Below are 70,000 nucleotides of genomic sequence, written 5' to 3' on the forward strand. Positions count from 1 at the left end.
TTTCTCATGTCTTGTTAATTTCTGTTTTTGTGCCCTATTTATTTATTTATATAGTTGATCTAACATATATAATACTTTTCTGTATAAAGAGTGTAGGATTTATTTACTTTGCATTTACATGCTTAACAAATGTTAAATTCATTCTATTAGATAGTAAAAAATTAAACCAAATCCCATGTGCTAGACTTTCATCTAGACCTTTTAATGCTGGACCTTTTGTCATCAAGCACTAACTTGACTTTTTTTGATCCATATGATGTATGAAGCCAGTTCTTCTCACAGAGGTCAAAGATTTAGTTTATTTAATGAGTTTATTTAGATCTATCTATCTATCTGTCTATCTATCTATCTATCTATCTATCTATCTATCTATCTATCTATCTATCTATCTATCTATCTATCTATCTATCTGTCTGTCTGTCTGTCTGTCTGTCCGTCCGTCCGTCCGTCCGTCCGTCCGTCCGTCCGTCCGTCCGTCCGTCCGTCCGTCCGTCCGTCCGTCCGTCCGTCTGCCTGTCTGCCTGCCTGCCTGCCTGCCTGTCTGCGCGTGTGTGTGTGTGTGTGTGTGTGTGTGTATATATACATACTACATATTTAATGTATATACAGTATATATTGCTATTCAAAGAGGCCATGTGATACTATTTTAAAAGCTAATTATTTCGTCTATTGGGTGTGGTAAAATATTTTTTTACATACCCTCCATTATACCATGCTTATCTCATCCAACTTCATATCCTGCATTTTACAATAACCTAAGTATATATTTTATACTCTGAATAATTACATTTTTATTGGTTGCTGATATACTCTTTGTTCCCTATGAAAAGGATCTGTGAAGTGAGCTGGGGAATATTCCTTTAATCATTTCTATCTTTCATGTCCATCAATTGTCATCCCTCTGTCTCCTGTTCAGGGTCGAGATCACCTCACCCATGAGAAAGAGAGGTTTGCACATGAGCATGCACAAATGAAGAAGCTTGAGGATGTTGTAAAGAAGCTGAAACCCACAGCTATAATTGGTATGTATATAGTGTAGTTAAATATGTACTGTTGTCCCAGCAATCCCAGTGAAAACAATAGTTCTCGGTCGCTTTTCATGTCCTCAGGGGTGGCAGCAATCGCCGGCGCTTTCACGGAAGAGATAATCAAGGCCATGGCATCCTTCAATAAGAATCCTATTATCTTCGCTCTCAGCAACCCCACCAGCAAAGCTGAGTGTACAGCTGAACAGTGCTACACACTCACCGAGGTGCTGTTGAAGGAGGCCCTTGTAGACATTAATGTGAAAATATGACATGTTTGAATCTACTTGTTTGTGTGTATTTTATATTGCAGGGAAGGGGGATATTTGCAAGCGGAAGTCCTTTTGATCCAGTAACTCTTCCTGATGGGAGGAAATTCTACCCTGGTCAGGGAAACAACTCGTATGTGTTCCCTGGAGTGGGGCTGGGAGTCACTGCTTGTGAAATGAGACACATCCCTGAGGATGTTTTCCTTGTTACAGCTGAGGTAAAAAAAAAATTTGCTCACTATCGAAATCTGTCTTCTGCAATTTTTCTCTCTTACATTAATTTTTAAACATTTTGTTTTCTCTCTTTTATTAGTGCTGGGTATTGATACAAATTTGCTTGTTTAAAGGTCCCCTATTTTACCCCTTTTTCAAGATTTAAGATGGGTCTTTTGTGTCTCCAGAATGTGTCTGTAAAGTTTAATCTCAAAACACACATCAGATTATTTATTTTACCTTTCAGAACATTGAAATTTTCTGCTCTGAACACTATACTGTAGCTGTTTTTGTTGCCTGTGCCTTTAATGCAAATGAGCTAGTTTTCCCCGCCCACCGTTCCCACGTACCTGTCAGAGTGTGCCTCAATCTACGGCTGCATCAGATAAACAGCACAATGACAGACATGAAGGAAGCAGATCTCACGTAATGTTTGTGACAAATACTAAAGCAAGAACTTTGTCAATGATTATTTGATGTATTTGTTGTTATGAGTTAATTTAAGCCTTTCTGCAACGATGAGTGACACACAATGTCGTTACAAAGATCACGCACACACACACACATAGCACTCACGTTTAACTTTGCACTGTTTTTGCACAGCAAATGTGACAATATACACGTCAATATCCACCGCTGTATGGATATCTGTCATGTTAATGTACAAAATTAACCTGATTTAACGTCCATGAACTGGGATTGAAGCGTCTCGTTTTATAATTGTACTGACATGCTGCTATGGTAATGAATTACATTGATTTTACCGTCTTTACTTACAACAACTTGTAAAACTCATTCTTGATCACATTTGATGACGATTGATAATCGCAGCGAGCTCCACAAATCTTTTAATCCCAGTTGACTTGTTGATATGATTATATGCGGAAATTATATTACTACGGAAACATGTTAATCCGTCGCTGTCAATCAATTCGGTGGGCGGGGAAACCTCATTCCTACGTCACGTTGCAGTGGGCCTCAAAATAGGAGGGGTTCAGATCCTACTTTAACGTCAGGAAATTGAAAAAACTTGATTGTGTTTATATTACCCCAATATGACTGTGGACTCACTATACCTTAAATCTGAATATTCAAATTTCATTTGAAAAATCTTTTGGATATATTTCAACTCTCTTGAAGCTAAATGATACAAGACACCTCCTGCTTTGTACATTGCAAAATTGATATTTCTTTTAAAATTAAAAATAAAAATTGTGTATTTAAATATTTCATACCTGACTTTAAGTAAATATACATTAAAATGCCTTAACATACACTCAGAAAATTATATCACAGTGATTTGGATAGAGTATTTTAAATTCATAGTTATTGCTCAGAAAATTTTGACACCCTAATTTAATTTACCAAATGTTTAGAAAAGTAATTTACAGTGTATGTATTGTTGAAAGAAAGAAAAGACGAGAGATAAAAACAGGTAAGTCGCATTGTTGTATTTGCATATTATTACTTTGTTCAGAAAATTAGTAAAACAGGCTAAAGACAGCCCTAAATGAAACAAAAAAAGAAAATGATAGTTTCCCCCTAATTAACAAGAAATCATTTATTTATATAAATATATCAGAACAGAAAAATAATGAAATGCGTAACCATTAAAAGCCTAAACTTATTTATTTAAAGCCAAACTAATACCACCAAAATTCATACTACAGTTATACTAGTGTCGCTCATTTGGCAGAAATATTCATACAGTAATTCATGTATGTAATTGCACATATTTTGCTTGCTTGAAGGTAATTGATTACCCAAGTCACTTTGAAATCATGATGAGTACAAAATAAGCATCCAAACTTTTGTTCCCACAAATTAGAGCTTTTTCACTGTATGGTACAAGAATGAAGCACAGTTTTCATGGTGTGTACCTTGATCTTAACACCTTTAATCTTAGTATTTGTAATTCTCAGGTTAGATTCTTTGTGTTCTTATTCAGAGGCTTAGTGCACTATAAATCAAAGCCGTCAGCTTCAGGCTACATGTCATCAGCTCTGAGACAAGTATCAAGGGTATTGATGTAACAGAATCCGAAGTCACAATCAACTCAGCCTTCTATACTGCACTAGAAACCCCAGGATTTCTTCTTTTAACTGCCACAAATCTCCCCAAAATTCTCCACAAATGTCCCCAATATTATCAGGATTTTTTCAAGGCCTATGCATTCTTTAAACTTAAATAAGCTCAGCCGAAATATAAAATCTCATTTTAAGGTTTCAATCACAGTCCTTTGTGTCACACTAAATGCACACACTTCTGTGTATTGACGGTCCAGTTTGACTCTTCCTTCTCATTGGTAGACACTTTGCTAGTATGGAGTTAGACATATTTTTGCTTTAGAACTGCTTTAATATTTGTGCCACAGATTCAACAAGATGCTGAAAACATCCCTTCGTGAATCTGTCATTCCAGCACATTCCAAACCTGCACTATTGGATTGAGATCTGGGGGTGTATTACAAAAACATCTTAACTTTAAAATCTTATCCTTTCTGTTTGGTATCCATGGTAATTTCTATTACAGAACTTTAAAAGCTGTTAGAGCACTTTTGCTCACACAAAAGGCTTATATTCAGAAGCGCGCATAAGGCTTCAAAACTCATTCTCACTAGCAGCAATCTTTTTGTAGGTCACTGATGCTTTGATAGTCAGCCTAGGTGGCTCTATAGTTTGCCTACATGCACACGTCAAATATTCCTCTGTCAGTCCACACAAAAGTTAATAATCAGTGAACTGCAATGCATGCAAATGTTTAGTTTTCATCTGGGTCACTTTATTCCAGGAACACAACCAGCTTTCTTTCTGTATTATACAGTACTTTACATTTGGTGTGGATCAAAACCTTTTGTCAAAGTTTTCCTAAACTACAACAACAAATTCTTGTCTTAGGACAATTCTGAAAAACTTTTGTAATTCACTTAATGCCACGGCCTCAAATGTTGAAGAGAGAATATGAATGAGACTGTGGTGCAGCCACCAAAAAGCTCAGTTTCCAGCCTGATCTCACGAGAAAACGTAAGTATTTTACGTTTTGACAGTTTAGTGGCTAATTCGTACGAATTCGTACGAGTTCAGTCGTACGAAATGGTACGATTTTAAAAAGGAGGCGTGGCACCTAACCCCACCCCTAAACCCAACCGTCATTGGAGAATGAGCAAATCGTACTAAATTGTACGAATTAGATCGTACGAATTCGTACGAATTAGCCACTAAAAAAAAAGTTACGAATTGCCGTGAGATTGTGTTGCAGTTTCCCATGCCTGTCATTTCATCATAGGCGAACGTTAACTTCCTACATTACGATGTCTACAAATCTACGCTGTTACTTGATTAAGAGAAACTCTTTATAATAAATGTGAGTATCCAAACTTGATCCTGGAGGGCCGGTGTCCTGCATATTTTAGTTCCAACCACAAGTTGGAGCTAAATTGTATAGGACACCGGCCCTCCAGGACTGAGTTTGGACACCCCTGGTGTTGGGGCAACATGAAGGAATTAAGTAAACTTATACATTCATTCATTCATTTTATTTTCGGCTTAGTCCCTTTATTAATTAGGGGTCGCCACAGCGGAATGAACCGCCAACTTATCCAGCATATGTTATTACCCAGAGGATGCCCTTCCAAATTTAACCCAGCACTGGGAAACATTTATACACACTTATTCACACACATACACTATGGCCAATTTAGCTTATTCAGTTCACCTATAGCACATGTCTTTGGACTGTGGGGGAAACCAGAGCACCTGGAGGGAACCCACGCAAACACATAGAGAACATGCAAACTCCACACAGAAATTTCAACAGGACGGGACTCGAACCTGCGACTTTCTTGCTGTGAGGTGACAGTGCTATCCACTGTGCCACTGTGTCGCCAAGATAACTTTTTTGTTTTTATGAATGTTAGTGGATTGAACATAAAACAATTACGTTGTCCCCTCATTTTTGAGTCTATTGCATATGGAACTGAAAAAAAGTCAGGCATAAATTAGGACCAGCTATTCCAAAGAAAAGTGGTGAATGTAAACACAGCATCATACAAGATAACATCTTATGTAAATGTCTCAGCTTAAAGCAGACGAGTAAAACTCTTTTGCTCCCAAAGCTGCCATTCACTGTTTTTTTCTTTCTTTTTTCAGATAATCCTTAATAAACCCCAGAGATTGTTGTGGGCAAAAATCCCAGTAGATCAGCGCTTTATGAAATACTCAGACCGACCCTTCTGGCACAAACAACTATGTTGCATACAAAGTTTAAAAATAGGAGTTATTTATCAATGGTAGTTTAGCAATAGTAGTGAAAATTCTGTCATCATTTGCTTATCTCCACTAGATCCAAACTTCTGAGTTTCTTAGTTCTGTTGAACACAAAAGAAGATATTTTGAAAAATGTTGGTAATTTAGCCTACCCAATTAACCTAGAGTGCATGTCTTTGGACTTGTGGGGAAACTGGAGCACCCTGAGAAAACCCACCCAAACACAGGGAGAACATGCAAACTCCACACAGAAACGCCAACTAGCCCAGCCGAGGCTCGAACCAGCAACCTTCAGTGGTACCCACTGTGCCACCGTGCCCCCCCAAAAGTTTAATTTATGCATAAAGAATTTTTCCAAAGCCCTGAATTTTGTACATTTACAAGCTCAGACTTAACAAAAACCCACATTGCAATATGCAAACCTGCCCATCTTATCAGTGTATGGAGTGTGGCCATGTATTTTGCTGATATTATTTGTCAAGTTCTCTTTTGTGCTTCATCTGTCAGTCAGAAAATAATATAGTTCAGTACTGTGAATGCTTGCTTAAGACGGCGTGAACAACAAGTTTGCTTTAAATGTCAATGAATCAGAATTGTCCTGGGGACAGACCATTTCTTTTTGAAAAAACTTGGCCAAGGCCATACCATACGTGCCTAAATGTTGTATCAGCTTGTGAGTTTTATCTCTTCAGAGCAGCTCAGAGTGGAGTGATGTACTTGGATCACTGCTGCTACAGTCTGTGGACTGATCCAGAGAAGCTGCAGGTCTGAACTTCAAACAGCATTGGACAGCGGGAGGGAATGCTTAATTTTCTAGCCCCCGACGGTCAAACGACTCTTTTGTGTATTACGATAAGTTACACTTCTGGACTACTGAGCTTTAGCGAGGTTTATAGTCACTTACTGCGGCAAGCTAATGTAACCTGAAATGGCAATGTTGTGTACTCAACAAACCAACTGAGTGAAATGTCAAATAGATGTGAATACAGCAATTAAGATAACAAGCAACTAGAATCATAAGCAACTACAGCTGATGGTGTGGTAGCACAATTTAGTTGTCTTTAAGTGTCGAAAAGTCAGAACAAAATTGGAAAATGACTAGGGCTAATTGTGATTTATTGTGGCTTATTGTTATTGGTGGTCAAGGTTGTTGTAACTCTATTGGAGCCAAAAGCCATGGGTGATTTTTATTTATTTATTTATTTATTTTTAAATATGTGCAATAAAAGAAATCATCTGTGAGAGGAGCACAACAAAGGAATGATTGTTCTTTTGTTTGGTTTAATTAAAGCTGCGAGACTTTCTGGGAGTCAATTTGACCATGGGTGTTGTTATTCCGGCACTGTAAAAAATCTGTCAATAAACAGTTTTCGTATTTTGTTTTTCTGTTTATTTATGGTTGTGAATTGCATCATGGGAGCTTAATATCTGCTTTGTCGACTTTTGATGTTGAAAATTTAACTCTGCAGTTTAACAAAGTGACTTTTATTGAGATTTTAGTAGTTTGAGACAAGATATTAAAAAATAATACACAGTTAAAATCAGAATTATTAAACCCCCTTTGATTTTTTTTTCTTTTTTAAATATTTCCCAAATTATGTTTAACAGAGAAAGGAAATGTTCACAGAATGTCTGATAGTATTTTTTCGTCTAGAGAAAGTCTTAATTGTTTTATTTTGGCTAGAATAAAAGCAGTTATTATTTATTTAAAGCCATTTTAAGGTCAGAATTATTAGCCCCTTTAAGCTATATTTTAATTAACCTAGTTAAGCCTTTAAATGCCACCTAAAGCTGTACAGAAGTGTCTTGAAAAAAATAAGTAGTCAAATATTATTTACTGTCATCATGGCAAAGATAAAATAAATTCGTTATTAGAAATGAGTTATTAAACTTTTGTGTTTAGAAATGTGTTGAAAAAATGTTAAACAGAAATTGGGGAAAAAAATAAACAGGGGGGCTAATAATTCAAGGGGGTTAATAATTCTGATTGCAACTGTATAGAGAACTAAGTTTTTAAAATAACAGAAAATGTACTGGCAGCTTATTGCCAGGTTTTTCCAGCATAATATACAACAGCAACTCAAACCAGCAGAAAGTCCAACGTCCCATAATGCAATTCAAATTCTAAATAAGTGGAAAAAACATGAATCAAAAAATATGAAAAAAACTGTCAATTTACAGATATTGTTCACAGTGTGTTTATACTATACAGTTCCGAGTCAGCATTATTTATATACTATCATACTCTATACAGTTTTCATTTTTGAAGTTGTAAAAACAGAATATAAAGTACATTTTCAAGAAAATACTATTTTATTCTTGTTGTTTTTTTTTGTCAGTGGATTAACAATCTTTCATTATTTGTGGCATTTACTCATTATTCAAGTTAAAGTTGATTTGTACCTGCATATTCAGATGGGAGCACAGTGCTATCTAATGATCAGGAGATATGAAAATAGACATTTTTACTTGTATATTGTGAATGATATGGCCAAACATTGTTATAAATAATGGACCCTTTTCACAAGCCTGTATGATGCGTTTAATGGTCATCAGCGTCTTAAATCCTTTAAAGTTTTTAATATTTTTATTTTTAAAAAACGTATGAACATTTATATGTATGTATGTATGTATGTATGTATGTATGTATGTATGTATATCATCTTTGCTTCAAATTACCGCTTGTGCAAGGGGTTTTTAATGCAGTGTCTATAGGACAGAACAGCAAATTTGACGTTATTCTCTCCTCTGGCAGCATTCATCAGTCCCACACAATTTTTTTTTTTTTTACTTTTTCTGAAAGTCTTTATAACATCATCATTGCCTCAGTATGCTGCTCTGAGTCTATAGAATTAAACCATCCCCAATTTTTATATATAATATTATATTTTTTCGAACTTATTGGCATATTGTTACAAATATGTTACAAACCTTGGAAAGTTTCTTTGCAGAATGATCTGAAGGGACTCCATCCTCTGCAATTCTGTTCTCCTCATTCTACCTCTGAAATAGTGACAGTATTGCCTTGTGTGGTTATCCATACTTGAAATTGGTCCTCTGCATTTGACACATCCAAGTGCACACACTTTAGGAGTGAGGAGTAAGACACACACACACATGGAAATAGCCACTTTCCATGTGCTTTCAGTGCTTGGGAAGAAATTAGGGTTCTGTGACTTGCTCAAGGGCACATCAGTTGTGGGTAACAAAAGGTGCACTGTTTTATTCACAGTTTTATTCAAAGGTGCACAGTTTTATTTCGATTGGCCTGTTTCTCACCTGGTTATGAATTGTTTGAGGCACATGGTATGGCCATTTCCATGTACTAGACTATTATTATTCACCCATGCCTAGGTATATATGCTTTATTAACAAGAACTAGGATGTACAGTTTAATTATACAACAAAATTACTTCACAATCCTTAATAAGAAAAACGGTTTGATCAAATGAAAAAAGAATAGTTAAACAAAAGAGAAAAAAGGAGGAAAGTGACATAATTATTGATTCACATACAAATATATTATACATGTTTTTTTTGTCTTTTTTTTTTTTTTTGTTATTAACTACAGAAAATTAAGCATAGGAAATACACTATCCTAGTTGACAATTTTAGGAAAAACAAATAATAACTTGACTTACAGTTGATCATTTGGTATCATAAGTGGCTAATATTAAAGGCAAAGGCCTCAAGATTATTCTTGTTTTATCAAAATAAAATATGATCATGCCTTGATTTTTAATTATTTAATTAGGACAGTAAGGTCTGACTTTGACAAAAGTCTTGTCTTTTAACAGAAATAATGTACAGTATAGACTATAAAGCCATGGTGCTGTGGAAAAAGAATGAATATTGTGTATGGCTCCCATGAGCTTGGAGGACTGCATCCATACATCTCTGCAATGACTCAAATAACTTATTAATAAAGTCATCTGGAATGGCAAAGAGAGCGTTCCTGCAGGACTCCCAGAGTTCATCAAGATTCTTTGAATTCATCTTCAATGCCTCCTCCTTCATCCTACCACAGACATGCTCAATAATGTTCATGTCTGGTAACTGGGCTGGCCAATCCTGCAGCACCTTGACCTTGTTTGCTTTCAGGAACTTTGATGTGGAGGCTGAAGTATGTGAAGGAGCGCTATCCTGCTGAAGAATTTGCCCTCTTCTGTGGTTTGTAATGTAATGGGCAGCAGAAATGTCTTGATACCTCAAGCTGTTGATGTTTCCACTGACTTTTTCTTCACCAATCTTGACTGATTTCTGTGAGAATCTTGGGTCCATGCTGGTTCTAATAGGTCTTTTGCAGTATCTGTGATGATTGGGATGCAGTTCAACAGATGATTCATCTGAAAAATCTACCTTCTGCCACTTTTCCAAATGATCACCTAGAAATCAAGTTATTATTTGTTGCTCTTTCAACTGGTTTCAGTGACAAGACTTTTGTCAGGTAGTATACATGTAAACAAACATTTTATGCAAAAATGTTAAAGGAAGAGCATATATTTATCCAGACTTTCATTATATGGCATCTTTAAATGCAGCTAAAATAAACAGTCATTTCTCCCTAACATATCCGTGTGTTTAAGCAAGGGAAACCCAGTATGAATAATTGATGCAGTTTTATCAGAAAATGGTGTAGACATACTATCCACATACTAAGTCCACAATAATCCTCAATTTGTCTCTGTGTGTACAGGCTATAGCAGAACTGGTGACTGACAAGGATCTCGCAGAGGGTCGTCTGTATCCTCCTCTCAGCAGCATTCGGGAAGTTTCCATCAAACTGGCTGTGAAGGTGGGCTTAATCAGCCGCTGCCATTTAACCATGTCGCTCCTTACAGATTGTTTATGTTTAACATTCATTTCATGTGTCTCATTGCAGATCGTGGAGTATGCATATAAGCACAAAATGGCTGCGCTGCACCCAGAACCGCAGGATAAAGATGCTTTCATCCGTTCACTCATCTATAGCACAGACTATGAAGAGTTTGCTGCGGACTCATACAGCTGGCCTGAGAATGCCATGACCGTCCAAACATGTAAACTATGACCACCCAAAATACACAGACCACTGTGAGATTCATAAAAAAATCATAATAAGATGAAATTTATTTTTAAAAATCTGTTTTAAGTGTGATGTTAGTAATGATTATATACAAACAGTACTGTAAACCAAATATATCCTTAATAAAATGTGAACTTTATGAAAAGAATTGCGTTATTTATTAAATTATATGAAATACTTTGTTTTCAATACATGGTTTACAGTGTGTACTGTAATGCATGTTAATATTTCTATGCATGCAGTACAGCACTTCTCTTGATAGTTATACAAGCTGTTTTGTTTGACTTTCAGGCTATATTTAGATAGCTTGTGTTAGGCTATAAAAATAACTGGCCATGTGCAAGGCCTTTAACTACATTCACATTTTTATCTTCATTAAAACTGTTATTCTGCTACCAGATATACAAAGTAGAGATATTATTATAACACCATAATCATTTACCTTAGATATGTCTATTATAAATTACTCATTATTTTGTTTAAATCATGTGGTAGTCACTGTGTAAAATGATTATGTTAAAAAAAGCATCAGCAACAAAACTTAATGAGCCATCATGGTTGCCAACTGAGTGCTTTAAAAGGCATCTATGATGTCATTTGAAGTGTTTGTTGTCTTTTTTTAATTCTCTTGATTTAATAGGAAGGTCAAATACAGTAGATCTCGCTTTCCAGAGTGCATGTTTAACATTCGTTCATTTCCTGCCAACACTGTATTTAATACAGCGCTGCCACTTTGTCCAGACAAATTTTGTTAAGCCCACGCAATATTCCATTATATATAAAGTGCAGTGCAGATCATTGAGTGTTTAATTAGAGATTCACATAGCAGAGCTCAGTGCATTTATCTGCTGGACTCTCAGTGGGACACCAGATGTCTGAATTACTGCAATTTGTTGCACATTTAACTAAACACTGCTTGGAAAAATACTGTTCTTCCGGGAATCATCTTAAAAAATGAATGCAGCATATTTCAAACAGACAAACCCTATTTTCATATTTCAAACCCTCAATCATAGTTGAAGACTACAGTCTTTTTTCTGCCCATTTGTGTCATTGGCGTAGTGGGATTTGCATCTTGATCATAATTAATGAGAAAATACCTTGTTTAGAGCATTGTTTAAGCAGATAAGTGCTTAAAGTAAGTTTGTATGTAAGTTTTTGACTCTTCTAAAGCATAATTCCATAATGTGTTTGCAGATATTTAAGAGACATGTCAAGTTAACATTCTTGTTAATCTGAAAATCAATGCTGTAGTCAGTTATTCTGCATTGAAAATGTGTTTTCCGTGCCGGAACGCTGTCTTTGTTTTGGTTCTTGTAATCCACTCAATGCCAGTGTAGCCAGTTATATTTCAGCACCCCAGGTTGCCTTGGTGGAAAACCACATATTTTATTCATTCATTCAGAATGGCTCTCAAAACATGCGTCCATGACCATTTTATTTTCAAGATCTGAGGCGAACTATCTGCTGCTGCTTTCAGTAGTATCACAATAAATGTAATGTAAAATGTCATTCAAACTGACACTGTTAGCATTTAACACTGAATAAAGTACATGAGGTGTACCTGAGGTGATCGCAGTTTATCCTGTTGTTCAGCTGTAAGAAATAGAGGCTGTTTCTAATATATCAATTCGAAGTGTTGGTTAGGACAAAAACTCCTTTTAATATGAAAATATTCCTACTGTTGTGTGCTGTTGCTTTTATTTAGAACACGATTTAATTCAGCCTTTATCGTCAGACTCGCTCTTCAATCTGGCAACCTGCGCTTGCATTTGTTTTGATCCAGGAATGTAATACCTAGTTCAACCACTTGGTGTCAAACTTAAATACTGCACCTTTAAGGCATTAGTTCACCCAAACATTTACACTGTGTTACTCACCCTCATGGCATTCCTTCCTTCATTTTGGCACACAAATTAAGATATTTTAGATGAAACCTAAAAGCTCTTTCACCCTACATAGGCAGCAAGGGTCAATTGTAAGTCCAATTTTCAAAACATTCCGTGTGACTTGAGTGGTTCAAGTGTGATTAAATGAAGCTCCAAGAACTCTTGTTTTGTCATTTGAAAGACAGAGAGCTCTCATATTTACTCTAAAATATCTTCATTTGTGTTCTGAAAAGAATTGAAGGTCTCAGAGAATTGGAACAACATGAGATTGAGTAATTCATCAAATTTAAACTTGTGGTTGAACAAACCCTTTAAAGAATCCTAAATAAAGAGTTTACACTGGCTAAAAGTTCATAGACATCCAGTGTTTCATTCTGAAAAGCAAAATTATGTAAGATGACATTTACTTACTTACTTACTTACTTACTTACTTACTTACTTACGTACTTACTTACCTACTTACCTACTTACTTACTCACTCACTCACTCACTCCCAGGGCCATTTATATTGAAGTTGATATTTAGTTGCATCATGTTGGTGTTTTGTAACATCAAATTTTTGCTAGGTGGGTCGTTAGCCCAACGCTCAATCCCCAACCTTGAGGACAACTACGGACAATTTAGCTTACCCAATTCACCTATACCGCGTGTCTTTGGACTTGTGGGGTAAACCGGAGCAGCTGGAGGAAAGCCACGGAAACATGCAAATTCCTCACAGAAATGCCAACTGACCCAGCTGGGGCTTGAACCTGCAACCGTTTTGCTATGAGGTGATAGCGCTACCCATTGCTCCACCGTATCACCAAGGGGAGGTTTACTTGTATGAAAATCAGCACATGAAAAGGAGCACTGCATAACAGCAATGTTTAATTTTTATTAGGACACTTAAGTGCATTTACACTCTTTCTGATTGACTGTAATTACAAGATTCAACTGGTAATTTTCTGAGAGCTACGGTTGTGCATCATGAATACTATACATAACTGGTGCTTGTTGCATAATTTTCCCAGGAGTAATGTTCATACGGTAGGCTTATGACGTTTTGTTGTTCTTGTTGTTTCTGTTGAGCTCAAAATAGTTTAGCGCTAGCAAGGCCAAGGTTATTAATTACATTGCCAGGAACTGCATGAATATTACATGTAGCCTATGTGCAACATATAAAAATGTCAACTGTAGATTATTTTCTAATTCATAGGGTGATATAAAACAGATCCTAATGAAGCACCAACACATGTAATAATGAGAAATGTAGCATGCAAGGCAAATCTATTATGGCTGTATAATGATTAATGAGAGTCATTATGTGGCATTATTAATCTGCTAACCTTGCATCAGTTTCTTAATGCATGTTTTAGCTGTGTTGAGCTCACTATAGTATGCTTGGAGAAAAGAAGGGCACTTTAGCATACTTTTATTGTGTACTTATTGCGCACATACTCGGAGTTCAGGTGAAAAAGCCTCTTACGGCTGTCTGAAATGTTCTTCTAAAAGGTGCATTTTTTACTATGCCTCCTATGTTTGTTTACTTATTTAACTTTAAAGACAATAACCTATAAATCAACATAAACATGATGGAACCTACACACAGGAGCTTGAACAGACACTCAAATTTCAGATGGCATTCAGAGTCTTCTTCATCTGAATATCTTTATGAGTGTGAATTCAACCATTTTTGACCATAACATGTAAAAGATTAATTATGGGTTAAATATTAAATCAAATATGTGCTTCATTAATAAACACAAGTCCAGCCAACTATCCTTGTAAAAGCTGTGGTAAAATTCAAGCAAAATAAGGTGATTATATCCAGTATATCCAATAAAGAGGACACAGTATAAATGGGTATAGGCTATTTAACAAGAGCCATTTTACCCTTTATTCACGCTTATTTGCAAATAATTAAAGTTTAAAATAAAAGAGAGACCGGATGTGTTCTAAAATCTCAAGTGCCTTGTACCTGTCATTTACATGGATCTGCTGTGCGTCACGGACTCTTCAGAAGGTGCTGCGCGCGCGCTCTGGTTAGACTGGAGACCCCAGTGCGCATTATCTAGTGTGATGAAGACGCTGAAACCCACGATATGGATATACGAGTACGCGGGCAGATACCACATTTCGGCGCATTCTCGGTGAGCAGAATGAAGCGCAAGTGATGAACGCCATGGTGGAGTTGGAACCTGTTGTTTGGAACTTTACGCTGAAATTGGAGAACGGCACGCGCGCTAATGAGACTGCAGCAGGACATCCAGCTGACGAATATTATAATATTGTTCATGTGACCGAAACTAAAATCCTTCCCGCGTTTATTGGATTTCTCTGCTCCACCGGGCTTGTTGGAAATGTGCTGGTTTTGGTGACAATTCTAAGGTGAGTTTACGTGTCCATGCGGAAATTTAAGCCTCACGTCTTTATATATTTGTTTGTATATTTAAAAATCATTGAATTTTCTTGATGACATGTCGATTAAAGCCTTTGATGATGTTTTATCTTTCCATGAATACCAGTGAAAAGGTGGTTAATAAAAATATCTGAGTGAATAAAAACAAAAATGAGATTTTGCCACTGTACATTGATGATTCACTTTTCAAGTAAAATTAATTTATTTGCAAATAATTTCATTTAGTAGCCTAATAAATTACTTTTATTCGTCACAATGTCATGATTAAATTATCTGAATGATTTAACTTGGTCTGGAAGTTGTGATCTGTACACCATGGCACTGGAAAAGAATGATTGCTTTTTTAAATGGGGCCATATATAATATTTGTATTTATACAACAGTTCTGTCTGATTGGCTGATAGCAGTGCTGTATTCTGCAATATCAGAACTCCTACAGCCTCCAGTCCTCACCCTTCTGTATCACTCCGCCCACACATTGTAGTGACAGCAGATCAATAAACTCACTACAGTTTGACATATATATATATATATATATATATATATATATATATATATATATATATATATATATATATATATATATATATATATAAAGCTGTTGGACAACATAATGTACTTTTGAGGCTTTTAGGTGAGAATGTAGTTGTTTAGATTGCAACTACGCAGTTTATTTGTATAGATAATGAATTAATAATTTTAAGTATTTATAATTTCGGAATTACAGCGCCATCCACAAGATGGCGACAGAGACCGCACAATAAGCCCTTAGAGGAGAAAAACTCAGCGTAATTTTAAACTACAGCTGATCAAATCATTATAAAACTGGTAAGTCGATCTCTCTCTTTTGTATGTTTTAGTGTTGTATTTATACCATATAATTGTAGTGTGTTGAGTGTGAGATGAGACTCGCATATTAGGAATGTATGTATTTTGTGTTGGCCACTCTTTGTATTGCCCTGAGTTTCTTTTTGGTTGGCCATCTGTTTGTTTCTAATGCAACTCCTGTTTTCCTTACTGCAGACTAGTTCCTTAAACAGACAGAAGAAATGCTTCTGTGTTTTGCGTTTTTGCTTCTTTGGCTTTTTCGGGGTTAATTATTGCGATTTCCCAATTGCAGCAGAGAAATACTTGGAAATCTCGAAGTTTGACTAATGGCATTTAATGCCGTTTAGCCTTATAATCTTAAAATGTGAGCAAACTCACCTGTTTTGTCATCACTTTAGATATTACTCTAGAGAATCATTCAAATACTTGCTTTAAAGTTGTGTTTAAAGTAGCAAGGGTTTCTGCTGTTCTGAAGTCAGCTGCAGATGTGAATGAATGGTGAAAGAAAGTAGTTCCTTGTACAAAAGGGTTTTTAGACTCTCCGTGTTTGATTTTCTTTTTTATACACACGATTATGCCACCGAACTGTTGTGTTAAACGCAATATCACACGAGTAGCAGTGCAATATGGCTGTATATTGTTCCACCAGTGCCGACATACAGCCATATTGCACTGCTATGAGTGTGATATTGCTCATTTATTTATGAATTTGCCATTGGGGTAACAGTGTTTGCACTTCATTGCTCTGCACTGACTTCCTATAGATTAAGGACTTGATAAGTTTATGTTGGGAAAACGTGACATTTATGTGACCACCCAAAAGCCTTTCCTTATTTTTATGTGACATGAATTGAATGCTGATAATGTTAAATAGAATTGACGCAGAAAGAGCTATTCTGCACTGTAAACTCAATGGACCATACTCAAACTACAGTTTGTCATAGCCAAATATACACAGAACTACACATGATGCTGGTGATTTTTAGTTTGTGCATGTATCCACATTGCTAAGATCAGATCATACGTTGTGGCAAAAAGACAGAGGAAGACATCTGGAAGTTCATAATACATATATCATTGAAAAGACATTATTTCTATTTACCTCAAAGCAGTGCTTCACATCATCTTTGTGTGTTGATAAATGACATTGGCCACTTTTCCACTATCAAGCTGAATCATTCTCTTTTCTTATAATCAGATATTTCTGCTTTTGTGTCTCGTCTTTATCTACCATTTACTTAGTTAAATAACAAGGGGGGAAAGAGGAATTGCACTTCCTCTTGTAACAGGCTATGCAGTTACGTGTATGGAGTAGTGATATAACATGCAAACGCTCTACCAATAGTGCTCTACACAGTTGTCAAACCCAGAATTCTGTGCCCAGAACAGTTTTTAATCGTGCTGCAATGTACCAGGCCCATACAATTGCAATGCTACAACTGTACCTAATAAAATTAGTCTTGTCACTCTAGAAAACACACTAGAAACAATAGAAAGGTGTTTATTAATTGGGTTAGAGTACCAAGGAAGCATTTTCACTGGCCACAATTTTGTTTTTGTTATGTTTGGAAATTTTCGTTTAGTATGATTGAGGTTTAACATTGATTTTTGCATATGTGCCATTTACAGTTTTTCTTCAGTGGCTTTGGTGCATTTCTCACAACACTATTTACATTTGCACAACAGTTAATGCATTTCTCAAAACAATTATTCATTTGTGCACATCATAGTAGCAGTTTCTCAGTCCTTCCAACAAACGGCAAATGCTTTTGGACATGCATCACTTGCTTTCATACGACTGTCTGCTGTTTTATAACATTATCATCTGCTTATGTCATGTGTCTTGTGAATGCTGAATAGTCATTCCATATAAAACCAATAGTCCTTATTTCATTTTTTTTTTGTCCTGAAAATGTCTTCTAAATTGAACAGTTATGAATGATTTACAGACCTGTGTATGTTGTAGGTTCAGTTACAATATGTACCAAATATCGTTTACAGTTGTGCACAGCTCTACCCAAAGGAAGTTTATGTTTGGTGTAAATAAGAGTGTATTTATTCTTTTGCACAATGCTGTGAATAAATTAGAGTTGCAAAGAGCATGCACAGTAAAAATGTGAAACATACATATTCAGTGTCTTGTACTCAGATAACCATCTTTCAAATGGCTGTGTAAATAGTACTGTATATAGTGCTGTCTTGAGCATTTTCAGGAAGTGTCACCAAAATCTGACTTTTTTGCATTGGAAAAAATCTACAGAGTAAACTGTCATAATGAAAACATGACAAAGCCATCTGACTATCTTGCTCATAAACAATGATGTCAGGACTTTTCATCTTGATGACACTGACACTTTCATTGACATCAATACTTGCTTTTGATGAATGAGCTCTCCATTTTGAGCAAGTGACACGCTTTTGCAGGTTATCAACTAGGTTTTGCAGTTTGTACTAATTGTTTTGAGAAATTCATTAACTGTTGTACAAATGTAAATAGTGTTGTGAAAAATGCACCAAAGCCACTGAGAAAAACTGTAACTTACATTCCACGTATTTACTGACCGCATCAGTATTTGTCCTTTTTGTCATTTCTCCTTCAGTGGCTTCATGTTTGCTTCAAGCCAAGGTGGCATCCAGTGTTTCTTACCTTTGCTGTTTTTCAGCACAGACTCACTCAATGTTCCTTGAGTCCTTGTGTGGAAAAATTGATGGTACACTGATTCAAAACAACTGATTCATTGGATTTACTACATTTTTAAGGTAACTGGTTGCAAAGGATTTATATGAGCTGAATTTAAACCAAAAATGTACATTTATTATCGTTTAACTTCATTTGTTTGCTTAAATTTAGCCCATATAAATTGTTTGCAAGCAGTTACCTTAAAAAAGTTTAGTAAATCGAATTTTTTTTCAGTGGACAGAATTTGGTTAAATTATGCTCTTATATCCATCACCACCTGTTAACTCTTTCGTGATCTACTAAAAGCCTCAAAATCATCAGTGCTAATGAGGAGAGAATCAAAATATGGATTTATTCATCGACAGGCATCTCTGATAGTTTTCGCCTCTTATCACTATAGTAAATTGAAGACTTATAACACTCATATTATAGCCCTTATAACAAAAAGCCACACAATGTGGCATTGTGTCAGCATTTTAATTTCAGACCCAAGAAGCAAAGAATTCTGGCCTAGATTTTGCAACAAGCTGGCATTCGTCCGGCACAAGCATACAGCATGTGGGCCAAACATGGCCTAGGTTTGGCAGAGGTGGCACCATCTTTAAGGTGGCACACAAGACTTGGGTCAGATATCAAATGTAGTATTTGGACCAGATGTTAATTTAAAATATGGGCCATGTAAATTTTACGTATCATGACCCACTTTTAAAATACATTTAAATTATTTTTGAGTAAAGAAAAAATTCTACCAATCAGGTCGCTTTGAGAAAAAGCACGTCCATAGCATGCCTAAAGCGAAATGCTTCATGGATTCATAAAATTGATTGCAGTCATGGCATACCAACATATCTGGCCCAGTTCTAGGTTAACTTGGCTGAGACTTGGCCCAGATATGGTCCATGTTTGGCCCTTGCATGGAAGCCAGACTTGGTCCAGTCATGTACCGTAATTCACTGCGGCATGTAGGCCATGTGTGAGCCAAATCTGGGGAGTTGTGTAAAAATAGCAACTGACAGCACCAGTAAACACCGATGCAACAAATTGATGTCAACAGAATAATAGAAGTGTTGATGTAATGTGTGCACAATTGTGAGCACAATAAGTTTTTTTCCTGCAGGTTATTCAATGGCCATTATTGTCACTAATAACAAGGATTTCTCAATCCCACAAGCCCTTTTAATTAGCGCTAGAGAGCTAATTTAATGATTTCACTGCTTCTCTGAGAAAACAGCCATGACCCGACCTCAGACTGCTGTCCTTGTTTATTGCTGCTTGCGCTTTTTTCTTCTTCACACTTTACCTTTTTTTTTTGTCTCACCAAGAGCTCAAACATCACCACAATTTCTTTCTTGCAGGTCTGCCAAAAAGACAGTGCCAGACGTGTATGTTGGGAACCTGGCTGTGGCTGATCTGGTGCATGTGATCGTCATGCCTTTCCTGATTCACCAGTGGGCGCGTGGAGGGCACTGGGTGTTCGGCAGCAGCCTCTGCACCATCATCACATCTCTGGACAACTGCAACCAGGTGGCCTGTGCTGCAGTCATGACTGCCATGAGTCTGGACAGGTGAATGCGTCAACAGTCAATTTATTTTACTGTTATTTTACTATTAACTCATTTTAATTACTGTCAAATAATGCCATAATGTAATTCAAATCTTCATTTAATGTAGATTGCCCAGATAACCTGCTTTATTAAGCATGAAATGTTTTTAGCAAATATAATGCATTAAAATTCTTTTAAATCCAATCAAAACAGATTTGTATGCTTTCACATTATTTTCCCTGTCAATATCATGATTTTATACTTCAAACAAGGGCATTTATAGGCCTTGTGCTGTTTCATGTGATCACATGAGACTCGATTGTGACTCATTTGATTCAGTGTTTAAATGTCTGACAGGAAAAATGTAAATATGCAACAGATAATACTATTGATTGATATTAATGAATTATCAGTTTCATTCACCTCATGGTTGAACATAAAACAGAATTATGGGCTAGGATATTGAGATGTTGAAGCTCATGAAAAAAAGCTTTCAACAATCTTTTCTTCAGTCAAATCTTTGTGTATGCAGTTAATCACAGTATTAATATTAAGAAAAAATTATGAATCATTGTGCTTCAGTAAAGCTGAGGAGTGTATTTTTTAAACTGAATTGTTGGCTTGTGCTATAAAGGCATAAGTTTGCTAAGGATTTTGATTAAATGTCTTCACTGGAAATGAGCTATTATTTAGTTTATTAAAAGTTTTTATTTGGAACAGGCATTCATGTTTATTTGTTGATGGTAGAGAAATTGTGTTGTTTTTGTGTAGCACAAACTTAAAACCATCAGTGCATCAGACAATGTCTCATTATTGATTGTTGCTACACTGTATTCTCATCAATAGAGGCCACCCTTTCTAAAATTATACTGTACATCACACCAGTAAAATCATTAGCGCAATTAAAAACAATATTTCGAACCAGTGTGCTGTGCAACTCAAAAAGTCAAATATCAGAATTAAGAAATAACAACAGGGATTTAAAAACGTAAACTAAAAACAGCGAATCATAATCTGAAAAAAATAATCTGCTACTTAAACATGTATACACTTTTTTCAGATTGTGATTCATTGTTTTTAGTTGACATTTTTAAATCCCTGTTGTTATTTCTTAATTTTGATACAAAACTTTAATATGGATTGTTTATAACAAATGTATATATATATATATATATATATATATATATATATATATATATATATATATATATATATATATATATATATATATATATATATATATATATATATATATATATATAACTAGAGTAAAAGAGCTATAATAGTTCATCAAAACTAAATTATATTTGTTACTTTAATAAAGCTATTGAACAAACTTAAAAAAATAAACTGTAAACATTATATTTTATCTAGTTGGCAAAAATATCTAGTTAAATGAAAACTAAAAGTACTCAGGCTAAAATAAATAAATAAACTAAAATAATAAAAACAAAATGGTTTAATATCAGTTTTGGCCAAAAATTCTCATTTATCTTAAAAAATCTTATCTTAAAGAACACTTTAAATTATTAAAACTGAATTTATAATCTATGCAAACTCTATGCAAAAATTTAAAACAACAACAACAAATAAATAAAGTTAATATTAATAATTTTTATAAATAATATAATAATAATAATAATAATAATAATAATAATAATAATAACAATAATAATAATAATAATAATAATAATAATAATAATAGTAGTAGTAGTAGTAGTAGTAGTAGTAGTAGTAGTAGTAGTAGTAATAGTAATAATAACAATAACAATAGTAATAAAACTACTATGACTACTTCTACTACTCATTCATTCATTCATTCATTTTCCTTCAGCTTAGTCCCTTTATGGCCCGTTTCCACTGACTGGTACAATATGGTGCGGGTCACCTTTACCAGGCTTGCGTTTGTGCGACAGAAAGTTTCAATCAACATCATTCTCACTCGAGGAAATGTCTACAGTAAAGCTATAGGGTCACGTATCATATGAGAAGCACTTCTTACAAAAAAGATGCTTTATGCACATAAATACTTGTGTATAAATGTTCATTACTAACCTATCTATGAACATGATTTGATTATAACTGCAGATCAATGACAGTGCGAAATAGCCTACTGTCTGTTTTACACAGACGATGTCCTTCTCGCTGCAACCCATTACTTGGAAACAACCATACACACTCATTCACACACATACACTACGGCCAATTCAGTTTATTCAATGTCTTTGGACTGTCGGGGAAACTGGAGCACCCGGAGGAAACCCAGAACATGCAAACTCCACACAGAAATGCCAACTGACCCAGCCAGGGCTCGAACTAGCAACCTTCTTGCTGTGAGACAACAGTGCTAACCACTGAGCCACCGTGTTGCCCCCGCTTCTACTACTACCAATAATAATTATAAAGCTTATTTACAAAAATATAAAACGGGAATTAAGAGGGGGTGAGGCATCATCTGCGTTATTTTGATTTCTTTCTTTTTTTTAAATGGGATGCTAAAATGTAATATTGCTGGCTTCTTTTGCAACACAAAAGCAATTTAAAGTAACAAATTGCTTTTGTACTGGCCTATTTTATGCTTTCTTAGCTAGTAAGGAGTGCTATATGTCCTGTTGTTTCACATTTGTTTCTCTCACAAACCCTCTCAGATTTATAAAGTATGATTCTGAACAAGAAAAAAAATCGGTTTCTGTTTCCTTCTGTTTTAAAGAGGGCCACTGTTACCTTAGAGAAGATAATCTCAATTCTTAAATGCCAAGCACATCTCAGCACAACAAAATTTAAAAAACTCATTCCAAGCTGTATTTTTTTTTCTTTCATCAACAACATTGTTTGAACTTTAGTAAATGTCAAAAGGTTTTGCTTTTTCAAGAAAACATATTAATGCTTTTAATGCTTAATGCTGCTGTTCGTAAGGTCTGTATTACTCATTGATTGATGTCCTGCAGATACCTGGCTCTTGTTCATCCATTTCGCTTGTTGAGTCTCAGGACCAGATCCAGGACCATCCGCATTAACCTGTTTGTGTGGGCAGCTTCTTTCATCATGGTTCTGCCAGCCTGGGTTCATGCCAAAGTCATCCGCTTCAGGGACGGCCTGGAGAGCTGCTCCCTTAACCTGGTCTCTCCCAAACAAGTGCTCTGGTAAAAGCTTCTGCTTTTCTTGTGGCAAATTCACAAATTAAAGATACAGTGCATTTTAAAAAGTTAAGAAGAAGATATTTTTTATGGTTTCTTATTAAAGAACTTACTTTATTTAAATAATTCAGCAATTGTCATACAAAATTCACTTCCTTTTTTACTTATAATATACAGTTGAAATCAAATTATTAGCCCTCCTGTGGATTTTTAACAGAGCAAGGAATTTTTCACTGTTTATGAAATTTCTGCTTCTGGAGAAACTCAAATTTATTTTATTTCGGGTATAAAAGTAGTTTACAAATTTTAAAAACCATTTTAAGGTCTGTATTATTAACCCTCTATTAGGCTTTGTTAGGTTAGGAAGAAGTGTTTTATGGTTACATGATTGAAAGATTTCTACTTTGGACCCAAAATTCCACATGCTAGAATAAACGCTGAGTACAAGACACTAATGAAATCAAGATTAAAACACTATTGGTGATCAGTGATAAATTCTGTGCTTCTTTTGTTTTGATGTTTTGTAAAATAACTTGAGAATATCTTTATATAAATTAACAATTTCTCACATTATTCAGTACTTTAAATTTCATCAGTGACACAGTTGAGGGAGATCATTCCATCAGTTTGTAAATGAAATATGGTATGGTAACAGAATTGATGGGATTTTTGTGGACACAGAATGGACAAACAATTATTTAGGGTTGTAAAATTAGGAAAATTACTACTTATGGCTTTCATTTATATACATAAACGCATCATCTATAAGACACGTTTTCATAGAAATGTTATATTGTTATGGCTTGTAACATCTTGTGATCCATGACATTGAGAGATGACTTATTAAAATAATTAAACATAAATATTTGAAAAGAACGTGAATCACTCAGTTGTCATCATAACCTTTTACTGAACATGAAAGAACAGAAATGCACAAACTGTTTACGTGAATGGCCTATTTTGTGCATTTTATTTGAGAAATGAAAGCCTACAAATTTTTATTGATTCCTTTTCCAGAACAGTACTTTTTGTTGTATTATTTTTATTTTTTTAAAGAAGTTAACTTTGTTATCTGCTTTGATAGCCATCATTTGGCATAGTGGGGCACATGTTGCAGACATTTAAAGCAACGCAATAAAACCTTTTCTGTCAGTAAAATTTCTTCTTCTCCAGAAAATTGGATTAACAGTTTGATGTCCATGCTTCTTTTGTAATTAAAGCAAGTGGAGTGAAACTTACTGTTGAGATGAATTATAAAGAGTTTAAAGGCTCATGTAACCCCCCTCTTCCAGTTCAAGTCTACTTCACAATTTTTACTTCAGAAATTCATGATGGGCATGGAGCGCTGCCACAGAAGTGGAAGGGAATAGTCGTGGCTGGCAAAGCAGGGGGGAAAGCAGCCTGATCTCACGAGGAAACCTAATTATTTTATTGGTTTAGTGTCTAATTCGTATCAGTACGAGTTCAGTCATATGAAAATGTACGACTTTAAAAAGGAGGTGTGGTACCCAACCCCACCCCTAAACTCAACCATCATTGGAGGATGAGCAAATCATACTAAATTGTATAAATCAGATCATACAAATTCATACAAGTTAGCCACTAAAACAAAAACTTATGAATTGCAAAGAGATTGTGTTGGAAAAAGGGGGCGAGCAACAGTCAATTGACTCACCTATTCAGGCTACAAATCAGACAGGATTTTAATACTTGGTTTAATGGAGTCTAGTTAAGTCCTTGTTAGAGCAACGCACTCCTGTGTACAACCTGCGAGTTACATTGACAAAGTTAAAATGCAATGAAACAAACAGTCTATCCTTTTAGAAGTAAATTAATGCCATATTACATATATTATATTATCTGTAAATAATACGTTATCCGTATTATATTATATATATATATATATATATATATATATATATATATATATATATATATATATATATATATATATATATATATATATATATATATATATATATATATATATATATATATATATATACCTTTTTTGAACTTGAAAGTTTATCCGACATTTATAACAATTGCAGAGAGCTCGAGAGATCACTGCGTCGTTCTAATCACGTGTATGAAAGAATTTTGTCTTCCCTGTAAAATATAATAATGACGGAAAAAGTTGTGGTGGGACCTAAATACTTTCTTAAGTTATTAATTAAAGGTGTTTTCTGTCACTGTTTGTTTAGCCTGCATTAATGCATTCAGTGTAAACCTGCACAATTAAACATTAAAAGATCATGATCTCAATTCAAACCCGTACAACATAAATTATTAATGATAATGATTTGCATATGTTTATTGATCCTTCGAAGCACTGCATTCAAATCTGCGTTTTGATCGAGAGAGATTCAGTTTTTACAGTTTTTCAGGTAGTTACAAACAATTAAATTACACAGAAGTACTGGGAGAACAGTTTGTAGTTCAGATATACACTGATGTTTATGGTAAAGTTTAAAATCATCATTTAAAGGAACTTGACCCATGTAGCAATTACATTGTGTCACCAATGGGTAGCGACAAACAACCATCAAAATCATGTCACTGAATAGGTTTTAAAAATGATCCACCTATAATCAAACATGAAGTTGAATGAATTGTTGAATCATTAATTGAAAAAAATATGTTGTACAAGATGTTAGATCTGTGTATGTATCATTATCAGCAACAGTAGCAAGGATCATTTATTGTATTGAATATTCTCCTTTTTTCAACTGGTTTATTCTTGATTTTTTATTTTTTTTTATTGAAATTACAGGTTCTAAGTTGCAGTAATATTTTTGTACAAATGGAAAGCAAATTACATTTCTCTCCTCCCTTTTTTGCTGATGCGAAAAATGGTCAGATCTGTGACTCAAAACACATAATGTGATCTGTTATATATATATAACCACAATTTTTAATATCACTGTAAAGATAATAATGTTTATATAAAGACTTTAAATGTGTATGCAATCTATAAATATATATAACAATAATTATGCACACACACACCCAAAAAAAAAAAAAATACATGTACGTAGCCCAGATTTACATGTCCACAGAGAGCGCTCATAATAAAGGTGGACATTGACACAGAAGCTTTTAGTGAAGGGAGTATGTTGGGGTCTGCTGAGGTGGAGGACTGCTTTCCTCTTGAATCCCTGCATAAATGCTGTGCACGATCTCCCAGATTGGCAGGTCTGTCATTGGAAAGCATCACATGCTTTTATGAATAATTCAGAAGCAGGGTCTTCTCATAGCAAAAGAAGTCTCAATCAGTGAATAATAATGAGACACCGACGCGTCATCACTTTACTAGTGGTTGAGTGCTTTATCAATGATTTTTATCCGGCTCCAATGACAATTTTAAACTCAAGAGGATGAAATTAGCAGACAAAAGCTCAAAATGATACAGTTTTCCCCACAATTCAACCTAACAGATGCTAACTTTGTCTTAATTGATGCTCAATCCACATAAATGTGTTAAAATCTAAAAAAATTAAGTAGTCAAGGGTTTCATGAACCTTTAATGCTCTTCTTGCTCATAAATGTTTAGGTACACGCTCTATCAGACTGTGACGTCCTTCTTCTTGCCATTACCTCTGATCCTGACCTGCTACATACTGATTCTCTGCTACACCTGGAGAATGTATCGCAAGAACAAAAAGGCTCACAGGTGAATTCATTGGTTTGAACTGCTCTGTTCTGTACTGTATGTGAGTGTAATTCCTCTCAGTGACTTGGGTGTTTCATCAATATTTTATTTGATGATCTTTCTGCAAAGAATCTCTTTTCTGCAATCTCTCTTTTTTTAATAGAAATGTCAAATTTAAGAATTGTCCTGCATGGAGTGTGTTAGATTGACAGCACAGGCAGATGTAGATTTTAAGGGGTAAACCCTTAATTATTGGGTAATTTTAACAAAAACAAAAGCCCACCTACAGTGATTATAGTTGTGACCAATGTGTAGAAGACTTTAAAGCAGAAATGTGACTCTTAGAATTTTACAGTATTTTATTATTTTTATTATGCATTCATTCAATGATTTTCTTTTCAGCTTAGTCCCTTGATTAATCAGGGGTCGCCACAGCAGAATGAACCACTAACTTATTCAGCATATGTTTTAAACCCTTCCAGCTGTAAGGGTTAAATATAATTTTATAAAATATTATTTTATAGAATTTTATTTTATTACAGAATTTCATTTCTGTAAAAAATTGCATGTTACTTTTTGGGCATTAAAGTTGATTTAACTTTTATAATTTTTGGGGGGTTTTATATTTTAATTAGCGGCATTATATTTTCATAAAACAAAAGGGTTAAAGGGATAGTTCACCCAAAACAGAACATTTTATCATCATTTACTCTCCTTACATCACATATACACATGTGTCACATATACTCTCCCCACATCAAGTGGTTCCAAACCTTTATGAGTTTCTTTCTTCTGTTAAACACAAAAGAAGATATTTTGAAGAAAGCTGCAAACCTTTAGAAGAAGAAAGACTCTCATTAAGCTTTGAAACCACCTGAGGAAGAGTAAAAAGCGAGTACATTTTTATTTTGGGGTGAACTATCCCTTTATAATTTCATACAGAAAAAGTTGTCAGCAATGATATTTACACATCATTCAATTCCTTTGTACATGCCACTGTAGCCCAGATTTATTTTAAGAAACGACAAATGGATTTTTTTCGCAAACTCTGTTGACTGAGCTTAATTTGCAGTGAAACACTAATTTTCATTCTTTTAAATATTGCTGTAAATATTCATTTACAACTATAGAAAATATATCTGTAAAATATCTGACAATGCAAAGCATATGCTGTCCAGGGAGTGGGCTCTGAGCTTGAGAAAGACACCCCAATTCGTGTTATTCAGGAAAGAGAGAGACATTGGGGTTCAGGTGAAGTGTCTAGCCTGGCCCCAGAATGCTCCCTTCCAGGTATAGTGTTTAAGAGATAGTGTTTAATGTGATAATGCAGGTAGGACGAGTTTGATATTTATGGGAGTTAAGTCTAATGCTGATTGGATAAAAGAATGATTGTCAATGATGTGTTAGAATTGTTGAAACATCTGCACATGCTCCTCCTCAAATTTGTTTATAAAACATCACTTGTGAGTTTGTTTTTCTGCTGCTCAACATAAAAAGAAGATATTTTGAAGAATGTTGACGACCAAACAATTTTGCAAAGCTGTTTAGTTACCAGCAAAAGTCGTGCAGATTTGGAAGAACATTTTCCTTTTTACTGTATTTATCCATACTGATCATAACAAATAACCTTAAACTAAGGTTTAACCAGTTTTGTGATCAAATCCTGCATTTATGACTTTCTCTCAGGTACAACACCAGCCTGCCTCGGGAGCGTGTGGTTCGCCTGACTAAAATGGTCCTGGTTCTAGTTGCGGTTTTTCTGGTGAGTGTTGGGCCATACCACATCCTGCAGCTGGTTAACCTGAGTGTTCCTCGGCCCTCGCTGGCGTACCACACCTGCTACTACCTGTCTGTGTGTCTGAGCTATGCTGCCAGCAGCATCAACCCCTTCATATACATCTTGCTGAGCGGACACTTCCGCCACCGGCTGGTCTGTCGAGATACACCCAGCATGCCAAGTGTGGAAAGAGAAATCCAGGCTCCTCGCTCTAGTTTTTAAACAGAATTCACACTGGAAACACAAAATAAGGCTGGAAATGGATTGATGAATCTACAAGGCTTTTTTGGTCTTATGTAAAACGCAGCTGTTTTAGGAAAGATTTGTGTTTGTTTTCTTTTTATCAGACTGTATCTCACAAAGGAGCATGGGTGTTTAATATGTGCACGAATGCATGTCTTGTCTTTTTTTTTTTTTACAGCAGATCCATTCTGTGAATGTGTTGTAAGTAATGTGATGTCTTGGCTCCCTCTGCTGTTTAATATTAGTAATTCACTCTATCTATCTATCTATCTATCTATCTATCTATCTATCTATCTATCTATCTATCTATCTATCTATCTATCTATCTATCTATCTATCTATCTATCTATCTATCTATCTATCTATCTATCTGTCTGTCTGTCTGTCTGTCTGTCTGTCTGTCTGTCTGTCTGTCTGTCTGTCTGTCTGTCTGTCTGTCTGTCTGTCTGTCTGTCTGTCTGTCTGTCTGTCTGTCTGTCTCAAAAAAATCTCCTTATATACAGTTGAAGTCTTAGCCCCCCTGAATTATTAGCCACCCTGTTTTTCCCCCAATTTCTGTTTAACAGAAGTTGATTTTATCAACATATTTCTAAACATAATAGTTTTAATAACTCATTTCTAATAACCTATTTATTTTATCTTTTCCATGATGACAGTACATAATATGTGGCTAGATATTTTTCAAGACACTTCTATACAGCTTAAAGTGACATTTAAAGGCTTAACTTAACTTAACTTAGGTTAAATTAGGCAGATTAGGGTATTTAGGCAAATTATTGTATAACGATGGTTTGTTCTTTAGACTATCAAAACAAAAAAATAAAATTAATGGGGCTAATAATTTTGACCTTAAAATTGCTTTTTAAAAAATTAAAAACTGCTTTTATTCTAGTCGAAATAAAAGAAATAAGACTTTCTCCAGAAGAAAAAATATTATACATACTGTGAACAGAACTAGCTAATAATGGCTACTAATTCTGACTTCAACTGTATATAAATACATCATCATAAATACACAAAAATGCTGGGTTTCAGTTGTTGGTTTAAACTTCTTAATGTAGGGACTGAGTTTGCCCATATTTTACACAAATTCTGATTTATTTTTATCATAATTTTAATGTCATTTTTTGCATCTTTTTATTAACATTTTAACTACTACAGTTTTTCTCAGTCGCTTTGGTACATTTCTCAGATCAGAATTCAAATTTTGCATAACAGTAAGTGCATTTCTTAAAACAATGTGTACAAATAGCAAAACAGCAAAACAGTCTCCTGCTCAAAAACCGTTCATCTCTCAAAACTAAATTTCTGTATCAATGAACAAGTCAGTGCGGTCAGAATTACAAGTCCTTGTGTCATTGTGTATGGATAAGACAGTCAAATTACCAAGTCATGTTGTCAATACTCTGGAGGGCTGTTCTGGTGTAAACGATGGCAATTTTATTATTATTATTTTTTTTGTACTGTAATTTGTTGACAGATCATGTCATTGTGATACAGAAAGGAAAAGACAGCACTGCATAAAAACTAAGAAAAAATAGCTCATTCATCAAAAGCAAGTATTGATGTCAATGAAAGTGTCAGTGTCATCAAGATGAAAAGTCCTGACACCGTTGTTTATGAGCAAGATAGTCAAATGACTTTGTCATGTTTTCATTATGACAGTTTACTCTGTAGATTTTTTCCAATGCAAAAACAGTCAGATTTTGGTGACACTCTCTAAAAATGCGTAAGACAGCACTATATACTACTTACACAGCCATTTGAAAACTATAAAATTGTTCGATTTAGAAGACAATTTGAGGGAAAAATATTTAAAAAGTTTTATAAAATTTGCTTGACAGATTTTGACAACTAGTTCAACATTTTTGTATGTAATGACTCAAGTAATGAAATGAGGACTATTAGTTTTATATGGAATGACTATTCAGCATTCACAAGTTTACTTAATTTTGACTGACATGACATACTGTAAGCAGATTATAATGTTATAAAACAGCAGAGAGTCGTATGAAAGCAAGTGATGCATGTCTAAAAGCATTTGCAGTTTGTTGGAAGGACTGAGAAACTGCTACTATGATGTGCAGAAATGAATAATTGTTTTGTGAAATGCATTAACTGTTGTGCAAATGTAAATAGTGTTGTGAGAAATGCACCAAAGCCACTGAGAACAACTGTAAATGTTGTGGGGGGTGAGACTATTCAACATTTTGATCAACATGACATAAGCAATTGATAATGTAGGAAACAGCAGACATCTGCACATAATCATTTGCATGGATGTACAAAAGCATTCGCAACTTGTTCAAAGGAATAAGACTCTGCTTCTCTAATGTGCACAAGTAACAATGATGTGAAGATTGAACAGGTAGATTTGAGAATGTCTGACTGAGAAAAACTAATCACAAAACACATTGCAACAAACCAACAGACAATGCCTATTTTAGCAATGCAATGCTAAAGAAAGGACAGAATCAATTATAGATATTCATAAATAAAATAATTACAACAGTAATTATATTAATAATAATAATAATAATAATAATAATAATAATAAGCAAACAAAATGAAAATATATAAATATAACATAATAGTCAAATGACATACATAAATTAAATTATGACACCATAACTCAAAATACAGCTTGAAGAAAAATCAATAAAATCTAAATAAGGTGTCCAGACTTGATCAAAAGCCTCAATGGACATATGAATGACACAGGTAAGACATTCTTTAATGTCATTTTAATATAATATTTTTACATTTGAATGAAAATTCTGCATTTGAAATGGCATTGTGAATTAATTTATTTATTGTTTTGAGGGTGTATTTAAGGGGCTTTCATTCATTTCTGTAATAAATAAATGATTAATATATTAACAGTTTAAGGTACACAAGTCAATGTGGCTGTGGTTTTGCACTACATATTATGGCTATGTTGTCTCATTTTGTTCTTGATATGACATTTTAAAACTGTGACATTTCTTTAATGTATTTTCAGCAGGTTTTTTATTACGAAGAATTCAGCATACCAGGAATGCGTTTAAAGATTATTTTGCAGTGTACAGAATATATTGAAGCCCACAAGCATTGTTTTTCATCCATCATGTATGAATGCATTGCATTCTCACTGTTACACACCAGACAAATCAATACTGCACGGGACAGAAAGTTGCCATTGTGCAGAAATGCTTTAAAGGCATTTTGGGATTGTCTGGTGTGCACTGGACATCAGGATAAAGTGGCTGGCAGCTCTGAAGAGTGAGGTCAATGACCAGACAGAAAGAGATGCAGAGATCTGTTCGCAGCGAGGAATCAATCTCTGACCAGACCAGAGACAGACTGAAATTCCATCTGACCTAAAGCATGCCCTGTGGCAATGGCTGGAAAGTGACTCCCTGTCTGTCTTTCAGTTATACCTCTATGGCCTAGTAAACCAGCCAGAGGCAAAATACCAACTGATGTGTTCAAATACTTGTCAATATTAGTGTCGCAGTGTCAACATAGCTTGTTGAGACCATGCATTTCAATAATACTATTCAATAGAATAGTATAAATCACAAACTGTTGTGCTGTTGGCTTTGCCAGTGATTTCAGGGTTGTAATAGAGATTTTGCCTGGGCAGCAGGGTGCTTTATTGTTTATTGTTGGTTGCCCTGTTGCAAAAAAGAGAGAGGGAAAAAAAAACATAAAGTAGATAGACGTCTTTGCCCTGATCTTTCTGTATTGTTTTCTTTTTTCTCAAACTTTGAATCATCAGTCTGGTCTCTAAATGTGGTGACTGACTACTGCTGCTGTTGTTCTGACATTGTTTGACCTTGTTTGTGACTTGCTTCATATGGCTCTGACCTTGTTACTTCCACCTCAGCAGATTGACTGTCTGTTTGTGTCATGCTTTTCACACAGGCTTTTGTTTTTATGTCTGTTTAAAAGATTGTTTATTTTACTGTGAATATGAGTTATTGAATTGAAGCGTGTTGTTATTTAAATTGAACATTCTGTGGCATATTAGTAATTGTTATGTTTTCAGTAATGAATGTGTACACGTAACAATTAATCAGTTGATCTTTTATGTCATTGTAAATAAATTGAAAATGCCATATATTTCTATCAATGCATGTACTCTCACTAATATTTTTAGGCCTACCACAAAACTGGTTTGATTTTTCACCAGAAGAGGGCATGTGCTCACAATTTTCTCAGTTTAGAGTTTGCAAATGCTTTACGAACGAGGTAAAACAATCCTTTCTACGAAATATAGGCTAGTTAGTACAATCAAAGAAGTCTGTTCAATTAGCCTAATAGGCCCAGACTTTGTAAGCTGAACGTAGTTGTTGTGATCATAATTTTCTGTGGGCTAAGAATATATTTTTATAAACATATTTAATAATATCTTTATGGTTTTTATATATTTAATTTATCACAACAGTTTCCTGAAAATACTTTATCCAACAAAAAACATAAAATTAACATATAGGTAGATTAAATAAACCTGTAAATAAAAAAGTGTGGTTACACAAATGATAATAAATCAAGAAGTATCGACACTTCAATTGGGCTAATAAAACCGGTTATTTTCCATTAGACTACTTCTAATTTTCATATTGCTTACGCATAGGCTAGCCTATTAGGGCTATATAATATGTTTGTTATTAGAAAATATATTTAAAAATTAGAAATATATTTAATAATCTAGAAAGGTTAATATTGTGTTAACCGTTCTAGATTATTAACTAGATTTCTATCCGTTTCCACCATGGACTTTGAGCAAAGCACCAGCCTTTGAACCTGTAAAGATGGTTGGCACTGACAGTTACGCACTTTGATGACCTAAATTATTTCACTACAATCGTACTTTTGTAAGACTAATATTCCCGGACGTGTCTGTACATGGCGAAACCTGTGTGAAAAGATAAGCACAGGTTTTCGCCTGTGAGGCAGTGGTGCGCGCAGGTTTCCCGACAGCCTGTTGTTTGTCGGGCGGGTACCACGCGCAGAAGCCAAGCGAGATTCAAAGGCCTGACAACTTCTTTGTTAATTGGAACAGGCTTCTCGCTATGTGTGCGGCGAGGGTGGTGAAAAGGCTGAGATACAAGCTGACAAGTGTGAGCACGAAGTAGAGTCGCGTTTAATTAATTTTTCTTTCACCCTTGGGAACCGCGCCGAGCTCGGCTGTGATACATTTCGATGTGAAATCGACGAAATACCTCGCAGTTGGAGCATTTCTTCAAGTCAGAGGTGCTTTTGTGTTTGTGGAATGAATGTGAATCTGCCTGTCTCGCAAGTGTAGAGTGAAAAACACAAATATAGTCGATTTGACCCAGAGATTGAACTCATTGTTGCATCGCTGCTGTATGTAGGCTGTAACACTTTGAAGGCCCAATCACTAGGTGAATCCACACCTGCACATGAGCTCAAGTGAAACACTGGACAGCTTTAGCGAAGGTGAGTAAACTGATTTTAAAATGTTTAACATAGTATTAACATTTCCACCAAATTCATTTTCACATTATTGTTTTACAACAACACTTGAAAATTAACCATGTTTTACTACAAGTAAGGTAATTATAGCTATAATTAATGGTAACCACAGTTTATAGCATCTGTTGTAAAATTGTGGTTACAGATACTTTTACTATATTAAACTAGAAAGGGAAAACACATTAAAAACAAATTGTAATGCACAAAATGTCTAAAGCCTGGCCATCCTTTGGGTATTTAAATATCAATCATTTAGATTTACACACTTCACATGTCTTTAAATACATTGAATATGGAAAGCTACATGTTAGTTAAAGGTCTGAGACCAGGCTGTAGGTCACTTCTTCATAAAAGATATTTTAAGTATGCACCAATAGCCTTGTGGTACTGTGTGCTGACATATAGCACAGAAGGTGACCTGAGTTCGATTCCCAGCTCTAGGTCGTTTGCCGATCCTTCTCCGCTCTCAATGCTTTCCTGTTTAAAATCTCCACTGTCCTATATCACAATAAAGGTGAAAACCCCTAAAAATAATAATCATAAGTAGGACTTTAAAGAATTTTTTTATTTTTATTTATTTTATCTTTTTTTTTTTAGCTAAATCCATCCTTGATGATTCATAAAATGTACAATGAGGTTTTATGAAGCTAAATAAAAGGTCTGTGCAAAAAATTGAACATTATTTACAACATTATTTTTTTTTATCCAGCACATTAAAGGTAGGGTGAGCTTTATAGCATAATGATAGATGTATCTATCATTGAATGAGTTTCACAGACTATCTTCATGTTCCACAGAAGAAACCAGTTTGGAATGACATGCAGCTGCTTAAGTAATGACTGAAATTTAATTTTTTGTTCATCAATGCCTTTAAGAGATACATTTTATGAGCTTGCCTATTTGTTATTTAGATAATTTAGTACAAATAATTTATAGGCCTATAAGTCTGTTTCTTCCACATCAGAACTACTCTCAGTTTGTGTGAGGTAAGCGTGATGTTTAGTGGACCAAAAATGTTGATTCGACCGAGTTGTTATTCGACTATGCAATAGCATGGTGCACATTGCACATTTCCCGCTCCCACAAACGCGGCACATGCTCATGTGGCTTGTGCTGATTATCCAGCCTCCACAACTCCAGATGGATCAACACATGCTGAAAATGCGACAAACCAAGACGCAGTTTTTCCATCTGACCTCAATCTATCACTTCTGTTTGCCTGTATAAATGTCAGCGTTCTTCCACTCACAGACTCGGGTAGAAAAATGTAATCTTGTTGTCATCTTGTAAGTCGTTTTAACAGCCTCATCAGTGTTTGTTTGCAAGTTAATTGAATCAGTGTGGGTGGGCATTGCCTTTAACCTGTTGTTATGGATCTTGTCGAAATGCTTCTGCCATGGGCATACTTTCCTGGTAGAGTTAAGTCTATTACCCTTTAATTTTATAAGACTTTTGTTTACAGGTGCTATTTATTGGATGAAGGCCTGTGCACCAAGGACAATAAAGACTAGTTTTTTTAAAAAAATTGTTTAACTTAAAGGGATAGTTCACCCAAAATGATAATGTGCTCACTATTTACTCGCTTTCAAGTGGTTTCAAACCTTTATGAGTTTCTTTATTCTGTTGAGCACAAAAGAAGATATTTTGAAGAAAGCTGGAATCCTGTAACCATTGACTTCCATAGTAGGAAAACAATGAAAGTCAATGGTAACAGGTTTGCAGCTTTCTTCAAAATATCTTCTTTTGTGCGCAACAGAAAAAAAACCTTAAATGTTTATTTTTTGGGTCAACTATACCTTTAAACCACGTTAAAATTAACATTCTTTCATCATTTAGTCATCCTCATATCATTCCAGTCCCATAAGAAATGTTTTATTCTTCTGAACAAATGAAGATATTTTTGACCAATTGTACCGAAAAGTCTCATGCAAAAAAAGTTCATAAAGTCTTAACCCTTACTGACAAGAAACAGAATTTTATCATGGCTGCTGAGAACAACAACGTAAGGAGCTTTCACACCAGAGAAAATTTTGTCATAGTTCCTATAACTTTTCTTTTTGGTGTACTTGCACTGCAGGATCTGTAAACTATTTTTGTTTAGGAAACACTATATTACGATACACTTTCCGGCCACTTTATTAGGTACACCGTACTAGTACTGAGTTGCCTCTTGCCTTCAGAACTGCCTTAATCCTTCGTGGTATAGATTCAACAAGGTACTGGAGATATTCCTCTGAGATTTCAGTCCATATTGACATTATAGCATCATGCAGTTGCTGCAGATTTGTCGGCTGCACATCTCCATGTATCTCCAATTCCACCACATCCCAAAGGTGCTCTATTGGATTGAGAGCTGGTGACTGTGGAGGCCATTTGAGTACAGTGAACTCATTGTCATGTTCAAGAAACCAGTCTGAGATGATTTGCACTTTATGACATGGCACATCATCATGTTGGAATAGCCATCAGAAGATGGATATACTGTGGTCATAAAGGGATAGACATGGTCTCCAACAATATTCAGGTCAGCTGTGGCTTGACACGATGCTCAAGTGGTACTAATGGGCCCAAAGTGTGCCAAGATAATATCCTTCACACCATTACACCACCACCAGCCTAAACCGTTGATACAAGGCAGGATGCATCCATGCTTTCATGTTGTTGGTGCCAAATTCTGACTCTACCATTCGAATGTCGCAGCAGAAATCGAGACTCATCAGACCAGGCAACGTTTTGATTAATCTTCTATCGTCCAATTTTGGTGAGCTTGTGCGAATTGTAGCCTCAGTTTCCTGTTCTTAGCTGACAGGAGTGGCACCCAGTGTGGTCTTCTGCTACTGTAGCCCATCCGCCTCAAGGTTGGATGTGTTGTGCGTTCAGACATGCTCTTTTGCATACCTCAGTTGTAGTGAGTGGTTATTTGAGTTAATGTTGCCTTTATATCAGCTAAAACCAGTCTGGCCATTCTCCTCTGACCTCTGGCATCAACAAGGCATTTGCACCCACAGAACTGCTGCTCACTGGATATTTTCTCTTTTTCTCTTTTTGCACAACCAAACCATGCCACATTCAAAGTCAGTTAAATCACCTTTCTTCCCCATTCTGATGCTCGGTTTGAACTATAGAAGACCGTCTTGACCATGTGTACATGTCTAAATGAATTGAGTTGCTGCCATGTGATTGGCTGATTGACTGGTGTACCTAATAAAATTAATGCTGCATATTGGAAAATAAATTAGTTTCTGTCTCAAAGCAGTCTTGAATACACCACAATAGGAACTAACACTCATGTTATTGTACACCGATTAAGTGAATGCATGCGGTGTTAAAAAGACATAATAAAAAAGCTAATGTTAGCAGCATTTACGTGTTGCTTTTTTTGCTCTCTTATCTTCAAAGATAAGTAGACTACAAGTTGTCAAAGTGATTTAGTTATCCTTTTTGCTGTTTTACTCTCTTATATCTATGTTACAACTTCATTATAACTAAACATAATGACAACACAGCTTCTCTCATAGCAGTTTTTTTTAATACAGCGCATGATAATACATTCTTCTGGCTTATGTCACAAGCAGGAAAAGGGTCTGGGGGGACTCTTAGTTGTTCTCTTAGTAACAAACCAAAGTCCCTATGGATGTTTGTATTTATAGGTATGGTTCTTGTGGATCAACCTTTTTTTAATGGATAATTAAGTGAGTCTGTCATACTGATCTACCTTTATCCCTCACAACTCAACATGTACATGATCTGATTAACCTTATAAGCAGGTTAGAAGACAAAGGGCACCGAAATCACCTGTATGGGACACGAGCTGGACCGCTTTAATGGCTTTTGAAATGATTACATGCATTCTAATGGAGGACATTAACATGCATGTGTTAGAAACAATAGCGCCTGTCATTGTTTCTCCATTCTTCATTAATGCCGTAATTTAGTACAAAATGACTGACTGCCAAGTTTTGTGAACATCAAAGCCTTTTTCCTAATATAATTTTCCCCTAACCAGAAACCCCATTAAATTAACATGCATTTTGAATCTTTTGCCCAATAAGTTGCTTAATGAATTGTGAGGGGCATTGACAAGGCTTCACGTTAATGTCAGAATTAGACATTTAAAATATTGTGTGTGTGTTGTCCATGCGGAATCAGGCTGAGGTATAGTGTGTGATATGAGTGAGGTCTCCAGTGCTCTTCATGCCCCGTTAATAACCTGGCCTGCTTTGATGTGGCAGTGTGGAGCGAGGTGGCTCTTTCTCTGCTTCACTTGTGGCATGTAAATCCGGCCAGCATTTTATCTCCTTACCTGCTCAAGGGTCGACTGGATTTGCTCGGGCTGCCTGCATGTGCTCTCTGTTGTAGTGTGATTCATGAGATGTCACCTACCCAACGGGCCACTCACAAACGCTTTGGGAAGAATGTGCATCTGTGTGCGTTTGCTTTTGCTTTTCTGTTCACTTGATAATGCTGCTTGTCTGTGTATGAAATTTAGTTAATTTCAGTGTAAACATATGTTTGATCATTGGCATATATATATATATATATATATATATATATATATATATATATATATATATATATATATATATATGAATGAAGTAGAAGTCACGTTATTATTTGTTGTTCCTAAAACCTGGATAGGCGACAAGACTTGTCAGATAGTGTATATTTCAATCTCAATTACACTCAAAAATATTTTTGTTGTTAGTTCAAACTACTATTAAAATTAGCTCGCTCAACACAATTCTTGAATTGTGTTTTGAAACAACTTCATTGATTTATGTTCAAGCCACTAAAATTTATTAGAAGAATTAAGTTAAATTTAATCAATTTTTGTTGAGACAACATAAAATAATTGTGTGGAACCCAGCATTTTTTTAATAATGCATACACTAAAAAGGGTTCAGGGTTCCACAAAATTCCATCATGTTGTCCCAACTAGGCATGGGACGATAATCGTTTTCAAGGTATACCGTGGTTTGGAAAAGTCAAGCTTTTAAAACCGCCAAAATTTTCTGTAATACTGTTCCTAAGGTATGTGTAAGATTTTTTTATTTGTTTTTTTTAGGACAACAGTATCTTCAGCAGAAAAAATATCCAAAGATGCCATTTTAAATTGTATAGAAATCTGTGTTTCTGAAAAATGAAGATTTGAATTATTCAGCCTGACATGTTTACTGTTCCAAAATATTATACTTCTTTCAAAAAATAAAATATATTATTTTCAAAGCGGAAAAGTTTTAGTTTTTTACCCAAACATTTAAAAAGAATGTATTTTAGAGCAGTGAGCACAATACCGTGAAACCATGATATTTTTAACCAGGGTTATCATACCATCAGAATATTATACCAGCCCATGCCTAGTCCCAACACAAATCGATTAAGTTAACTTGATTGTTTTTTACAAAAAAAGTTGATTGAACATAAAACAATTAAGTTATCAACAAAAAAACTCAAATTGTGTTGATTCAACTCATTATAAATAAGTAGTTTGAAAAAGCTGCAAAATCATTTCTGATCTTTTGTTCTAGTAATTCATTTATATCTCTAATTGCATGTTTAATAACACTTACAATGTGATTCCTCAATTTTTTCTTTTAATTTGGCTTGTAAATTTGTTTTGTAAAATGAGTTTGAGTATCAATTACTTCTATCAGTTTTATTTTTTTTGAAATTGTACATTTTCTTATAATTTTTACTTTCCTGCAATTGTCTTTTTTGTCTTCAAATGTCTTTTTTTATACAACTTTTAGAAAATATATACATATACTTTATACATTTATTTTTAATCTTATCTAAATTTAATTCATATCTCAATTAATTTCCACATTAGTGTGCCTTTTATATCTCTGTGTGAGTTTCTGGTAATGTATTTCATAATCACATATATTTATATTTCGTTCATTTTCCTCTGGCTTAGTCTCTATTTCAGAGGTTGCCACAGCGGAATGAACCACCAACTATTCCAGCATATGTTTTATGCATTGGATGCTTTTCCAGCTGCAACCCAGTAGTGGGGCAACACCCATACACTCTCATTCACACTCTCTAAGGCCAATTTTATTTTATTCAGTTTGCCTATAGTGCATGTCTTAGCCGGAGGAAACTCGCATGAACACTGGGAGAACATGCAAACTCCACAGAAATGCTAACTGACCTGGGACTCAAACCAGCGACCTTTTTGCTGTAAGGCGACAGTGCTAACCACTGAGCCACCATGCTGCCCCATTTATATTTCAGTGTGATAACTAAAATGGTACCTCTAAATCTCTACCTCTAATTTCTTTTGACTTCGCCTATATATACTTTATATACTCTATTAATTTCAGATCTGTTGACTTTTCATATCTCCATGCAACTTTAATTTATGTCAATGCATTCTAAAAATTGCAATTAGTTTTTATATTTCTATTCTAATAATATGATGCATAACTTCGGCTTTGGATGTTTAATTTAAACTGTCAAACATTTTGTTCATTGGCCAGTTCTTGCCACGGCATCTCATACGCAATCGTACAGTAGCAGAACTGCACTACATTTGGTTGGTTAAGACCACATTTGTTGTCTTGCACTAAACCACAGAGAGCACGTCTGATCGCCCTCTTGACCTTGAGATGAATGGCTGCCCAAACCAGTCCCTGCTACACATTACCATTTAAATGGCCCGAGGAGAAGGTTAGGTCAGCTCATTTGATGTTGAAATGCAAACAGAGATCAAAGGAGAGAACTCGCGCTGGCCTATATTTACAGTAGCCGGTCTTGGATCGGTGTGTTCGGTGGCAGAGGTGGAGCGTATTGTCTGTGTGTATGTGTTAGACAAGAGAGTTTTGTAGGAGGGAAGAGCACATTGTCTATTTGTTCTGCATGGTCCTCATGGGTAGATAGCTCATTAACCATTGTGGCCTGGTACAATAGCCAAGAGCGCCGGCTGCATGGGTACAACAAGTCCAGCACAATACCTGTAAACAGCCAGCGGCTTAATTGAAAACGGCCTCTAGGATCACCAGGCTGTCATAACAATAATAGAATTGTATAGCTGAATAATATCAAAATTGCAGAGGCCTATCGGTGGAGAGTACATGCTTGTCTGTTTGGTTTTTCAGCGAAATGGTGGTTTAGTGGATGCTAGTGGAGCATGTGTCCAAGCTCAGTTTTTGTTTAAATCTGATGTTCTTATCTGGTGTGTGTTAAAGTGACTCGTGTTACTCTAGCGATGCTCTTGTGCGAGTTAGAGGCACTTCTGATTACTTCAGAGTGTGTCCTTGAAATGTGAATACAATTACCTGCTTATGCTTCATAGTACATGTGTAATTGTGAATCTGTTTAACTTCTCAGATTGTATGCATTTCATTTGCGTGCCTTCTGTTATCATCTCAAGGTTTAATAAACCTGTGATTTGGCTCATCTATTTCTGAGTTTGCATGTAGCTGTTGTATAATAGTAATTAAATACAGTGCTTAGCATATATAAGTTCACCCCTCACAAATCTCTCTTTTAAATTCATATTTTTAATAGGAAGCTGTACAATGTTATATTTGTGAATATGCTTTAGATTAGTCAGTACTGAAGCCAAATCTGGAGCTTATCTAACAAAATAACTCCTATATAAAATATAAAAAATAATATTAAAAACTAATTTTAAATAGAGGAAAAATTAAGAGAAGCAAAAAAGGGAAAATTTTAGTTGAAGTTTTGTAGTTTGTATTTATTTATTTATTTTTTGCAATATTTTCCTTGAATTCAATTGTATTATCTTTCAATTTTCCAAAAATTAATATTCTGTAATCATTTTTCACTTTTTTTCCAAACTGATAAGGGTTTTTTAGTTCTGTTGGACACAAATAAAGATACAATAAAGAATGTTGGAAACTGCTAACCATTGACTTCTATTATAGATGTCTGTGGTTACGGATTTTCAACATTCATCAAAATATTTTAATTCGTGATTAACAGATTAAAAAATTTCAAACTCATTTGGAGCACGTCATGGGAGAATAAATGACAGAACTTGCCCTTTAAGTAGTGAAGATATGTTGACATGCCATGTTTTCTACAAACCAAAATATATGTTTTGTGGGAGAACATTTGTACAATATTTTGAGCTAATATAATTGAACATTAAAATTTTCCTTATTTTTTAAGTTTGTGTGCATGGAGGAAATGCACTGATTGTTTCATCAGGGTGTCCGCATGGTCTTAAAGTATTAAAAGTAGATAAATCAATGTAGAGAAATTTAAGGCCCTTAAAAAGTATTAAAAAGTCTTAAATGCAAGGTATTCAATTTTATATCATTTTTGATTATGCAATGTATGGTTGTATGCTAAAGTTTGCTTGAATTGCTGTGTAGTTTATGAAAAAACCTACTAGATTTGACATCACGCTGCTTTGTTTACTGCAGTACGCAAGGCAACACTATTATTTCTGCAGTTTTATAGGCACCAACCTGCTGATTTAACTAGATTTTAAAAGATTTTTATTTAGTATATGAATGAAGTTTTAGTTTAGGATTAGTTTCTCACATTAATATTTAGTAAATATACTGTTAATATACCCTTAAGTTGAAATCTCGCCAGGTCTTAAAACGTATGGAAAGAGTCTTAAATGGTATTGAATTTCACTCTGATTCCTGTAATAACTGTGTTGATTAGGTAATGGATAGTAAGGCCCTAATTTCTGTCACGTTTGGTTTTGTAGTAGACATCTACGTAAATGTCTCTTTAAGTGTCTTGGCATGTTTGGTTCAAATAAAACAAACACTGATGTAATGCTTGGTCAGTGTGTTTCAGTTAAATATATTTGATCACTGCCTGGAACAATAAAAACTCTTAAAGAGTTACATTACTGAGTTATACCGAGTTATTACTGAGTTATATTTACCAACACCCTGCAAAATTTTGTGGGTAAAATCCATAGACCGTAAAAGATATGAACATAGTATCCGTGACGTCACCCATAGGTTTCTGAAGAACCCAAAAGAAGCTACCAGTAGGTTGTATACTATATCAATAAAGTGTTTAAACTTTTAAAAACACTGTTGTAATACATTTAGCCACTAAACATTGTTCTTATGACATTTTTCCACAGGAGGAAAATGCTAATTAAATGCAAGGCTATTTATGAAATCCAGGCATAACACTGTATGACAAAGTTTCAGATGACTGTTCTAGAGCCTACAGATAATCAATCTGTCAGATTCTGAAGGGCATTACAGTTCTAAAGAAAAATAGAAATGATAAATGATCTTAAATAAAACAAATACATTTATAAATATGTAAATTAGTATATCATTTCACTCACCTGAGAAACGGAGGCCACGTGAATGGTTTGTGAGCACAATTAAGTGCACACAGCATGCCATATTATCTGATAATTGTAAGCAAAGGAATCAGCTGAGGTGAAGTGATGGCGACCAGCGAGACCTAGCTGTCTCTCAAGTGGCCACGCACTTAATTATGCAGACTTAATATAACCTAATATAAAGGAAACGGATGAGTTATAAAAAAAATTCATCCCCTTCACATTTTTCATGAAGGGTAGTATTAGCTATATGGGGTCAGTAGAAATCTGCTCTATTATGTAGCCAGGACTAGCGGAATTTCGATGAATTGCAGTTTCATGTATTTCCGTATTTGCTTCACGAGGAAGAGCGGGAGGTTGCCGCTTGGTAAAATCCATCCATTCCAACAGGAATTTCTTATACAAAAAAAATCAAGAAATTGATTTGTCGTGTTCAATACATGCACATTCACTATGTAAACCAACATAAAGCTGCTTGCTTTGACAGGGACTTCAGTGTGATTTGTAAAGATCTCAACGCTGTTGACCATCGACAGTTGGCATTTTTGTATGCAAAATGTCACTGAAATTGTGACTGGACCAGGTTGCTGCATGTGCTAAAACAACACTTATTCTACTTTATTTCTTGCCCCTTTAGTTTGGTGTAAGCATAAAAAACCCAATAGATTTCCGATAGATAAGCATATAAACACATTATGCAGTCTTGCCCTTTATGACTGACTGACCACTAAGATCTTGCGTTTTCTTCTGAATGGTCCCTTCTCAAATGCCCTTGCTGACACCCACCAGCTGTTCTAGAGGGGGTTGTGTGATAGAGTGGCTGTGCTGCTGGTTTCTGGGTCGTCCAGCTAAAGATGACCCGGGGCAACAGGCCCGGACAGGGAAAATCACAGGCCATGACCACAGGCGCTGGTAAACTGAGGCAGGTCTTTGGCCCAGCAGTGCCACCTCACATTTAAGTAGAGTCCGTTTGATAGACCCAACTAAAGAGACTGCAAGTTATTGGGTCTGAATGGTGCTAATACGCTGGGCTGGTTGGATGCGGGTTGGAACTCTGGTGTCCTATTAATCCTAGCCGGGAGAATCATATCAGGTTAGAAGTTCAGGCTTTCAATGTGGACTGCTCTGAGATAATAGGATTCGAAGGCCTTTGCTATAGTGACTCAACACTGCAGTGAGGATTGTTAGAATAATAGTCTGAAGAGACAAGATGATTGTCTCTATGCCGGCATCGCTTGCCTCACAGCAGGTGAAGGAGATGGTGGCACTATTTAAGTAAATGTAACTTTTCCATTTATATGCTTCATCTCATGACTGCTTTTTATGCTTTTCTGTTTCATTGAATTGACTGTATGGTGTATTGAATAAAATAATACGCAGAGTTATTAAATTCTATTCATCTTTTTTTTATATGCCATCAAAAACAAGATTTTCTGCCTTACATCCAGTCACAAGGCCAGCTTCCTCAATGTATAGACCCAAATGAAAACGGGTGTCTCATTCAGTTATGTCCCCGGGACATGTCCCCTTTAGGGCAGCCTTTTTTTTTTGAGGGATCGCCTCGCAGTGCTAATTGGGTCTCGTCTCACACCAGGTTGATTGGACGTGACACTTGGTGAAGGACGAGAGCTCTAAAATTCACTGGAGCAAAGGGAGGGGGAAAAACAATCACAATTGAATTACTGACCAGTAAATTTGCTAATTATAGTCCATTAGCCCCAGCACAGAGAGGTGTGAAGACAATCCAGAGCCACATGCCTCATTGAGAATCCTGACACTTTGACCTAAATTACCCCAGAAAACATACAAAGTATAGGTCATGTGCACTTTATGATTTTAATATATAATTACTCTCTATTAGTCATAATTCCTAAAATTACTGCAATAGATACTTGTATGATAAGAGGTGTATGTTAGGGGAGGGAACATTTGGTCTGCACAATGTTTTCAGTTAGCGCTGGGCTTTTTTAAATATATATATATATATATAACATTTGATATCATAATTCTTACATTCATTTTAGCAATATACAGTTGAAGTCAGAATTATTAGCCCCCCTTTGATTTTTTTTTCTTTTTTTTTTTTCTTTTTTAAATCTTTCCCAAATGGTGTTTAACAGAGCAGGGAAATTTTGTATGTCACAGTATGTCTGATAATATATTTTTTTTTTATTTTGGAGAAAGTATTCATTTTATTTAGGCTAGAATGAAAGCAGTTTTTAATTTTTTTAAAAACAATTTTAAGGTCAAAATTATTAGGCTCTTTAAGCTATATTTTTTTAATAGTCTACAAAACAAACCAACGTCATAAATAACTTGCCTAATTACTCTAACCTGCCTAATTAATCTAGTTAAGCCTTTAAATGTCACTTTAAGCTGAATACTGTTGTCTTAAAAATATCTAGTCAAATATTACTGTCATCATGGCAAAGATAAAATTAATCAGTTATTAGAAATTAGTTATTAAAACTATTATTTTTAGAAATGTGTTAAAATCTTCTTTCCATTAAACAGAAATTGGGAAAAAAAAATACACTTAATACACATATACACTTTAAGCATGTACACATAGAGATATATCTAGGGCCAGATTGAATCTGCGGACATTTTTTTGTTATTGCTGGGAGAATTTTGTAAAAAAAAAATCTGCAGAATTATGCTGAATGATTTTAGGAGTTTATAACTAAAAACCTAATACCGTATATAAAATAAAAAATCAAAAAATACATTTTTAACTTTAAGGTTTACAATGCAAATCCAATTAGATCCACTTATTTGGTAAACAAAGCAAGTCTATCATACTCTAAAAGACATAAAATTTTACTTTACAAACTTTATTGGTAATATTTTAAATGAACATTTTTAATATTACTATTATTATATCACAATAATATTACTAAAATTAATTTAAAAACATTTACACAAGTAAATACATAGACTCAATGATGGGCTAAAAATCTGCAGAAATCTGCGGGTTTCTGCGTGTGCAGATTTCGTGTGGGCCTACCTATCCTATATAACTGCAGGTTAACTATGTTTATATATAAAAACTTTTACTGTTAAAAGCTAATAGTTACTAGTTGATTAAAGTTAATTGTAACTAATAAAGTTATGTTAACTAATAACCTTAACTTTTTCAAATTTGATTGGAATGCAGTAACGTGCATCTTTTGTAAAGCTGCTTTAAAGCAATAATTATTGTGAAAAGCGCTATACAAATAAATTTGAATATGTAAAGTGATGACATTTGGATTTGTGTCCTAATATCCTATAGTATAGCTTTTAAAACCAAATTTGTATTCAATTGTTACACTGTAAAACCCAACAGTCAACTTTATCAAATGAAACGAGTAGTTAACTCAATTTCCTGAAAGTTAATTCTACTTGTTTGAAAAGAGTTTTGAACTCGGTGTTGAAGGTGATACTGTAAGTTAATAAAATACCTCATTACTTCAACTTAAATGGAGTAAGTTCTCAGTACTCATTAGGATTAGTTTTTTTTACTCAAATGGTTTGTAGCAATCGATTTCCTTAAACGGTTTGAGTTGCCTTAACTTATTGGGTTTCACAGTACTCAGTTGGTTTAAGTTCTCTTCATTTATAGAGTTTTATTGTGCTCAAATTGCTTCATTTACTTAAATGTATTAAGTTCACAGCACTCATTAGGATTAGTTTTTGAACCTAAATGGTTTGTTGAAATCGGTTTTCTCAAACTGTTTGAGTTACCTTAACTTATTGGGTTTTACAGTGTATAAACAGAAGTGACAGTATTGCCTTCGGAAGAGGTCTGTCTAGATGTTTTTAAGTAGTCTTTTTTCCACCCTTCCTTCAGTCATTATTTCACTGTCACTTGTTTGTTTTGCCCTGTCTGTGAGTTGAACCCTTCAGGAATGAACCAGCTTGTGTTATCTTGCGATCTAGAGGAGTAGAAAGATGGATATTCCCACGCAAGGTACATAACACCAGCACTTTAGAGGACTCTTCTGGTGTGATCTTTTGTTCACTCACCTCATCTCCTAGAAGCTGAAACCGTTTGAGTGTGCAGTATATCAATTAAAAAGCTCCTTTTCTGCCCTTTGGAGGGGGTGGGGGTACAGGTCCAAATATTTACATTAGGCCATATCAGTTTGACGACTGTGTGGCGGAGCGGAGAGAAGGGCCATTTGGTGCAGCAGAGAGGCCATTAACAGAGTTAAATAGCTAGAAAGAATCTGGACCAGACAGTTTTCCACACAGAATCGCTCGACCGCGACCATGTAGCTGGATAAATGCTTCCGTCATGCAGTAAATACAGTCAAGAACAAAGACTTGGATTGTAAATTGGTTTGTTAATGAGGAAGCGCCATTTCAACACCTTTGCAGTTTATGCAGGTAAATGGAGTTCGAAAGTGTTTTAAACAGGTCGTGGACCCCCTTATTTTGTTTATATTTCTTAACTATTTAGATGTACACTTTGGTGTTGTCTAAGAAGAAAGTCTTGCCAAAATGCAAAACCAATGCAAATTTAATTCACAAGTGGCATGATTCAATAGTAATTGTTTACGAGAAACATTAGTTTAAGCCTTGGCCCATTTTCAAGTACACTCTGCATTGTTTTTACCATCCTCCTAATCCTTTTTGGCTGACAAGATGACTGTTTATTTGTTTTTTCACATTGTGGTATAGAGTTATAACTTAGAAATCATTTATTTTTAGAATCAAACAAATAATAATATTATATACAACAATACTAAAAGTAGGGTTACAGCAGTATGGAAATGTTGTCTAATGATAGAAAACATATTCTGAGCTGATAACCGATGTATCCAAGATTTAAAGTGGATCAAATCCTTTCGTCAAAATTGTCCTCACATTCTTGACGAGACAATTTTGAAAAACGTGTTTAATTCACTTCAAATGTTGACTAATGTTGATAGATGAATACAAATTATCTTTTATGAGCCTGATTACATAAACAAAGAAAAAAAGTATAAGATTGTATACTGTAAGATTATATTGTGTTTAAAATATTCATAATCAGACAAAAATAATTATTATATGGTAACATAATTACGCTATACTACAAAACAAAGCTGTTTTGCGTATGAAACATGAACATTATTCGTAGTTTGTCATCGATTGCTATAGGCACAAGCTAACTTTATTTGAAAAACAGCGCTTTATTGGATCAATCTTACTCAACATGTAATAATTGTGTTTTGCTAAATACATTATGTAGTTTTTAACCTTAGGTGTGCCAGTAGTCATTGACTTGCCTAATATGATCTACCAAGGACAACAGTTTCAGAAAAAAAATCTTCTTTACAGTTCTATTGAAATCAAAAGTCCAATCTTGGAAACCCTTTTTACTTTTATAAAAGATAGCTTTTCATCAATATGAATACCCCACTGTTACTGTACTTTAGTTTTTATCAGTATAGTAGATGATTATCCTATTCAAATGTATGTGACAAAGGGAAAAATAGTGAGATTATATTATCTACTATCAGAAATAAAGGTACAAGAGCTGTCACTGGGGTGGTACCTTTTAAAAAGGGACACATTTGTACTTAAATAGTCAATGTTCATACCTCAAAACTATATTTTAGTACATAAAAATTTTGAAAGGTAAACATTTGTACTTTTTAGGTACAAATATGGATCCTTGATGTATCGATATGGACCCTTTAGGTACAAAAGTATACCTTTTGAAAAGGTACAACCCCAGTGACAGCTTGTGTACCTTTATTTCTGGGTGTGTAAAATGTATAATGTAATAGATTTAGTTGTAACATCAACTTTCGTTTTGTTGGACATGCAGCAATGTACTAAAGTAATCTATCCAGCAATGGTTGTTAGGTCTAACTACTGCCATGTTTGCATGTGAATTTTATTTCTTTATCAACTTGACTTATGTTGCCTATAAATCTGAACATCATATCATGTTGAGCGCTCTTTGCTTTTTCAGCATTCAGCCTAAAATATTCTCTGACTGTTAAATATTTGTGACAATTGGCTCTTTCGCTTTTAGAAATTGAACATTCTCTGTTATAATTAAATGACTATTGAGTCATTTCCTGTCAAATCTAAAAGTATGAGCTTTAATACTTCTTAACTTTAAAAATGTCGGGAGCTGTGCTTCAGAGGAACATCCTTCAACAGTGACATTCATATTAAACTGAACTGAATCACCAGCATTCAACCTGTCTGCTGAATATATCCAACAAATTGAAAAATGGCTTTTTTTCCTGTTCATTTGTGAAGCGGCTTTGACGAAATCTATATTGTACACTACAAAAATGAAGAGTTTTTGTAATTTCTAGTCCAAATATTTTGAATCAAAAAACATTTTCTAGACAAGCAAAACAAAAACAATGTTGTGTTTTCAGAAATATGTTTAAGTCAGTTTTCCCTAAAAACAAGCAAAATATTCTTCAAAGCGAAAACAAGTTTATATTGTTGATGTCATTAGCACATTATAGATGAATACATAGAATCCTTTATGAGCTTGATTACAAAACAAAAAAGAATAAGATTGTATGTTGTAAGATTATATTGTGTTTAAAATATTCATGACAATACTTGTAATTTGCCACTTATTACTAAAGGCACAAACTAACATCACTAGGAAAATTGTGTTTTGCCTGAATACAGTATGTAGTTTTTAACTTTAGGTGTGCCATTAGTTGTTAGCTGCTTCTGAAATTGCATGTCCGAATTCATAGAATTCAACAAATTGAAAATGTTTTTTTTCCTGTTCATTTGTGAAGCGGCTTTGACAAAATTTAAATTGTAGACTGCAAAAATTGCTGAGTATTTATCTTGTTTGTTGTCCAAATATCTTGAATCAATAAGCATTTTCTAGATAAGCAATAACACAACAACATTGTCTTGTTTTTAGAAATATTATGTCAAAATTAGGTCAGTTTTTCCTTAAAACAAGCAAAATATTCTTCAAAGCTTGTCTAGAAAAAGCTTCTTGATTTTAAACAGATTGTATATTTGGACTAGAATCAAGACAAAAACTCTATGTGAAAAGCATTTTTTTGCAGTGTATAAGTCGCTATTGAAATAAAAGTGATGTGCCCTGATTTGTGTCATTTCACGTTCAACCCAAATTAGGTTAAAATATCAATAAACTCAACTGTTGAGTGAAGCACGTCATGATTTTGCCAAGTATGATGCTATCCTGGATTAATATCTACAGTATATTTTGATCCTGGAACATCATTTTTGTTCGAAAATGTAATCCATACCTATTCCCTACCCCTAAACCCAACCATAACTGTAAATTATTTCCAAAATCAGAGGGGAATTGTCACAGTGTAGAACTGAGAAAAGACACTGTGACTGTGACATATATGTATTACGCTTATACATAAAATGCATACACTTCTAAACATGGTCTGATTGCCGGCAACCAAAATGTATATACAGATCTTTGTAGTGTTACCAGTGTATTGTGCATGTGTGTGTTTGTGTAATGTGAATACGTTTGTTTTATTGTCTGGTTTCACATTGTGTTTATGTAAACATCTCAGTTCAAAACCATGTCAAACAAAAATCCTATCATCTTCCCATACATGCTGAAATAACCACAGACACGTTCTTTTAAACATCATTTATTAACCAAACATAGAAAGATTACATACACTTACCGGTTTCCATTCAACAGCACCAAAGCTGTTCAGACTTCAAACAAAGACGTTTATACAGTCTTTTCCTGTCTTTACTTCAGAGCGGCCATTTTGGATGGTATCATCAGGGTCACAACCCCCTGGTCAGTGGTAAAAATCACTGCTCAGTTGTATAAGTTGTTTGTTGTGTTGTGTTTTGAGTTTTGTATGCATTTACCTGCATTAATTTATTCTTTTGTTTAATGTCTTATGTATTTTTTTGTCTACATGTTACCCAACAATTTGTAGAATGGTATAACCCATGGGCTAGGCCAAAGATATAAAATGGCCCCAAACCTTCACTCTGTGTGGGTAGTATTTGGAATAGGTTGCATTGTGTGAGAGATTGTGGTTCTAACAGAGTTTGTTTAGGTCTTTTTTTCTTTATTTATTTATGAAGCTTTCTGGACCAGTGAACCGCTCGACTCAATTGTATCTGAAGAAGGTTCATTACTCGAAGCTTTCCAAGTCAGAGCTCGATGAGGACCTCTGCTGGTTTAGGTGTGGGAAAGCACTGTGTTGCAAAAATGTCAACTGTTCACAAGTGACCAACTCATTCATGTAGTAATACAACAAAAGTAATATAAACAAATTACTCAGTCACTGTAGTTTATTACACATAAAGTTATGTTACATTACACCACCGATGATTATAGTGAAATCCAAGATATTCAAAAGTTTTTACAATTATCACATTCAAGCTGGTCCTTCATCCACCGATTCGTTCCAAGTGGAATGCTCTAAGGAGGAGGCTATGGGAGTGTGGCTCTTGGGCTGCATGCGCCAGTTGTTCTCCGTTACCCGCTACACTACAATATGCAGAGGCCTTCTTGAAAAATAGTTGTAAATAATACACTAATACACTTTAGTATGGTCAAAAACTTTTCACTATAAATTATTATTGTATTTTAGTTGAATTACCAGTGCAGTGCTTTAAAACAGTAGAAATGTACGTAATCGACGCCTAATCTCTCGCTATACACTTTACTAACCCATAAGGGTGTTTAAACCTTTGAATCAAAATTCGATGCAGTCACGTGGGTATAAGAGAAAATGAAGCTTCGGACGTCACTGATCACGTGATGATGGCAAAACTAATCAAGCTCCTGTACACTGCTTCACTGCGAGATGTATTGTTTTTTTTTTATACATGCTTCGAAGCATCGGTGCACAGCGTCACATCACTAGTGGCTTCTGTAACACTTTTTGCCTCTCATCCGCCTGGCCAATCGTAACCGGAATAATAGTTGGATAACAATCATGTAACAGTAAGCATAAACTTAACATAAACAGTAAACGTATCCGTTAATTCTGATTGACTGATTGGAATGTTGTTCCAGGATCATCATATATGTTAATCCAGGAACATGTTCTACTTGATGAAATCAGGTTGGCGGTTGAGTTAAAACCTTGTAAGTCAAAAAGTCAGCGATTTAAAATAGCTGATATTTGAGTTACATAAGTTTAGAAAGCTTTGCAATCTAATGGACAGAATTGATCAGGGTTGTAATCTCTTCTGATTGCAAATGTTAATGATACAGTATAGGATCTTTAATTTGATTATACACATTTTCTTTATAAAAACACTACAGAGGAAACCGATTTCTCTCTTTTGAAAAGCTCAAGCTGCTTGGTAATTCTATTCTTTGATGCACTGAGAGTTTAGCCCCCTCTTCTCTGTGATTTGGTCTCTTCCTGCTCCGGGTGCTGCATTGGTGATGGTTCTCCATGCGTAACAATATGTGTCCAGCTTGAGATGACTGTGCCGACAGAGCCGACGCACTGGCCTGGAGTGACTCTGAGAATAGTTAGGATCCTCTGCATTAGAGAGATTATTGTTTATCCTGTGTCCTCTCGCAGTGACATCTCCCCTCTTGTGAAATTATGAACGCTGCACGGTTCCCCTCCAGGTTGCTTCTCTGGTTTGTGAGGTGTGAACGTGAGCGTAGGTGGAGGATAAAATATGGTCTTTGAAGAACGTCATTAGATAAAGAAGGCAGATCTGACCCCTGAGGCACAAGCAAATGCAGTGACCATTATTTGCTATCTTATTATTTCCTGTAAGACCATTTTTAGCAGCATGAAACTAGTAGATAGTAGTCATTTGTTTTTTTGTAAGTCAAGCAGCATGAGTTGACAAGCACTATTTTTCTTGTCTTTGAGTTTTTTGGTTGTTATCGCTGCTGTTTCATGCAATAATTAATCAATGGACGTTTATTTTAATAGTTTTGCATGTTACATCTGTATCAGTGCCATGGCATTGCTTTTTTTGTGTGCTTTATTATTATTGGTTCATTATATTAATGCATTTAGCAACAGATTCAGGGCCTACTCACACTATGCTATCCGAAACGTGCCCAGGTCCATTTCCCGGATCGTTTGAGAAGTGTGAGTGCTCTGAATGAGGCTCAGGTGCGGTTCAGTTGGCCGGTCCTGGCCCAGTTGGAAGAGGTGTGCCTGAGCACGGTTCATTTGGGTTGTACATGGTACGTTTGTAGTGTGAGTGCAAAGCGCGCCTGAGCCCAAAACTGAAGACGAGATGTGACTTTTAAGGGACTGTTTTATATGAATTTATTAATTAAATTAAACTTACTGTTTAATATACACAAGCTGTTGTAGATGCAAAGCCCTCACTGCACCACAGCAGCAACTTTAGCAAACTTCCTGATTCCTGCAGCACGAGGACTTTATGATTGTTTATGAGCGTTAAAGGTGGCTGATCTGTTCTGCGAAATTTTTGACTGTGTGTCACTGCATCCCAAACAACTAAAACGATATAAAGAAATCTCCACTGTGACGTAAATGTGCTTAGGCCCGAATGCAATTTGAGTGCAGGCTGTCGGGGGAGACGGGAGGGGTGACAAACGTGCCTCTGCCCCAGTTCAAGGCTACTGTACATAGTATGAGCACGGCCTAAATTTTAAGAGACTAAGAAAAAGAGGAACAAAATTAAAAACATATAGAGAAAAAAACTGAACAAATGAGTGTGTAATTATTGTACAGTTGTGTAAGCTCGTTTTCACTTAACTTTTCTTAACAACTAATGTAATGCATATTTTATCTATTAATTACAATATTGTGATGTCTAAATTTACTTTTATTTTTTCCTGTCAATAATAATTGATTTTGTAGTATCCACAGATTGCATTATTTTTGCATTGGCATTTAACTGATTTTCAGATTTCAGAACATCTTCTCATTGATAATTGCCTTATCTAGCCTTTCTAAGTATTCTGTGTAGGCTTGCATTTTACAGTACTGTAAAAATACTTAAAAATGTCTCTGTCAGTGTTTTCAAGCAATTATATTTGATTTGCAAAAGTCACACAAGTGCCAATTTCAAATCCGTCACATCCATAACAAAGCTCATAAATGCAAAAATATAAAACAAAATCAAATAAATCATTTTTGTTCTATAGTGAGTCAACTCTTATCTTTTTTAATAGCATTGTTTCTTTTGGGTTGTGTAGTTTAATTCACAGAATGTCTATATTGTATACTGTAAACCCACAGACATTTTGGTCACATCCATAATGCATGTTTATTTACTCCATTTTAAATATAAAATAAGTTTACATATTGATATTTTTCTGATCCCTTAACTAAGAATATAACAATTGTTGCCTTGGATTTATAAGGTTCTATCTGCGTTCTAAATGATTTTGAGAAATTGAGCTTCAAGGTTTTGCATTCCACACAGCAAACAATATGTGTGTAACAGTTCTCTTTCATACATTAACATGCCAGAGATCTCTAAATGTATTTTAATGTAAATTATCAAAATTCTCTTACTTTTACAAGTTGGGGTAAAACAAACTGGGCAAATGCAGAAAGAAGCGTCTAATTCTAAAAAGTCATTTTCCACTTCAAGTCCTATCTGGCAGATCATTAATTGAAGCATTACTATCAAGAAATACAATCAGTCTGCTTATTATTTAAAAAATAAAAATTGGTGTTGTAACAATATGTTGATGTTTGAGAAAGTAAAATTTTAGTTTTCTATAACATTTATTTAATGTTTTAGGGTGAATATTTTTACTTGTTTTAAATTAAGCATACAAGGCTGTGCTAAATATTCTGTCCAGTGCAGATGTGAATTTTATGTAATTGATATGGTAATCTTTATTGATTTGTATTTATTAAATTATATGCCCCATGAATTAAATTAAGTATTTGCCCTTAAAGGCTTAATATCAAATTTAAAGACTTTAAAAGAAATCAGACAATGTTTCTTTTTCAACAATGTAAAATTTAACATTTCATCTTAATGTTAATAAATGCTTCTAAAGCATTACATTTACACACAACTTTTCAGTTTCAGGTTTCTTCTCAATTTTGTGTGGTGGATATTATTTAGTCAACTCTGATTTTGTGTTTCTTTTTGGTCTTTCCCACTGTTAATGGAACAATGCGGCGAAATGACGAAGAAAGCTAATTCTGATTGGTCCTCGTTTTGAAATTTGAAATGCTGATAGGCCCACAAAAAAGAACCTTATAGAGTCAAGCTAGAGTTCGTCTTTGTGCTGGAATTGCTCATATAATATTTTTAATAAAAGTGCCATATAATATTGTTTATGCTTGTGGTTTTTGAAATTACATTTCTATGATTTTAGTAAAAAAAAAAAAATGTTTGCAAAAATTGCACTCCAGATTCCGGACTCATACATCTAAATATGTAACAGATGCATTTGTTATTTTCAAATTTTGTCATTTTTTAAAAAATGATTATGATTATTTATTTATTTATTTCCCCATCTATGATATTTAAGCAATAAAACAGTTGTATACATGTGATTGTAACTATGGAGGGAAATGCGTGGATAAGTAAGCATTTGCCAAAAAAGCTTGACCTTGTTTTAAGTTCCCTAATTAAATGCCTCCTCCTGAGTCGAGCTATTGGGTAAAAAAGACTGCCATGATGAATCTTCGAGGCATCGCTGTCATCCAGTCAAATCAACTCAAAAAGCCAATTATCGTGATGAGACACAGGTTGTAATACTGGTTAAAGTTGGTTCGGTTGCACGCGCTGCCTCATATTTTACAAAGGACACTCGAGGGAAAGAACTGAATTTCCAATTATCATAACAAGAATATTCTCATATAAGGGCAGACAGCGGCAGAAAAAATGCTTTTTCATTCTGCATGATTTGGCAACTTAAGGAGGTCAAGACGTAAATTTGCGTAGCCTTGAGCAATGTTACGTCTGCACAGCAGCAGCATCAGGGACGAGGGGTTTTGTTTTAGAGTATGAGCGCTGGATGTGCTTGCATGTACTCTGGTGGGTTTGCTTTATTTCTCTATCTTCCTTAAGGTAACAGAGGCGCGTGGCCTTTTGAGTACCTGAGGGAATGTCGATTTACTGTGTTTGTTAGCGTGTTTGGTGCCAGAAGAAATTTAGTAAATAAGATGTCATTAAATCATGCATGTTTCAAAGAACACATAAGTGCTGGAAGTTTATGTTGAACGAACACTTTTTGTATTTGTGGGGAAAATGTTTTTTTTTTCTTTTTTTGCTAATCCCTTACTATTCCCCTCTACCCCCATTAATAATTTAATGCAAAAAAACTTTGTATTTCTATGGAAGTTGGTATATAAAGGTCTGTTGTCACTGTTTAATGCAGTTTTTTTTTTGTCAGCTGTAAAATTTTACAGATAAATATACAGCTAAATTTTAATATTTACATTTTACAAATGTTAAATAATACAACATGAAGAAATTATGTGGAACCCAGAATTTTTTTTACAGTGTACACTGTAATCAGTGCTGGGTTTTACACCACCGATTTGTGTTGAGACAACATGAAGAAATTAATTTAACTTTTTACAAATCTCAAGAGTTGTGTTGTTTCGGCTCATTTGAAATTAAAAATATGTTTTGTTGCTTGTTTAATTTATTTAAGTGTACATATACTTCTTCAATTTATTGATGGTTGACAAACAACATATTGGTGTTTATCAGACACCAACTGGTATGGAGTGTGGATCCATCTCCCTTACCCATCCCTTACTTTTATTAAATCCTCTCCCATAAATGAGTATTTTTAAGATAAAATAAAAAGTTATAATATTTATTTCCTGAATTATTTTGTAGAATGTCATTTAATTTAATTTGAACTTTTATCTCTTGTAAATTCTTACTAAGAATCCTCCTTTCATCTTCATACTTCATGCAGTGTAATATAACATGTTCAACTGTTCTTGTCCACAAAAATCACATTGTCCTGTTTGTCCATTTTAAAAAGTGTATTTAATTTTGTGTGCCCAAATCTCACTCTAGATACTATCTCCTCTCTCCTGTTTTTCCCTACCCTTCTTATTTCTCCTATTTCTTTTGAATTCTAGAAAACCACCGGTCCTTTTCCTCATTATCCAATTGTTTTTGCCACCTTTCTGTCATTCTTTTCTTAATAATACTCTTGATTTCACTCTTATTTATACTTGCATTAAGACTCATTACTTTTAACAGCTTGTTTTGCTTCCTTATCTGCAATTTCATTACCTTGAAGACCAATATGCGCAGGTACCCATAAAAATATTACTGTTATGCCCATCAATTCTATATAATGTTTGCATTATTTCTATTAAAATGTCTGGTCTACCTTCTGATTTACTATATTGTAAATTAGGCAGTGAAGAACTTGAGTCTGAACAGGTGACTGATTTCAAAAGTCTTATCTCCTCTACCCATTGTATTGCTAATAACAAAGCAATTTTTTCTCCTGTCCAACACGTCATCATTAATCCTTTTCCCTACAGATACTTAAAATTCAGGCCACATCTGTAAAGGCCACATCTATTCTATTTAAACTCTTTGAGGCATCTGTATATATTTTAACATACCTGTAATATTCCTTAATATATTTCTGTGTATAAAACAAATTACATTCTTCATCCTTGTCTCTTTTCTTATAGTGTAAAATCTACTGTTGCGTCTGGTAGTAACCATGGTTTAATTACTGGTAAAGGTACAGGAGGACTAATATTGATTCATTTCTGTTGCTTTTTTCAACACTGTCCTTCCAAAACTTTTATTTTCCCTCCTTTTTTTCCCAACATGGTTTTAGTGTTTCTAATCTTGGATGTTCTTGGCTATGACCTTTCAAATTTACCCAATAACTTACTGACAATTGTACTCTTCTCATACTAAAGACATTCCCCCCATTTAGTGTATACAGAATATACTTTTTAAATTGTAACGATATTTTACAATAACCAGGTTAGTATTGCATTTGATCTAATAAAATCAATTCTGGTGAAAAATAAAGATTTCGAATGTGTATGTGTGTGTTGGAGAGTAGAAAAACATTTTATAAACCGCATATAGAGGGGCAGAATTTAAGCAGCTGTCTTTGCACATGCTCAAATGAATTAATTAATGCCTGGAATACACCGTGCTGCACTAGGAAGAACAAGCCAGATTCCACGCGCCCTGTCTCCACAAATCCTGTCATTGTCAGCAGATCCCAGGCTCCTCGCCCTGAGAAACAGCCCAGCCATGCGGTGTGCAGCAGTGTGCACCAATCCGCCCACCAAACCCCAGGCTTTTCCTTTGGACCCATCCTACATCCATGAGCCATGCGATCCAGCCAGTGCATGACAGCTTCCAACATCTCCTGCCAAAGATCTTTCCTGGATGCTTCGTGATCTGTGAAGCTTTATCTCCCTGAACTTTGAGTTTTGCATCTTACACTACTTTTTTTTTTTTTTTCAATCCGGGCACATCAGTGGTTTCTTACCGGCTGCCCCCTCAGTTTGTGCCTACACAGTTTGTTTGCGTGTCTATCTGATTCCACTCCATGAGCACGTTCGTATAGATGTGCTCCATAAGATAAAGAGAAGCACAGGCTCTTGTCATTCCTTCACGTCTTAATCAGGAGCTACACAGAGGAGGAGAGCACAGCGGCACGGGCCTTCCTGATCATTCTAATGAGGACCCCTGGCAATGCAGTCAGCGAACTATAATTGACTCGCTCGTCTCTTATTTTCATAATAGACACTCCCTGACCCAGAGCACATTTGCTTTGCTATGAGAGATGTCAGAAAGCATTGGAATTTTGCTCTGTGTGGCCATTAAATCTGAAGCCATGCCACCCTGTCTCCAGCCAGCAAGCACCGTCATTGGCTGCGCAGCTCATTATGCAGATGGAAAATGTAAGTAAATGATTTCCAGATTGGTCAAAATCCCTCCGTGCTCATACACACCATGCACCCCCTCCACCCTCGAGCCCTTTCTGGGATCCGACCTGGTCCGAAAGACACTGAAAAACATGCAGTTTGTTCTGAAATGTAAAAAAACAACATGTGTATATATATATATATAAATAAATAATAGAAGCGCAGCAATGCCCCTTGACGTGAAAACCTGGTGAAGCGTGTGGATGTCATTGTTGTTGCAACAAGGCCTGCCATCTACCTTTCAGGACCAATTGAAATCAAATTATTTTGTGTGTGTGTGTGTGTGTGCGTGTGTGTGTGTGTGTGTGTGTGTGTGTTTTTTGTTAGAGGTAAGGGTTAGCCAGCAAGGGTGAGCCCTAGATCTCTGCCCCAGCTAGCTGATATGAAACAGAACAGCTGTGGATATCAATGCCCTCGCGCAATTCTCCACTGACCAAGTCTGCTGCGATTTCTGGAGCTGTCGCATTCATTGCTGTGGACAGCCATAATAGGGTACATCCTCATACATCTTGCATTGAGAACACAAAATTAGATCATTATCACTTAAATAAACCTACGACTGGCACATTTTAAAACGTCTGCAAGTAATTCACTGCTTTGCAAGGATTCACCATCCTCTATTTCCTGGCACACATTGAGTCCTGGAAAATATTACTTCTCTAATAGTTTTTTTTTTTTTTTTTTTGCATTATAGATGCGACGAAAAAGCCACCACCGCCTTTTCTTCTGTACTTTCTTTCTCTGTGTCGTTTAATGAGATGATTGTGTCTTCTGTGTGCCTTCATTGAACTTTTATTTTGTGGTCGGCCTTCTATTGCTCGTGGCACGGCGGCTGAGATGCAGAGACATCATTAAAGTAATTACTACAAGCTCTAGTAGTTGCAGGAAAATAATATGGTGGGGGTAGTCTTTTTTTTCTGCTGACAGAAAACCCTTTTTTTTGTTCACCAAACATTCAGCACTGCCGTGATTGTTAGATCAGACCGGATCCCATTGCATTTCTTGGACCTGTTAGGGAAATGGTGGAAATGGAAAAAGAGATGGAAAGCCTTGGTCGTGATGTGCTTGTCATTTGTTCATAGAAAGAATACAGTTGTCAAACCTGTCTTAGAGTTCTGTGTATGGTTACTTTCACACACAGTTGTGTTATAAACCAGAGTGACAACTGTAATTGAGTTTATAAAGTAATTGTGCTTGTTTCATGTTTTCTTGTACGTTTCAGATTTTATGGTTTCATTTGTGCTTTTATAATTGACCATGTGATCACATGGAAAGTTCTTAAGCCAGATGGAAAACCTTTAATAGCTGTAATATGTGGTTAATAGTGACAATATAGTCAGTGAAACAGACCTAAACATTTATTTAGTAGCTTTATCAAGAAGAATGTGTTAATTTAAGTGCTGTGAGGGACAGCAGGTGAGCATTGTGCTTGAGTCCATTGAAAATACTGTTATTTTTTTAAACAATTAACCCTTATACTGTTGGGGATTTTGAGCTTAATTTGGACATAACTTTTTTGTGTGTTTCAGCTAGCATAATGATTTTTGGTGACAAATCTAAAAATCTATTTTGACACATATTTATGACACACATTTATGATTTTTTTTTAAAATTAACTACCCTTTTGCTATGTTACGGATTAAATCATCCACTGAATTAAACTGCTGTAAAAATGCATCAGATAAATATTTTTTCAAATTATTTGCATAAATCTTTTAATTCCTCAGTCCCGATCAAAACTACTAAATTGCTTAGGAAATTGCAGGATTTTTACTCTTTAATTGCCAGATTCATAAATTATGTCACTGATTTATTGTGAAAAATACATACAAATTGACATATTTACAATATAATAAGTAATTGTGGACTGGATTTTTTTAAAATCTTTTTATCAAAGTCTTGGTCATGTAAAACAACACTGCCTTTAATGTATTATTTTTGATATTGATTTTATTTTATTATAACCACATTTTTATTACAAAACCATGACACCATATAATCATGCATTTTTGATTGTTGGTGGTTTTCCCTTTTGGGAAGAGGTCAAATTTGTTTTTTTATTACTGTTGATCATTGGTTGGCACCATTAACCCTTTAGATAGGCGTGTGCAAAAAAAGCTTAGTTTCTGGATTTTATATGGAGTATAACAGCTAATTAAAGTGTGTGTATATCTGTGAGTGTGACCTCTGTGCACTTACCTTGATGTGTCTGAGAAAATCAAAATATGCATCTCAGCTCTCAGAACTACATGGAGTAAATAAGAACAAAGACAAAAAGTGTTATGCACCATCAAATGTGGTTATAATATATGTCAATAGGCCAAAAACAGCCACTAACAGTAAATTAGTGATGAAAATCTAACAATGCAACAAAGCCAATGTTGTTACTAATTGTTACGATTTATTAAGTTGTCTAGGGAGAGACATAACATTTAGAATATTATATTACGTAACATTTTGAATATTATATTGTTACTGAAGAAAATGGATGGAAATAAACAAGGACACACAATCTTAACACTTAATTCGCTTATAATCCTCTATAAGGAAAAATGATAAAGCCAACAAAAGAGAGGCATGTATGAGCTTTGTACAGTGCATTTGAAAATAAATAGAAGCAATCATTGAAATATAATCAAACCAAAATACAAAAGCGTCACTCACCCACTTACCTAGTGTTTCTGAACAATTCAATTAACTACGGGCAAAATGTATGTCGCGCGACTTGTTAACCAATTCCCTTTTCCCTGAAAAGGAATGATAAACTCTTAAACCATATTGACTTTACTGTTGTTTGGATTAGTTTAGAGACACAAAACACAACATTATACATAAACATGTCCAAGACTGTTATAAAATGTTAAAAAAATTCAGTCCACAATTACTATTTATATTGAAAATACGTCATTTTGTCTGAGGTTTTTTTCACCAAATCAGTGACATCATTTGTGAACTTGGCAATAAAGAGTTAATATCCTGTAATTTTTAAAAACATTTAGTAGTTTTGATTAAAACTGAGGTTGATTAACAGATTTATGCAAAAGAAATTGTAATAAATATTTATCTGATGCATTATTACAGCAGTTTCAGTGAATGTTTTCATCCCTAACATAACAAAAGGGTAGTAAATTTGAACAGTGCACAAGGCTTAATACGGCACATGCAATAAGATTTGATTTGGTGTTTCTTGTCTGGTATGTTACCACCTTAACCTTAATTGGGTTGTGTAGATCATTTTAAACCAGGCAGTTCTTAATACAATTTCAAATACGTTTCTGGGGCATTTTCTCTCATACGTACAGTACCATTTCTTGTAAATCCACCTGAGGCTGCTGTGTACATTAATGCATGTCTTACCATCCTTCTCGATGTGTGTCTATCAGAGAAGCCGATTGGCTTATTGTTGTGCATAATATATTAACTAGATATTTACTGACCCTATTTACTGTTTTTAAAAGCAAAGTAGAAAAGACATCATAGGCCCTGTAACGTTGAGTCCAAGGCTGTGTTAGAATCCAAATGCAGAAGTTTATTAATGGGATAAGACAGAGACATCAACCGGTAAACAAGCGAAAAGTTGGCAACATGTAAGCAGTCCAAACCAAACAACAAACACAGGGGCAATTCCAGGAGACTTAGTAGTAAAGAAGACGTAGTGCTTCGACTGTTTCAGTGTTTCATGAAGCCTCGCTTTGCCCGCCACTAGGCAAAAGTTCAAGGCAACAATAAGCAGTCCAAAACAGAGCAAGAGGGCAAAAACATATAACGTACTTGATCAAAGCAGGCAAGTTCATACACAGGCAGGCAGTCATTAAAGTCTCTTGGAACAACGCTTGGTAAGGCAGGTAAACTGGCAATACTTCGCCAAGAAGCATGGTCTGAGCTCTTGCTGAAATACAGCACAAATAGGAAGTGACTGTAGAGGGAGCGGAGCTGAGTCAGTAGTCGGGCGAGAGCTCCCTCTGCTGGCGTGGCGTTACAGGCACATGCTTCTATACAACGTCACGCAGCTTTTATTGTTTTTTGTTTTTTTTCTTTCCTGGTTTCTGAATTGTGTACAGAAGATTCCACATCGGACACACAAGATTCATACATGGACATTTACTCAAAGGAGAAGAACCCTCAAAATGTCAATATTGCAACAGAAACCAAACTGTTAAACATCTTCTTGTGGAATGCTTTATTTTTTATGTTATCAGACAACAATTTTTATCGGGAGAGACTTTAAATGAAATATTTTTAAATGTGAATCCTTCTAAAATTGTACAATTTTTATCAAAAGTAAACCTTAAAACGGTTTTAGATTTTTATCTTATATATAATCATTATTATTATTTATGTATTCTCTATCCTGGTTTCTGAAACCATCCTTGATTTGTTCACTTTGACACCGTTCATCGTGAGCTACAGAGCAAACTAGTAACCCTGGAAAAGCCATCTATACCGAGGTAAGTATCGTAGCGTTTTACACGCAAAATACAGACATATAATACCCACAAGCACATATTTCTTGGTTCTCAAAGATATATCCCTGGGCACATTTTCCCAACAAGCCTGTGTTGCATATTTCTGTTTGGCCACACACCATTAGATGTTGTATAAATCTTCTTGTAAACCAAAAGTGAAGCATTTCATTCACTGGAAATGGTGACACAGCGTACTGTACTCGTATTTTATTGATATCAATTTCAGTCTTAGTGGATCTACAGTAAAACCATAATACTTTCTAGATTTATGGTCAAAAGTGTCTGCTTGTTTGTGTTTGCATGTCTTATAAAGAGAATAAGAAGCAATGTGCGCATGAGGGAAAATCAAAACAATCTGAATGCAGCAGGCTTCTTTTCTCATCTCTCCTCTCTCAAGACTTCGGCCTTGATGCAAACTAGCAGTGCAGGTCACTCCCTGCCTTGTTTCACCAGCACTTTTCGGTGGCTCATTTATAATGTCCTTGAAGAAGTCCGCTATTATGAATCAAGAATGCTTCTCTCATTGTAATCACGTTCGCATGTGAGAGTTTGTCCTCGGAGCATATTTTAAATTTCACTTTTCAGTCCCTTTGAAAGAGCACTACAACTTCAGCAAAGGAGGGTTTATATTCATTAATTGGAGATAAAGACAAATATTGCATATTAATTAATGACTTAAATTATCAAAGATTACTTGACATTGAACTGAACTGTGGTTTGGAATGCAATGCAATACCACGTCTAATTTCAAATAGAGGATCTTCGACATAAAGCCGTTCTGTCAAGTGTTTGTGAACCCGAGAAGTGGCACAGAATTGTACACATATTCAGAAATTAAACTTTTTGTTTAAAACACACACACACACACACACACACACACACACACACACACACCTACCATAACATAATTCTAACATTTTTGACTCTATACACCATCACAATGGATTTGAAATTGAGGGTATTTGCATCCAAATCAGGTGAATGGTGTAGGAATTACAACAGTTTGCATATGTGCCTCCTACTTGTTAAGAGACCAAAAGTAATCGGTTTTTAAAGCACATCTTGTTCGTTTCATTTCAAATCCATTTTGTTGGTGTCCCAATATTTGTGCACCTGACTGTTAAGGCTGAGTGATTTGAGGAAAATATGTAATTGCGATATTTATTAAATTTTTTGAGAGATTATCTTACTTAAACAGTTATTCAAATTTGTTTTTAAATATTCAGAAATTAAGAACTTGTTTTTCTCTAGAGCAAAACAGTAAGCACAAATAAAATTACCTTTCTGTAAACAAGTTTAACTCAAATTAGGGAGATAGTGTAGCTTATTATACACGTATAATTATTACGTATATTGTCTTCAAAGATGCTGCACAAAAAATCATGACGTTAAACGTACAGCTGTGGTATTCCAAAATTGCTAAAATAGGTGCGAGACGGAAGTGTATATCTCCTATCCTGCATTAAGATTTTTTTCTTCAAATCCCTCTTTGGTAACAGCATTAAAAGCTCTTAAGCAAGGTAGCGTGTTATGGCATTAGTTATCTTCTGGGTGGAGGTGCACCACCTGTTTGTAAGTTCTTTCTTAAACTAGAAGGTAAAGTCCATACTAGGGGCTTTGTAACTACTAGCTAGTTTGTAACTAAATTTGTTAACATGTTCTTAAAGCAAACTGTAGTTATGAGGTCGTAAGCTCTCTGTAAAGTCATGCGTATAGTTGCATTGAATGACGCAATCCATTAAATTTAAAATCATTAAACTGCTTTAAAATTCTGCATGCAATGCATCTATATTTAACTGTCCTAGGAAATTGAAATGACAAATATTTTTTTTAGTACATTACATTACAGTCAGTCACTACCAACACAATCTCACGGCAGTTCGTAACTTTTTTTTAGTGGCTAATTCGTACGAATTCGTACGATCTAATTCGTACAATTTAGTACGATTTGCTCATCCTCCAATGACGGTTGGGTTTAGGGGCGGGGTTAGGTGCCACGCCTCCTTTTTAAAATCGTACCATTTCGGACGACTGAACTCGTACGAATTAGCCAAGCGGCAACCTCCCGCTCTCTCTCGGGAAGCCAATACGGAAGTAACTGAAACTGCAATTCATCAAAATTCCGCTAGTCCTGGCTCCATAATAGAGCAAGTGGCAATTGAGCCCACTGTTAGAATGGCCAACTTTACAGCAGAAAAAAAGGTGTTTACAGCCTGGTACAAAGAACGATTTTGGTTCATATAGCTATTATTACCCTCCATGACAACTGTGAGGGGGGTGAATTTTTTTATAACTCATCCATTTCCTTTATTTTAGGTTATATTAAGTTTGCATAATTAAGGGCGTGGCCACTTGAGTGACAGCTAGGTCTCGCTGGTCGCCGTCACTTCACCTCAGCTGAATCTGGCAGATTAGTCACTGATCTCGGCATATTCATCGTATTTTTGTGTTGTTTTATGTGGCTTTACACAGTCAGCTGCCTTTTGGACTTATTTCTTACAATTATCAGATGATATGGGATGCTGTGTGCATTTAATTGTGCTCACAAACAATTCACGTGGCCTCGTTTCCCATGTGAGTAAAGTTATATACTTATACACCATCTCTATAAATGTATTAGTTTTATTTAAGATCATTTATCATTAATATTTTTCTTTAGACCCGTAAAGCACTCCAGACTGTGACAGACTGATTAGCTGTAGGCTATAAAACAGTCATATGAAGCGTTGTCATACAGTGTTATGCTGGAGTTCATCAATAGCCTTGCATTTACTAACACACACTATATCTGAAGTGTTTGGAAGTATTTCGCGTTTTCCTCTGTAGAAAAACGTCATAAGAGCAATGTTTAGTGGCTCACTGTATTACTACAGTGTTTTTAAAAGTCTAAACACTTTATTGATATAGTGTACAGCCAAGCACATGTGGTCAGAACACAACGAGTCGCAGGTAATGAAGTATCAAGCGTTTCTCCCAAAGTAAAGTCTGTCTGCTAGGTCTAAGCAAAGTGCCAGCAGGTCTCTGTAGCTCCGCTCACTCTCCGCCTCTTTGCCCTTGTTTGGTATCCCGCCGTGGGTGCGATGACGTGTGAACAAAATGGCGACGGTTGGCCGCGCCTACTTGTAGCTTCTTTTGCAGTGTTCAGAAACCTATGGGTGACGTCACGGATGCTCCGTCCATAAATTTTACAGTCTATGGAATTAGCCACTAAACTGTCAAAACGTAAAATACTTACGTTTTCTCATGAGATCAGGCTGTCACTACAGACGACGCACATACCTGCATCACGAGCCATGAATGCACATACAATACACATAAAGTTATCAAAACTTTTTGTGACTAATTTTAAAAAACTAATTTTGTGTGACTTTGAAAACAAAATATTCCCAAATTACCGATGACCTGTTTTTCTTTGATATTAACTCATCTATTAATGCTTCTGAAGCAGCAGACGCCATCATCCCACTCGTCCATGCTTTTTTTTGTGGGGGAAATGGAATGATACATATTTCATATCGCAGCTTCTTGAGATTTAGGTAATTGCAATGTTTCAAATCACGATTGCGATTCGATTAATTGCACAGCCCTACTGACTGTACATATGCGCACAGACAGACAAACACGTGAAAATGTGTGAATGTCTAAAAAAACGGTCTATTATACATTTATTGTGAAAATATTTGGTTAATAATTTCTATATACTGTGACTTTTAATATATACATACATACATATATATATATATATATATATATATATATATATATATATATATTACAATTGAAGTCAGAATTATTACCCCCCTCTTTTTTTCTCTCTTTTAAATATTTCCCAAATGATGTTTAACAAGCAAGGAATGTCTGATAATATTTTTTTCTTCTAGAGAAAGTCTTATTTGTTTTACTTCGGCTAGAATAAAAGCAGTTTTTATTTGTTTTTATCCATTTTAAGGTCAAAATTATTAGCCCCTTTAAGCTATTTTTTTTTCCATTGTCTACAGAACAAACCATCGTTATACAATAACTTGCCTAATTACCCTAACCTGTCTAATTAACCTAATTACCCTAGTAAAGTCTTTAAATTGCCCTTTAAGCTGAAATCTAGTAAAATATTATTTACTGTCATCATGGCAAAACATTTAACAAATCAGTTATTAGTATGATTTATTAAAACTATTATGTTTAGAAATGTGCTGAAAAACTATTCTCTCCGTTAAACAGAAATTGGGGAAAAAATAAACATGGGGGCTAATAATTCTGACTTCAAGTGTATGTGTATGTATGTATGTATGTATATATATATATATATATATATATATATATATATATATATATATATATATATAGTATATGTATATGTATAGTATATATGTATGTATAGTATGTATATATGTATATATATATGTATGTATATGTGTATATATATATATATATATATATATATATATATATATATATATATATATATATATATATATATATATATATATATATATATATATATATATGTGTATATGTATATGTATGTACTGTATATATATATATATATATATATATGTGTATGTTTGTATATATATATCTCACTACACGTATTTGCTGTATATATTTTTTATCTATTTTTATATTTTAAAAGTGTTTTCTCTTTGAAAAAGTAGAAGAGAATTATACTTGACAGGCAATGTGACATCTCAGCCTGACCCCTTGCAATTGATATAGGACAGCACACATACATAGAAACAAATAATCAAGACCTAATTATTGCGAAAACAGACAAAACGAATGAGAACTATTGAAAGGGGAACACTGAAAAGTGTCATTTTCAACTGTGTGAATCCCATTGCATGGTCGCAAGAGCCTGTTGCACAAAAGAGAGCATGGCTGACAAAGACACCTCTTCACTTATAGGAGCAAAACCTAAAAGCATCCGGCTAATAAGCTGGTCATTCACATGTGAAGAATACAGAAACGAGAGGGCTTTTTCCTCCCCAGCCAGGTTAAAACACTGGCCCCAATCTCCTCATGTTCTTCTCATTGTCTACTAGCAGGGGATTACGGGGCCCTGCCCATCTTTTATCAATGGGTGTGGTTGAGCTATAATCATCTCTAATTTTCCTCTTGTTCCACTGGTTCGTCCTCGCTCATTCGAATTCATGTCTTTCGTAGCCATGCTAACGTGCTTTAAATGGGTGTCGCTAACATGTGCTGTCAATCAATGGCTCTTGAGATTGAAGCGATTTGAGTTGGCACTCTATGGCTCACTTTATCTCTGCCGGCCGGAGGGTGTAATCTTTTTGTTGTTGTTGTTTTAGAACAGTTCAAACTCATACGGCTTTTTTCCTATCTGCAACACAAATTGAGAGATACTTTTATATGATTTCAGAAGGGAATTTTGACATGGCCCACAAGAATGAACCTCATTGGTTCTTACTCTACGTAACCTTAAGGATATAAGATATACAGATCTGTTTATATGTGAATAAAAAACCTAACTAAATGACATTCTTGTCTCTCCAGAACACCTGGGGTCCGTTCTTCAGACCTCGCTTAAATGATCTTAGATGAATTAGCAGATCCTGGATCTTTTAATCTTGATAACTGATCTCTGGCTAATTTTGTTCTTTAAACAAGTTCGTGAATCAGATTAAAATGTCTGGATGAACTGATCTGAGATTGCTGCGTGTGTTGTGAAAGACAGATCTATCGATGTCATGATCGGCAATGCAATGATTGGCTGACTGCACAGCAGCGTAATGACATCATCTGATTAATATCCAATTATCCCTGTGAGCAAAATTATATAAAATTCGTAGTTTGTTAAATATGATACGCAATAACTTTCCCCTTTTGTTGTGGGCGGCAGGCTTTACACTTTCATGTGTCAGGATTATTTAGTAATTTATTTAAATTTACTTTTGGAGTGGATTTTCTTTATTATAGTAGCCTATT

The 70,000-nt window shown here is 35.0% G+C and overlaps 2 protein-coding genes across 2 annotated transcripts in view; both read left to right on the plus strand.

The window, feature by feature from the left end:
- me1 (malic enzyme 1, NADP(+)-dependent, cytosolic) overlaps window positions 1–10,979 on the plus strand; it is a 128,792-nt gene extending 117,813 nt beyond the window's left edge. The window contains exons 10-14 of the mRNA XM_056475653.1: window positions 917–1,022; window positions 1,110–1,252; window positions 1,339–1,512; window positions 10,469–10,567; window positions 10,655–10,979. Coding sequence (XP_056331628.1) covers window positions 917–1,022; window positions 1,110–1,252; window positions 1,339–1,512; window positions 10,469–10,567; window positions 10,655–10,822 — 690 coding nt within the window. The 3' untranslated portion in view covers window positions 10,823–10,979. The remainder of the gene's footprint in view (window positions 1–916; window positions 1,023–1,109; window positions 1,253–1,338; window positions 1,513–10,468; window positions 10,568–10,654) is intronic.
- A 3,899-nt stretch (window positions 10,980–14,878) lies between these two features.
- mchr2a (melanin concentrating hormone receptor 2a) lies at window positions 14,879–28,964 on the plus strand. The gene is made up of 5 exons (XM_056476139.1): window positions 14,879–15,093; window positions 19,988–20,197; window positions 23,125–23,319; window positions 26,867–26,986; window positions 28,652–28,964. The coding sequence occupies exons 1-5, from the start codon at window positions 14,879–14,881 to the stop codon at window positions 28,962–28,964; spliced, it is 1,053 nt and encodes a 350-aa protein (XP_056332114.1).
- The last annotated feature ends 41,036 nt before the right edge of the window (window positions 28,965–70,000 follow it).

The sequence above is a fragment of the Danio aesculapii genome, chromosome 16, assembly GCF_903798145.1.
Source record: "Danio aesculapii chromosome 16, fDanAes4.1, whole genome shotgun sequence".
NCBI lineage: Eukaryota > Metazoa > Chordata > Actinopteri > Cypriniformes > Danionidae > Danio > Danio aesculapii.

Excerpts from the sequence above, each read along its gene's own strand:
- mchr2a (XM_056476139.1), top strand. The coding sequence starts at position 14,879 with ATGAACGCCATGGTGGAGTTGGAACCTGTTGTTTGGAACTTTACGCTG. Across the intron at positions 20,198-23,124 it reads ACTGCCATGAGTCTGGACAG|ATACCTGGCTCTTGTTCATC; the intron begins GTGAATGCGTCA and ends GATGTCCTGCAG. Across the intron at positions 23,320-26,866 it reads TCTCCCAAACAAGTGCTCTG|GTACACGCTCTATCAGACTG; the intron begins GTAAAAGCTTCT and ends ATAAATGTTTAG.